This window comes from Neovison vison, chromosome 2 (assembly GCF_020171115.1).
Source record: "Neovison vison isolate M4711 chromosome 2, ASM_NN_V1, whole genome shotgun sequence".
Taxonomy (NCBI): Eukaryota; Metazoa; Chordata; class Mammalia; order Carnivora; family Mustelidae; genus Neogale; species Neogale vison.
Window position 1 is genome coordinate 23,036,305 of NC_058092.1, and position 69,968 is coordinate 23,106,272.

Below are 69,968 nucleotides of genomic sequence, written 5' to 3' on the forward strand. Positions count from 1 at the left end.
CCTGTGGCTGAGGGGGTACCCGGGCCCAAACCCCGACACAGATGGTGTTTCCATCCCGAGCCCCGATGACACCCTACCCTGCACCTGCTGTCTCATTCCAGCCTGCACACCCCAGGTGGGACTTGTTATCTCCATGTCCTCAGTGTGCAAACTGTGACCAGAGGGGCAGTCACGGGCCCCAAGTAACACAGCACATCGGGAACAGCCCGGGTCTCCCCCCCAGCTCTTTGGACTGTAGGCGACTTGCTCTGTCCAGGGTCCCTGAGGAGCCTTTTGGGGGCCCCTCCATCATGTCTATTTCAGGGTGTCTAATGGACCCCTCCCCCTACTCTGGCTTAAAGACTTTTCTATCCCAAAGAAGGGACAAAAGACTTTTTTCCATTGTCTATAGGAGCAAGAGAGGGGAGGGGAGCAGGAAGATGCCCCTTGGGGTGCTCCTACCTAGCCTCCCACCCGGTCCCCAACCTCCAGGTCTGGGCTGCCACCACCAGCCCAGCAGAGCCTGGGCCAGGCCCTGCGAGACCAGAGCTGAACCTAGCCCAGGCCCCACACGGGGCATGTCAGGGTGAGGGTTAGGAAGAGCACAGCCAGCCAGAGCTGGGAGAAAACAACCATCTTGGGGGAGACCCCCGCCCACGCTCTGCCCCTGGAGACAGGTTGCTCCCTTGGGGGTCTTTGTGTGTGGGAGGGAGGGGACAGCTTGAAAGGATTAGATCGCAGGCTACTGAATGCCACAGGTGACAGGCGCTAGCCTAGCTGGCAGGGGCTGGTGAGGAACCCCATCCCCCAGCCTGGCTGCCATCTCATTCCTGGGCCGATGCCGCCATCCAGTGGCCAGATTCAACCCTAGCAGCCTCAGGCCACTGTATGATCTCTTAACTCCAAGATCCAAGGTGGTCCTTGAGATCATCCTACCCAGGGTCAGGAGTCCATTTCACAGATGGGGAAACTGGGTCACCCAGGTAGCAGCAAAGGGTGAGTGAAAATAGTAGGAAATCTGGAGTTCAACAGCCCTGGGCACCAGCCAAACCATATAGGTCCTAGGGTGTCCAACTAAGTCTGAATTTTATCTTGGAGACAATAGGGAGCCAGAGAAGGATCTTGAGCGAGGGTGAGACCTGATCAGATGTGCACTGTAGGACCATCACTCTGATATCAGTATACAGAATGGACTAAAGAACAAGGAGGGAAGGCCAGTTAACCTGCCATGGTCCCAACCTGGAGAGAAAGGACTAGAACCCACCTTCATCGTAGTGAGTCCGAACCGCAGAGAGGCAATGTTCTGGAAAGAGTTCTGGCTTTGGAGCCAAAGACTCCAGGGTTCAAACCCCAGCTCTGCCACTTACTGTCTGTGTGGTACTTTACATCTGGCAGCCTTGCTTTCTCCGTTTGCAAAACAAATTTATTCACAACATCACTGGGAAGTTTGAATTCAAAATTATGTGTGTTCCCAAAAAAGGGTAACTCAGTGGGGGCGCTAAATATGATTCTGACCCCAGGAGCAGAGATGGCCCCTCCCAAGCCAACCAAGGCTTGTGTGCATGAAGCTCCTGGGCTCCCGTGACGGTGACAGAGCTGCCCATCCGCACAGCGGCTCCAGAGGAGGCTGGCCCATACCCAGGCAGCAGGAAGCCTCCAAGAAGCTACTGTCTCCTCTCATATTAATTGCATTTGCATCTGGAACATATGGGGTGTTGGGACTACACCCCCCCACCACCACCACCACCATTTTTCACAGAGCATTGATCCAGGAGAAAATCATGTAATTAAAAGAGGAGAAATGCAAAACAATCCCCTTAGCGGACTGTGCTGTCTTCCCTCCCTTGTAAATCCATTAATGAACTGTAATTGCAAAGACAAACCCCTTATTGAAACCTGGTAACCAATTCACTGTGGGGCCAGGGGACTCCCATTATAATCCAAGACCTGGGGAAAGACAGGGGGAAAAAAATCCTAATTAGTTTAGTCCTGTTTATCTATACACAAATCAAAACAACAAAAATATCGGTTACAGAGTAACTTGCCATCTGCCAATAGACTGTGGGCCCCCTGGGGAGATGTTGGTTTTCCTTCTTTGTGGGACTTGTTTATAACCTTCTGTTAATCAAATGCCGAGCAGGGGAAGATGCGGAATTTACATGGAGAGGGTGCTGCAACTGACGTGGGGAGAATCAGATGAGTTGGGCAGGAGTTGAGGTTTGGAAGACCCCAAGATGCCTGCCTTCGCCGTCCTCAGAGCCCAGCAACATGGTTCTGTATGCGTCAGCTCCCCCGTCCCCATGCAGGGAAGAATACAGGATCTATTCCAGCCAGGAGCTAAATAAAACCCCAGCTCGGACCCTACCTGTTGGGGATATCGCCCTGCACCCAGACCCTGGATCCGATTACACGCCCCTCCTTCTCCTAGAGGAACCACTCAGTCTTCTTGGTCCTGGGACGACCAGTGCGGCTGGTCCAGCCATCATCCAGGGACAGGCAGAGCCCTGGCCTGGCCAGTCGGAGCCTTGCATCACCCTGGCCACAAGTGATTGATTGTACAAGGGTGGGCACTGGACCCAACCTGAGCCAAGGAGGCTGAAGGCTGCGAACTCAGAGCTGGGGGGCTTGGAGCCACCTTGAGACGAGGCCTGGCTGGACATGAGGCCTCCAGGGCGGAGACCAGAGTCAAGAGTGGCAAGAACCCTTGGCGCCTGGGTGGTTCAGTTGGCTGGGTGTCTGCTTTCAGCTCAGGCCATGATCCTAGGGTCCTGGGATTGAGTCACGTCAGGCTCCCTGACCAGCAGGGAGTCTGCTTCTCCTTCTCCCCCTGCTCATGCTCTCTCTCTCTCCCTCTCAAAAATAAATAAACAAATAAATTTTTTTTAAAAAAATTTTTAAAGAGGGGGCTGGGGGGCATTGGGGAGGGAGAGGTTGATTGGGTTATGGACATTGGGGAGGGTATGTGCCATGGTGAGTGCTGTGAAGTGTGTAAATCTGGAGATTCACAGACCTGTACCCCTGGGGCTAATAATACATTAGATATTAATTTAAAAAAAAAAAAAAGAGGGGAGAGAGCTGGAGGCCAAAGACGTCCCGGAGTCCAGCTCCTCCCCGGCACCTTCCATCATGAGGTCCCATCAACTCTCTTCTTGTGCTGAAGCCGGTTGGTGTGACATTTCTGTCCCTTGCAGCCCAGAGCCCTAACTCGGGCCATTCTGAGCCAACGGTGCCCGCCATCCAGTCTCCAGGTGGTCGACCTGCCCTGCTTCTCCTGCAGCCACCCCAGGACTCCCCCTCCTGCCACAGGATGATTTGGGCGGCGCTGTTGGAAACAGGAAGCAACCTTCTCCTACTCAAAAATGGGTGAGTTCTGGGCACATACCCCCTTCCATTTGTTCCTTTATGAGAAATCCTGAGCCTCAGCCCCAGAGGCACCAAATCCCCAACCCACCCCAGTTCAGCCTGCACCGGGGCCTGAACCAGGCCAACTGCAGCCACAGGAGCATCCAAGCTCCTGGGTGCTGATCTCCCCATCCAGCACCTTCTCCAACCCGCAGGCTGCTTGACAAGGTGCTCGCTCCCTGCCTGGCTCCCACCAGCCCCTCTGTGGGGGTCCAACCCTGCTCCCTCTGCTCGGGGATCCTGGGTCCAGCTCCAGGCTCCTCTAGGACCAGGTCCACCCTCTGCCAAACTGTGAGCCTGCCGACCCTCTGGGAGGAGGACAGGGGAAGAGACTGGCCGCCGGCATCTGCTGAGGGCCTACTGTGCGCCCAGGGCTTGACATTCGTTGTCACAGGCAGCAAAGCTAAGTTGGTGCTGCTCTTAAGAAAGATCTGAGCTTTCGGTCAACCTAGGAAGTGGTGCCGGTGCTGACTCAGACAACCCATCACCTGTAAAACGGGTCACACTAACTGTCACACAGGGTCACCGGAAGGATTTCCCTGGGCCCTCAGTGCCACCGTCCGAGCAGTTTCTCTGTTCTCCCTGCAAGTAAGGATGTCGCTGCCTCACGGCGACAGGGAGGTCAGCCGCCCTGCACGGGACCCAGCAGGGCCAGCCTCCAGGTCACCACCCCACCCTGGGCAAGTGAGAGGGACGCTCGGTCCCCACCCATCCCAGCTTAGATCTCTTCACAGCCCATCTTGCACCCCCTCGAGGGTTTTTGAGGAAAAACATGAGTCCCATTTCTAATCAGAGTCCGTTCTACTTTCTGATCACAACACCTTGTTTCCTAAAACCCTTGCATGGCTTCACACCACCCTGCAGCGGAAGTCCCGCCTCCTCTGGTCCTGGGCCTGTGCCTTGGTCCCTGCGACAGGCAGCTGCATCCGGGATCTGCGGGGGCTGCACACCTTCCTCCTCAGGGCCCTTGCACACGTCACTTGCTCTATTTGACACACTCATTCCCAGCCTCCCTCTACCTTCCTAACTCCCAAAGTGCCTTCAGATTCAGGCTTAGGTCGACCGCCTCCAGGAAGCCTCCTCCACCTTCCCACAGCAGGGGAAGATCTCCTGTGGCACACCCCGAGTCGTCCCCCGCTACCCCAGCCAGACTCCCCGTGAGGCTTTCTGTCCAATGTCTGTCTGCCCCTCTAGGCTGGGAGCACCACAAGGCCAGAAACCACTGGGCGTTTTTCTATTTTATCCCGAATGCCTTGTGCATGATTTGGCCTCTGGTGGTGCTCAGTGAATGGGGAAGGAAGGAGGGAAGGAAGGAAAGAATGGGGGGAGAGGGTGGGGCTAAGACCCGACTGGCAGTCCCCGGCCCCTCCCTCTCAGGCATGTGCCCTTTCACAGCCCCTCCTCCCCCCACACACTGCTCACCTTCCAGACTTGCCCTGCAGGGGCAGCCCTCAGTCCCCCTGCTAAGCCACCTCTGCAGTCTCCTCCAGGGAGCCCTACAGGGCTGGCCATGCCAAGCCCTCTGTCTGGGTGCCGTCCGCATGAACGCTAGTGAGGAGGGTGCTGTTGCCCCGTTTACTGTCAAGGAAGCTGAGGTCAGAGCGCAAAGGAGTCTGTCCAAGGCAAGGGGGCTGGCGGGGGGGGCGGGTCTCACACCAGGACTGTCGACCCCGAACTGCTAACCTGTCCACTGTCACTTCTCCATGGGATAGTTCCTGGGAGCTTGGAGTCTGACGCTTGGTCTCTGCCAGGCCAGACACCCCCGGGCACACCTTTCTCTCGTCCGACTTCAAGGAAGTAGTGACAGCTCTCAGCTCATGCGTCCCCTGGGAGATCCTCGATGACTGCTTATTTCTGGATCATCTCTCCATTTAGCAGATGAGGAACTAAGGCCCACAGGGAGAAGGGATGGTTTGTCCAAGCTCACGCCGCCCTCCGAGCCTCGTCTCCCTGAGCTGTGACCCCCTCCCCCCACATACTGGCACTGCTCCAGGCAGAGAAAAGGCTGTCCCTGACTTTGTCTCCTGGTGGAGCTGGGGGATCAGTACCCATGACCGTGACGCAGGTGGGCCAGAGCCATGGTGCACACTCTGGTCTCCAGCAGATAACAGGTGCCCCAGGTGGCACAGCCCCCAGAAACCAGGTGACTGCAGGGTCTCAAGTGACACTGGCCCCAGATGGGAACGAGGGAGGTTCTCGGGTGCTGACATGTTTAAATGCGTCCCTGAGGCTGGGAAACCACTCAGCAGATGGCAACAATGATGCCAACTCCACTCTGGGTGCAAAATGTGGGCGGGCCCTGAGCTGGGTACCCCCCACCCACCTCACTGACACCCCATAAGATCTTCAAGGTGGTGCCAGTATCCTTTGCCTTGGATGTAGGTGGGGAAATCAGAGGGGGGGAGGGTTCCTGCCAAGTTACCAGGCAGCTAAGGCACAGTGCTGGAACCCAGGATGGTCCCACTTTGATGCAAGGGTTTCCTGGGTGTCCCGAATGGCCAAGGCAGGGAGTGTAGCCAGAGAGGGATGCCAGAGAACAACCCGCTGCAACAGATTAAAAGTGGCTGCAAATTCTTTATTGCTTTCGCTCCATGAAGTGGAGTGTACCTCCCCACCCCTTGTGTTCAGCCTGGCCTAAAACTGCTTTGATCAAGAAATCAGCAAAAGGATCAAAAAATGCAGCACAAGTCATGCAGTGCCAACATGGGGCTCCAGACCTAAAAAGCTTTCCACAGCCCTGGGCTGCCAGAGAAGAAGTTGCGTTCCCCCATCGGAGAGCCCCCAGGGACATACATGGAGAGAGAAGTGGAGAGAAACCCAGCCTTGCACCCCCGACTCCCCAGGTAGCAGTCATGCCAGTGGGCCCTGGCACAAGGGAGTGGGCCATGCTGGAGGCTCTGGCCGGGTCGAGACCACCACGAGCGTCGACTCCTCATGGAGCAGAAGAACCGCCTGCGGAGCCCAGCCAACTTGCAGAATCATGCCGGGCACAGGTGTTTTTCGGGGGGGGGGCGTTTTGAGCTACTAAGTTTTAGCAGGTGCAGGGATATAATTCTGTCTGCTGGAACTGTCTCTAAGGAAGACCTCTCAGGATGGTCTGAGTCTCTCATAAAAGCCTTTTAGAGGCTCCCAAGTGTGAATCTAGTAGTAACCCTAAAAATGCCCCATGACACAGGAATGGGTTCAGCAAATCACCCCAGCTCCCACTGTGGGACACCAGGGACTGAGACTGTGGGGAGCACTGCTCCAGAGGGGCCTGGGTGAGGCCGGCAGACCTCAGGTAGGGCTGGGAGAGACATGGGGTTCGGGAAACTTTCTCATGTGCCATCCCTGAGGCAGAGGGGTGCCGCCATTGGTGCCGGGGATGGAGGCAAAGCTACTAACACCCAAGGAGGGAACAGAGAGGACACCAACACGGGCATGGGGCATGGGGCTGGTGGGGGCGCCCGGGACCAGCCCCGGTGCAGCTGGGACCCTCCCAGCATCTCTAACTCACGCACACACACTCAGCCCACCAGCTCCTGCTACAACCTAAACACTCTCTCTTTTTCCCCAGCTGGGGTGAGGGTGACGGGCGCTCAACTGGACTGTAAGTCCCTTAAGGGCAGGGACTGCATCTGTCTCGAAGGCCACCATCTCCCCTCTGCCTGCCATGGGCCCGTATTCTGTGTTTGTCTTCTGCATGCACACGTGAATGAATGAATGAAGCAGGAATGAATGAATGTATGAATGAATGCATGAATCGGCCTGTTTGGTGTCCTGGCTCTTCTTCTTCTTTGATGTCTTGCAGCCCTAGATTCAAGTCCTTGCTCTCCAACTGATGCTCCACTGAGCAAGTCATCTGAACACCCAGACACAGCTTCCCCATGCGTATAATGAGGGCGACTCAAGTCCGCTGCAGGCAGGGCCGCAGGAGAAAGAAGCGAGAGCCTGTAAGGGCAGGGCAACCCCACGCCGGCTCTGGGGTGGCGGCCTTCACCCCTGTTCCCACCACAGTTGCCAGCCTGCAGGGTCCCCCTGCACCCGCCCCCCCACCCAGTCCTTCATCCCACTCCCCAAATGACCACGCTACTTCCGGCCCCATTCAGGGCTTAAGTTAAATCATATTTCATTGTTTTTCAGAAGGCAATAGAAAAAAACAGGAAAGAGATTCACAGCACTCGCAGTCAAGAAAAGGTTAACTAAAAAAAATAGGAATATATTATGTTTCGATTGAAGAAATGCAAACGCAGTCCCTTTCACACTCACCTTTATGTTCTCACTCACATACACACATCGCTGCTCCAAATACACGCCCATCCTCAGGCACGCAGGCACACACAAGCACACTCCCCAACACGGCCATGCTCCTAACACACGTACACATGCCCATGCACTCACACACACGCGTGTACTCCCAGACACGGCCACACACCTGGCACACTCACACAAGCCCAGCAGGGCTGGCAGGACGGTGGGGGAGGCCTGGTGCCCTCAGGGCCTGCCCCTCCAAACCCCCCTCTCTGGAATGGCAAAGCTAGACTACACTTGGGGCTCTAAGGGACACACGCAGGACTCAGGGGGCTACGTGGGCAGTGAGGAGACCGAGAGGCTGCGGCGGGGATGGGCAGCCTCACACAACTCTGTTCTCCAGAACAGCCAGCCGCTGGCTCACAGCTTCCAGTGGACTCGGGGTTAAGGACAGGCCCAGGCTGACCAAAGCAAGGCAGTGATGGCTGTGGCACCTGCCCTCAGGACCCCACCTCCTGTGTCCCCCACCTCTCGAGAGCCCCTCTTCCAGGGAGTTCTCCCACCCCATCTACAACATGTCACTGCCCTCAGAACAGTGCCTTCCCCAAAACCCAGTAATTACTGTACGCCCTGAAGGCCCAGCCCTGCTGGGGGCAGCTTCAGGCCTGCTGGGTCCCCCACCTGGATTCCTACCTTATCCTGACAGAGCCAGGGGACCTGTTCCAGGCCCAGCCTCGTCTGAGTGGAGACTGGGATCTGTCATGTCACTGAAAGCCTGAGAAATGGGGAGGCCACACACTCCATGTTTTCCTGAGCACAGCTAGGACTCTGGATGGGTGTCCAAGTCTCTAGGTCTTGGTTTCTGCCTCAGTTTCTCTGTTTACCCTCTAGGAGCCTCTGCTTTTGACAGGATCAGTACCAAAGGCCATGCCAGCCCATCTGTCCAGAGTCCAGCCTGTCTCCAGCAGGAGGCAGAGTCCCCACCTGTGACCCCACATACAAGGGGGTGCCTCCCTCTCCCTGCCCCTCACCCTGCCACTGCCCCCATCCCCCCCATCCCTCAGTGGCCTCTGAGAAAGGATATGCTTCCTGGTCAGGGCTTGCAGCAGCCCCTCCACTTTGGTCTGGAATTTCACAATGGACTCACAGGCACAAGGGTCTTCCTCTGGAGTGGACAGGAAGTAGGGAAAGAGAAAGGGGAAAGTGAGCGGTGGCATGGCAGGGGGACAAGGAGAGCTCACAGCCCAGGACCAGGACTGGGGAATCTTGGGGAAGTGTGGGGGGCCTGTGAGAACTGAGAAGACAGAGACACATGTAGGGTTCTGAAGCAGAATTCCCAGAAGCGACAGAGGGGGAGACCCCGAATGTCTTCCCAACCCCACAGAGCCCCGATAAAACTTCCAATACCAGCATCTCCATGCTGGTCACCTACTACATGCAGGACACGGTTGCTAGGGACCTCGAGGTCATCTTGCCAGCTTCACCCAACACTTTGGGTTGGAAGTCATTAATCAACCCATTTTACAAATAAAGGACCCGAGAAGTGAAACCACTGGATCATGGCCCACAGGCAGTGTCACAGCAAACACACAAACCCAGGCACCTCTGGCTCTGTAATCCTTACTCCCTAGCCCCGGGAGGGTGGGGGAGGTAGCAGGGTTCAAATCCTGGCACTTCTGGTTATTAATGATCGCTCCACCCCTCTGGGCTTGGTTTTCCTGTCTATAAAATGGGAATAATATTTCTACTAATTAGGATTGAATGATTTAGTATTTGGAGAGTACTAACAACAGTGCCATTCATGCAAGAAGCATATGTTTGCTAGTTGCAAAAGTGAGAACGGTCAGCCCTCCTCCTGCTTCTGCCAACTCTTGCTGCCCCACAGCTCCTGCTTCTTCCCACCCCCATCCAGCTCCAGGATGGTTCCACAGTCTCCCCCCAGAGCCCCCCTGCCCCTCCCATCAGTGCCCTCTCTGGCCTCACTAACCCACGCAGATCTTCTTCTGCAACCTCTTGCCAATCTGGTTGATGGTCTTGAAGTCAGCCGTGTAGAAATAGTGTTCTGCCACGGGCTCTGAGGCGATTTCCCTGAGCTCGTCCTCCACAGCATTGCCCACACCCACAGCAAACATCTTAAAGCCTGCCAAGAGGAACAAGATGAGTGACAGTGGCCATGGGGACAGGCAGCAGCATCTCAGCCTCTTGAGAAATGCCCAGCTGATCAACACCAGATACCTCCTAGTGGCAGCTTCTGGAATTACAAGCACAGTGCCTAAGAGACTTCCAGCGTTCCCTGAGGTTCTCCCATATGTCAGACCTGCACTGATTCCTTGGACGGGGAACTCTGTAATCTCAGATACCCCCCAGAACCATCTGTCTGGTGGCTATTATTATCCTCCTTAAGTAGGTGATAAAACAGAGACTCCGGCTTGTCCCAAAGTGGGGCTGCCTTTCAACAGTTGGTGTGCTCTGGAGAACATTCAACTGACAAATTTCCAAGCCCCACCTACAAAAGGACCCTTGAAACAAACTTCTTACTTTTCTGGGGACTCTGTTGTCTCATCACAGATAAGAAAGAGTTGAACAGACCCAGCACTCCTCATTTATCTTGCACCTGGGGTTAGGGTTTAGACTCAAGACAGACAACTTCCAGTCGAGCTATTCCCTAGGTACCCCTGACCATCAGTGGTGTTCAGGGTCCAGGCACCACCTACCAAGGTCCTTGGCCTTCTTGGCAGCATCGTTAATGTAGTCTTGGCTCCGGCCATCGGTGAAGACAATGCCCACCTTCTGGGCCCCAGGCCTAGCCCCGCTGGACACAGTGAAGGAATTGTCGATGAGATACTTGAGGGCAGCCCCAGTCATGGTGCCCTTCTCCATGTAAGACATGTTCCGCACCGCCGCCTTAATGTCCTTCTTCGTGTGGAAGCGGCCCAGCGGGAACTCCTGCCGCACAGAGCTCGAATATTGCACGAGCCCCACTTGGGCCAGTTTGTCTGATACATCCAGTGTGTCCACGATCTGATTGATGAACTTCTTCACTAGTTCAAAGTTCTCCGGACGCACACTTTTGGATCCATCGATGAGGAAGACCAAGTCAGTTGCCGAACTGCCACCACGGCCATTGCAGACTGGGAAGGGTAGGAAGGCGAGGAGATGAAGCTTAGGAGCCCGTCGTTCATCCTGACCACAAGTCAGGAACCCATCACACACCTAGCTCTATATTGAGGTTTATCCCAGCCCCTTTTGTCCTCAAAACTCCCTCTCGAAAGCCAAGGTTCCTGGCCTCGTTTTATAGCGTTGGAAACTAAAACTCCAAAAGCCTTTAAATCATACAGCTCAGAAGGAGTGGCACTAAGATTTGAACTCAAGACTATGTAACTAGTTCCACCATACTAAACCTACCACCCACTGTGACAAAGAGGGACAAAAGTAGAAGATAACTTTCTGCAGACACCAAGTTCTAGGAGACATCTACCACTGTTGCAGACTGGCCCAGAAACAAAGTGCAGAGAGGCTCAGATGGGCTTCCTAGAGAGTTGCCAAGCCCCATCCACTCCCCTCCCCACCCTCCCCAGGGCTTGCCTGTGTCCAGCCCACTGACCATTGCAGGTCTTGCCGTCACTGTTCAGGGTGAAGCCCTCCCGACAAGCGCAGGTGTAGGAGCCTGGGGAGCTGAGGCACACCTGCTCACAGTCGTGGTCTCCTGTGGCACACAGGTCTGACACCACTGTGGGGACAAGAGGAGACTCAGAATCTAACGGTCTCAGGGCCTTGGACATCTCAGCCAGGGTAGCCCTTCACACACATTCAGGGAAACAGACCATCCCCTAGCTGAGGTCTGAGCCCCACACTCTCAGCCCCGGGCCAAAATCACAGGTCCGCCCCCTGCTGACTCTCTCAGCCCCGCCTCCCGCCCTATTCAGCTCCGCCTCGTCAGCCCCTGCCCTGTCCATCTCCGTCCGGCCCCGCCCCGGCCTGTCCCCGATGCCGACTCAGTCCCGCCCTGTCCAGCTCCTGCCCGGATCGACTCTCTAGTCACTCCCCCATCCCTCCCTGCTCCCTGACCCCAGCCCGACGCTCAGTCCCAGCCCTGTTCATCCCCATCCATCACCCCTATCCCTCCATGCTCCCCGCCCTAGTCCTCCCCCGACGCGGACTCAGCCCCGCCCTACCCAGCCCCACCCTGTCTAGCCACGCCCCGATCGACTCTAGCCACGCCCCCACCCTGCCCCTTCCCTAGCCCCGCCCCGGAGATCAGTCGCGGCCCTATCCATTCCCGTCCGCCCCGCCCCGGTCCCACCCCCGAAGCGCACTCAGTCCGGCCCCGATGCTCTCAGCCACGCCCCCGCCCCCTGCGGTCCGGCCCCCACTCCAGCTCCCCAGAGCGCTCCCCGAGACCCCCCAGCCTCGTCCATCGCCGCCTCTCCCGGCGCACCGCAGAAGGCCTCCTGGAACTTCTTGGACAGCTTCTCGATGACGCTGTAGCTCTCCACGTAGTCGACGTGCTCTTCCTGCGGCTCGCTGGCGATCTGCTGCAGCGTGGCCTTGTCCACGCGGCCCACGCCGATGGCGAACAGCTCGACGCCGCTGGCCCGGGCCCGTGCAGACACGTCCCGCACGCTGTCCTGGGGCCTCCCGTCCGTCACCACGATGGCCACCTAAGACACGCGGGGCGCGTGTGAGGACCAGGCCTTCCTCCCGCGCTGCGCAGGGCCGCTCAGCTCTCCACTAAGCCCGCGGGGCCACTGGCAGAAGAGGACCCTGAGGCCCGACGGGCAGAGCGGCTTGCCCAGGTCACACAGCTAATCCACACCAGATGGATCTGATTCCCCGCCAGGGTTTCTCCCCAGGGAGGGGAACCTGACTAGCAAAAGAGGAGACAGGTTTCCTCTCACCGAAAGACATGGCTGAGAAGTTCTCCCATCTGACTAGGGCCTGTGGGTGTCTCCCCGCTCGGGCAGGCCGCAGTTCTGTGATGATCTGAGGACAGGACCATGTCTCCCCCCTCAGACTGGGGCCTCTGAGGACAGGGGCCCGGCAAGCGGGCCCGACACCATGCAGTTCTGCCGTTTGGCCAGCAGAGAGCAGGCGAGGCTAATAAACGGCAGCTCTGCTGCCAGCCTGGCCATCCTTTCCCTCCGTGGCCGTGGGAGGAGGGGTTGTTCCCACATAGATGATGGCTCCCTCTTCTTCCTCCGTTCCCCAGGATGCTACATTTCCTTTCCGAAGGAGATGACACTGTCTGCTGCTCTCCCACAAGGTTCCCCTGTTTGTGCCCTGGGAAGGGGCACAGAGGGGACCCTGGTGCTTGGCCTAACCTCACCACGCCCACCTGAGCCTGCCCGGAAGCCAGAGTCCTCACAGCGCTTCTCTGCTTCTGACCTGGGCCCCCACCCTCAGCCCGGGGCCCCAAACCCCTGTCTTAGTGACCTGTAGTATGGTGATTGGAAATGATGCTCACCCTCCTGTGTCATCTAGGAAGGGGGTGGATTGTTTCTTTATCACTGTGGGGACCCCTGGGGAGTGATCTTGCACCCCCTCCTTCCCCACCAGAGGCCGAGCTCACCTGGCTGTGACTGTCCACTGCCACAGGCTGCCCCACTCCCCAAGACCCACTGTCTCCCGGAGCCCCGACTATCCCCCTTCAATCCAGCCTTGTGACCTTGAACCCACCTTGTAGGGGCCTCCCACAGGTGGATTCCAGACTGGACTGCACAGGTCTGGGGGCTCTGTGTGTCTTCATGTGCCTACCCCAGGCCCCTAACTGGAGGTGTGACACCTGTAGACACTGCCACCATCCCCTTCACCACCTCTCTCCATTAGGATCACCCCAGGTCACCACAGCCTGTAACAACCATGACCATCAACCTCACAGCAGCGCTTGTAAAGAGCCCCCACAGAGGACGACCAACAAGCTTAGCTTCACAGGCCATTTCTTTGAGGGCTGTAATGGCCGGGATTATGGCCCATCTTCTGTAGATGTTCCTACTGCTTATTAGCTGGGCAAGACACTTGGGCCTCTGTGCCTCAGTTTCCTCATCTGTAAAATGAGGTCACCACCTTCAAGCAGGATTGCATTCCTTCATCACTCAGATGTCAGGCATGGCCTGCGTGGGGGTCAGAAAGTATGTCACCGGGGCTGAGGGCCTGGGCAGGTAAAGGCTGACTCCTTGGGGCTGTTGAGGGCTAGGAAGGAGAGTTGTGGGCATCGGTGGGCAGACCACCATGGGATGCAACCTCTGACTGGTCTCACAGGTCCTGGGCTGTGCTGGGAAATCCTGCTGTGGGGACCAGGCTGTGAACTCCTCGGCACCTGGCCTGGAGCCCGTACCAACGTCGGCTTGGGGCACATCACCTCATTTTTCCAAACCCCTGCCCTCGGAGGCTTATTAAATCAAACTGAGCTAGCCCTTCCATGGGGCTTGGTGGGTCCGTGCCCTGTTCCAAGAGCAATGGACTTCACAGAGACCTGCTGACAGTCCCTCAAAAACGAGTTGCATCATTGTGGTTTAGACGTGAAGGGACTGACACGTGCTGCTCAGGGTGACAGCTAGTCCAGGGAGCAGGGTGGAGGGCAGGCATCTGGACTGCCTCAGTCGGCCCCAGGGAGCCAAGGTCCACCAATCTAAAAAAAATCAAGCACGCTCCAGATTGAGGTCCTGCGGTCAGAGGGTGGATAAAGATGGCTTCAAGGCCCAGCTCTGCCCCTTGGCTTCTCTGGGCCTAAGACACAACCTGAAGCATGTTTGGGGAATCCGGGAGGGCGGGAGGGGTGGGTCGCGTACCTTGCTTATGTCAGGGGACCTGGCCCGACCCCCCTCAGCGTCGCTGAAGGCTTTGTTGATGGCGAACTGGATGGCCAGGCCCGTCATGGTCCCCGTGGACAGCGGCTGGATGCGGCGAACGGCCCGGAGCAGCGCGGCCTTGGAGCCGTGGGCCCGCAGCGGGAATTCCTGCTTCACAGCGCTCGCATAGTTGACCACGCCCACCTGGGTGGCATTGGGCCCCACATCCAGAGACTCGATGACCTGGGACAGGAACACCTTCACCTTCTCGAACTCCACGGGCCGCACACTGCGTGAGCTGTCCACCACAAACACCAGGTCCGTGGGCCGGGTCCGGCAGAGATGCCCTGCAAGGGGGGATGGGAGGGAGAGGGCCAAGAGCAGGGGGCGAAGGTCAGGGGCTGCTTAGACCGAGACTGGAGGTCCCAGACAGTGTAACCTGAAGCTGGGCCAGGCCAGCTCGGACCTTCTGTCAGCATGTGGACACCCGTGGCTGGCCCAGCTTCTCAGCCCCTTGGGGAAGACAGAGGCTCAAATCTCAGCCCCAGGGAACTCACGGTACCTCCCTGAGCTTAGTTTCCTCATCTCTACAATGAGCTGACAGTCCCCTCTTTACAGAATCCTCAGGGCTGAGCAGGAGTGCATGCAAGGTGCCAGGACAGGGCTAGGCATGCAGCTGGTATCCAGGGGGCGGCAAAGGAGATGACAGACTTTAAGACACACTTCTCAGGCTGTGGCCCAGAGTGGCTGCCACGGCCACGGCAGAATTTCTCCTGTGGGGGCGGTGGGGGGGAGGGCGCAGAGGACAGAGCCACAGGGGCCAGCGCAGGGCCCATCGGCTTGGTCTCTTTCATCTCAGCATCAAAGCCAGTCACCCAAGGGGACCCAGCTTCCCTCAGCCCCAAGGAGTCTTCTGGCTGGTGTCCGTGGGCAGGGAAAAGGGCAGGGATTCCTCGTGGCCACCGTGGCAGCCTGACCCGGTGGGTTCCTAAGACACATCCCCATGGAGGCATGTCTTTCCAGACACCCCAGCAAGCAGTCCCATGGGCTGGGACGTGCATGAAGCTGGAATGAAGCAGAATGAGGTTCGAATCCCGGTTCAGCCCCCTTGTGGCCCCGGGTAGCTCACTGCACCTTTAGTAGCCTCAGTTTCTCATCTGTCCAGTGGGGAGAATAAGGCTCACTGCTTGTTACTCTCACTGACCTGACCCTGCAGCCAGGAGAGGCTCAGTACAAAGGCCCTCCTCTCTGTGCCCCAGAACTGAGCAGAGCCACTCCCAAGAGAAGATTCAGGAAGGCTCAGAAAAGGAAAGGGGTCCTGGGCTGTCCCAGCCCCCCAGCCACAGCACCCTAGGTATCAGAGCTCCTCAAGGGACCTTAGTAATGACCTTGCAGCCGCACCCTGGTCCCTACTAGTTAAGGTTACATACGGGTAAACTGAGGCCAAGAGAGGCTGAGGGAATTAGCCACACCATGGAGCAGTGCATCAGGAACCAGGAAAACGCCCTTCTCCAGCCTCAGTTTCCCCATCTGTACAGGAGGAGCTGGGCATTCTAGGACTTGGTGCCCAAGGCAGAAGCTCTGGGAGTGGTACAGCAGGCAGGAGCCCACACCCAGAGAGGCTAGAGGGGCTGAGGAAAGGGGTTTGAGTCCTGGTGACCCCAGACAGAGTGTGCATGCAGCCCTGGGCTTGGTGCAGCTCCAGCTTCTGTCCTCCGGGACCCACAAGACTGGCCCTGGCAGCATGCATGGTCCCCGAGGGGGGCCTGGGAGCTAAGGAGCCCCAGGGAAGCCTGTGAGGCTGCAGAGAAAGACCCACTCCTGTCCCTCAATAGCTCAGACCGAGGATCATCCCTGCTCTGGCCCTTATGAATGTCACCATTGCTGTCGGCTCCCGGGCCAGCCTACTGTCCTCCTACTCCCTTGCCCCCCGACCCCTCAGCACCCCGGCCCATCCCGTACCCCATTTAACCTCTGCTCCTCTTGGCCAGGCTGCTGGTCAGAGGCCGCTCACCCTATGTCCCCCACCTCACATGGACCCCCTCACCTCTGGCCTGGGGGGCAAGGCCCAGTGTGCACAGGGCCTGGAACAGCAGCAGCAGCAGGCCACACTGCACGAGGTCAGTGCCAGAGAGGAGCCTCATGGTTCTGGCAGGGCAGGCAGCAGCAGCCAGCACAGTGCTGGGGGCCAGTGGGGTCCCGGTCTTATCAACCCCGTGGCCAGGCGGCCCCCACTGACATGGGGGCGGCTGCCCGAGGCCCCTAGCCCCCTTGGGGGGCGTGGCCCAGGCTGAATGGAAGTGTGTGTGCCCAGAGAGGGAGGGAGCCGCCTGGCCTGGGCTCAAGAGGCCCCTCCGACCACAAGGGCTCCTTTGCCTGCAGAAGCGGACCTGCCGCTGGAACTCAGGAAATCTCAGGTGGGTGGAGGGCAGCTCTGCCAGGAGTTGGAGCCTGCCCTGACCCAGAGCTGCTGCTCCAAGCCCAGGGAAAGCCAGCCCAATGTCCTGGAGCCCTGCACCCTCGCCCCACACCCCACCCCAACCCCCACTCTCACCTCCATCAGTTTCCTTATCTGGCACTCGCCCAGCTCACCTGGCCTGTCCCCTACCTCCCCGCCTTCTCCCCGCCTGGCAGCCACACCTGGGGTCCCCGAGAGGCCCTCCAGGGCTTTGTACCAGCAGGGTCACCTACCCCGAACGCCCCTCCCTCCCTTTCACACCCTTACATGTGTGCCCAGGGCAATAGAGGCAATGGGTAGGAGCACAGACCTGAAGCCAATTACCCAGGTTTGCTGCTCGCTGCCTGTGTGACCATGGGCCAGTTGCTTCACCTCTCTGATCCCACCTCCTAGGATGGGTGAGAGGAGCAGAGTTATAGGAACAGTCTCATTTAATTCCCTTGACAACAGCTACTATTACTACCCCCATCTTCCAGAAGAAGAACTGACAAACAGGGAGATGAAGTAACTTGTCTGAAGTCACGCTGCCAAGAAGTCATTGCCAGGGGCGCCTGGGCGGCTCAGTCCGTTAAGTGTCCGACTCTTGGTTTCGGCTCAGGTCATGATCTCAGGGACGTGGGATGGAGCCCAGAGACAGGCTCTGTACTCAGTGGGGAGTCGGTTTGGATTTCTCTCTGTCCCTCTCCCCCGCATGCCCTGCACATATGTGCATGATCTCTCTCTCTCTAAAATAAGTGAATAAATCTTTTTTCTTTTTAAAGTATCATTGACAGAACAGGGCCCCAGGCCAGTGCTCTCAGCCACCCTGCTTGCTTGGGTGTAGCTTGGTGGAGGTGCCTTCTCCCGGCCCACCTCTCCCTCACTCCCCCAGGATTAGGACCCCCTTCCCGTGCTTCTGTCATTGTGTGTCTCACCTCTGAGCTGTTAAGAGTCTGACTGATTCATCCCTGTGTCTGGGCCCAGTCCAGGCTCTGCACTGGAAGGCAAAAATAAAGGCTTATAAATAAAGAAACGTCACCAGAAATGGACCTGCTACTGCATGGAGGTTCAGTAACTGATGAGATCACATGAAAAGAGCTTGGGCTTGGCCAACTGCGAGGCCCAGGCTCAGATCTCTGTCTGTGACTGAACAGCGGTGTGACCGGGAACAGCCATCTTAACCTCTCTGAGCCTCAGCTTGTTACCATGCGGTGGGAATGGTAGTTCTTGGCATCCCTGCCTCACTGGGACCAGGGGAAGAGGCAATGAGAAGACAGGGCAGATGGGGGTCAAAGGATTGTCATCTTTCTGGGGGACAGGACCGTTAACATTTAAGACTGTGTGAGTTAAGCCTCAAAATGAAATGTACAGACTTTTACTTAAAGATGTTTATTCATTTATTTGTCAGAGAGAGAGAGAGCACAAGCAGGGGGAGAAGCAGGCTCCCCACCAAGCAAGGAGCCCGATGTGAGATTTGATCCCAGGACCCTGAGGCTTTAACCCACTGAGCCACCCAGGCGCCCCTGTTCCCTTTTTTTCCCTTTTTTTTCTCCCCTTTTTTTTTAAAGTGACCCAACCAATAGTCTCACAGTCTTGAGCGATAATGGTAGCCACACTCTATTACTGTGTCTTCCTGTCTCCAAGGGCATCATCCCATTTGTCAGATGAGACAACTGAGGTCCAGAGAAATCCATGACTTGCCTGAAGCCACCAGCCAGTTAGCCCCGCCAGGAACTCGGGCCTCATCCCTCTTTGCCCCGGGTTTAGAGAAGGAGGAAGCAAAGAGTATTTCCCTCTGATGTTTCCCATTTAGATTTTATTTTCTTGTATCCTTCATAGCCGTCCCCAGCTTCAAATGTTAGTCGAAGCTGCCGGTCCCTTTCCCTCTACAATTTTTAAGTAATTCTTTTCTCCAAAAACACTATAGGGCACAATGACTGCAGTGTCTCTCACTTCCCCACAACGGATCATAAATGTGTTAACTGCCCTCCTTCTGGCCATCAGCTCCCTCCGAGGGGGGACATCTGGCCCCACCCAGCCTCCAATGACCTTCAGGACCCAGCGCGAGTCTGGAACAGGGTATCTGGTCATCAAGCGAAACAGTGCATTAAAAGAAGCAACAGGTGACAAGTGGGTTCCATTCCCTTGGGAACCGAACAGGGTCAGGCAGGGGTCTGCAGCGGTGGCCACGGCCCAGCGGAGCTGCTCGGGCAGAACGTGATCTGCAGCCTCCCAGCCCCGCATCCCCTCCCAGATGCACCGGGCTGCGGCCGGAGCCCGGAGTACACGGCTCTCTTGGCCGAGCCAGCAGCTGGGCCCATGAAATGGCTCTTTGAGCTCCGCATCTGAATGGCCGTTGTATGGGCTCCTCAGAGGAACACAGGCGCCTTTTCTGTGTCACCCGTCCGCTCATTAGCAGGGCCACAGAAATGGGCCACAGGTACGTTTTCAGGAGCAGAGATAGGTTTCTTCCCAAAAGGGGGGCAGCTTTCACATTCCACAGCAGGATCAAGGGCTTAGAGGGAGGAAGCTCAGCGTATACATTGAGGAAAGAAAATAAATATTTGTGTTTTCAAAATGTGAAGCAATTTTCTTCCCCCCAGGAATGAAAATCAGGAACAGTGTGTCCGGTATGAACCAGAGGGAAAAAAAATGCTCGCAAGTCAGACGGGCAGCTGTGAAGGGCTCCCGCTGTTCCCTCTCCTTGTTTTCACACACCTCGGGTTTCCAGAAACTTAAAGCCTTTAGTGTTTCGTCCGAGAGAGCCTTGGTGCTAAAGCGAGGGGCCCCGGGCAGGCGTGGTTCCATGGCAGGGGCGCAGGACCCCCCTCCCGCGCCCCATGACTCCATTCTTTTCCTGAAGAGCAAACCTGGTTATCGCGCGCGCCTCCTCCCTCCTTCACCACTAGCCTCGCAGTTTGGCGGGATCCACACATACTTTTACTCTTATTTATTTACTCTCTTTAATTAACTCTAAACCAACCAACACACTTGGTAAAAAAAAAAAAAAAAAAGTTCCCCTCCTCCTCCTGAGAAATGACAGCCGTGAAATCTCTGGGTTGCTGTGCAATTTATAAAGGTATTCCAAGAGGCCTTCCGATAAATTCGAAACTAATTAAATTTAACTTCTGCATCCGCACATCACCGCAAATTACCTCGCGTCCTGCCACTGGCCGGCATGCCAGACTTTGAGGAATCCTGTGAAGTGCAAAGCTCCAGAATCAGACACAGCCCCAGGGCGGGAGTCCCTGTGGCTTCACCCGCCCGCTGCACTTGACTTCATGGTTCTGTTCCTCCGCTTCACGTCTGCCAAGTTGGGACCTCGGCACCCAGGTCACGGGAGGGTCGAGAATGACACGGATGAATGCTCCATCCACGTTTCTTGTTTCCACCTTACTTTCTTGTATCAGTTAGAGAACAGGCTAAGCCGCAGTGACAAATAAGCCCTCTGATGGCTTATTATCACAAAGACGTGTTTCTCTCTCAGGATATGGCCCAGGGCTAGACACACGCCCCCGCTGCACAGCCCCTTCCCAAAGTCTCCTCCATCGGACTATCTCACCATTTCCAAGTCCTCTGTCTCCGGCCACGAGAACAAGACAATGACAGCAAGAATCTCTCTGCACACCCTCTGATAAGGAGTAGCCACTGCCTGGCTCTGCCTAGAATCCCGGGGACAGGACGTGGGCATTCAATGTCACCTTCCCAAGGGAAAAGAAAAGCTTCTGTTGACCCTATATCCCTTCTAGGTGAAAATTCAGATGCAACCGTGCATTCGAGCCTTCTCACAATCTTTTTCTTGCCACCTTTTCCAGGCCATTCCAGTCTCGCTCCCGTCCCCTCTCTCCCTCCCCGGCTCTGTCCCCTCTCTTTTCTGGCACTGAGCAAAGTGTTCCCTTTCCTTCACTGCAGCGGATTCCACTTCAAGTTTTACTGACCAGTGGTGGGGGCTCTCGTCCCATGAGCCCATGGGGTCCTCCCAGGAGGAGCCTCTGCCTTTTGCACTAGCATGTTGTCCCAGTCTATGCTCAAAAAATGGTGACTCATTTCGCTGTGGGGGAACCTAAAACCTTGAGGCTCGGGCTCTGAAGGAAACCCAGAGTAGATCCAGCCTGGCTGCCATCACACTCACCTGGGGATGGCTGTCAAAAAGAGTCCCTCCCATGTCGGGTGCCTTCTTGGGGCCAGAGGGCCCACCCCCCCACCCCAGGGGCATCTATGGGGCCATCCATGGGCTTGGCTCCCACTATCAAGCACACCAGCAGAAGGAAGGAGAGTTTGGAGGGGAGGTTTAGGTACCTGTCCCACAGCCCTTCAGCCCACCTGTGTTACACCCCCGGCTGCTGCAGACAGTTCCCACGCACACCGACAGCAAGCGGGCAGCCTGGGAAGTGCACGTCCCCAGGGGACCCTCCACCAGTGAGGGAAAGGAACCAGGGACATATAGCTTCCCCGTTTCCCACTGGACAATTCTGGAAGGGGTTCCCCATGGTTCCTCAGAGGGTCCCCAGCAGGAGGGATCCCCAGCTGCCCACAGAAGGCACCCACTTATCAATGCACTTCTTACTGGCTTGTAGTGTTTCCTTGCCTCGCTTCCCCTCTCACTGTATTTCCTGGGGCCACCACCCACATACACTACCTGCACCCAAGTCCTTGTCTCAGGAGCTGCTTTGGGGAGAAGTGGAAACGAAACAAAGGCAATTTTCCCAGGTGTGGGAGACCAAGATGAGGATGTGTTTAGGGACCTTCTGGGGATGGGGGAGAACAGGCCTCTGACAGGTAGGAGAGGGGAGGGGAGGGGAGGGAAGAGCGATGCCTATTCCAGACCCTGAGACCAGCCGGGATCTGCAAGCTCTGAGCAGAACCCTCACCTACCTATATTTATGGGGTTTTCTCTGTTTTCTACTTCCTTTAGTTACCCACAAACTATTGGTAGAGATTGGTTAAGATGTTTCAAAGGAAAAATAGATTCCCGGGTTCCATCCCAGACCTAGTGAACCTGCATTGCTGAGCTCTTCACGTAGTCCTGATGTAACCAAACCACAGTCTCATAACAGACATAAATTCTGTCTCAGAAAGCTCTTGTCCAGCCTAGGGAAGGACACCTGTTGGACAGGAGCTTGCTATCCCCCAGCGCGTTCCATCCAGCCTAGAGAGCAAGCAGGTCTCCTGTGTACTGAGTTCAGTGACCTGAAGGATCATGGTCGGGACCCCACTGAGTTGATTTTTTCCCCAACGAAAATATTCTCCTTTCCTACCACCATCTTCCACAGCACATGGATTTTTGTTCCTCCCCACCTGGTGTCAGCTCCCGGGTTGTTTTGATTTGTCTCCTCCCTCCTAAAGATTTGAGCTCTGAATTTAATATAATCACCCAGTGGTTGGCAATAGTCAGACTGGATCCCCTCCTCTGCCCCATCCTCTGCTGGCTGCTAACCAGGGGCTGCTCTCCACAACCTGTCCTGTGGTCTCCTCCCAGGCCCACTCAGGCTTCAGATCTCCCCCATGCCAGGTCCCCATCTTCAGGAGGAGTCCAGTCCCCTTCAGGGATCACCTGATTAGGTCAGGCTCACCCAAAGTCATCTCTCTTTCTTAAAGTCTACTTTGCCATGAAACATAACCTAATCACAGGAGTGAATATCCCATTGATTCCACAGGCTCTACCCACACTCAAGGAGAGAGAGGGATACAAGGTCATTGGAGGCTATCCTAGAATTCTGCCTAGCTCGGGTGGTATAGACAGGTATAGAATGAGGGAGGGCAGGAAGAGGGGCAGAGGGCAAGAGATTGATAATTATAACATTCTTCAGTTTGGGGAAAGTTGCTTCGGGGTCAGTATGGGAAGGACTAGGTGCTAACTGACATACCAAAAGGATAGCCCAGTGGTTATTCATTACTCGGTCTCCAGGCCCTTGCCTCTGTGGTGCCTTCAGCAATGAAGGAGGGTGGGAAAAGTGACCCATGGAGTCTGATGAGCCGGGAACAAGGTTTGGCACTGTCCTTACTCACAAAATGACTACAGGCACACAAGGGCATTCCTAAGGATGTCCAATGCCAGACACGTTTAAACTTTTCCTCCCCACCCCCGACCCTCCCCTGAGATACCCGACATCACCTCCCCAGGAAGAGGGGCCAGAGACGTGTGCAATAAGATTCCTGGCATGTCCTTCCTTTCTTCCAAAGTCCTACGCAAAGTGCTCGAGAATACCTTGGCTCTTCCCAAAACCCTCTATTAGGAATTCAGCTCCAGTGACTATAAAACTTCAGCAACTGGGTCAAGGTCAAGGACGACCATATTTGTGGGATTATAAGCTCAGAATGGTCATCACAGGTGAGAGTCCCAGGCTGGAGTCACTCCCTGACAGGCAGTCCCATCTCCAGGTCTTTACCCAGGCTCCCTCTCTGCCTGGGTTGTCCCTCCAGCACATGGAACAGAGGAAACTGCATGGCCAACATCCTGCCTGACCAGCTGGGCCACTGAGGTTGACCAGATGGACTCTGTTTATTTAGGGCCATAGCTCACTTGCGTTGGTTGCTCTCTGCCAAGCCTACTGCCTATCAGAGTGCTCCTGGTGACTAATTAGGCAGGCTTCCTGCTGGAGTGCCAGGAAACTGGAATGTGAGTGTGGGCTCCCAGAGAGCCCATCCAGGAAGACAGTGGACCGAGACCCACAGCAGCTGCTGCTTATATCCACAGCAGAGTTTCCAGCACCTCCCAGAAAAATCCAATTTTTCTTGGATTTTTCCAAGGTGGTCCCAAGGGAGGGTCATCCCCTTCCTTTAATCGGGGAACTGTTTTTCTTGACACTTTTCATTGCAGACTGGGGACATTCCTCAGGGAAGCAGAGGGCAAGGGTTCTTCACCTGCAAAGTGGGCATACTCATCCCCACGCCCCTGGCTGCTGAGATGTAGCTAGGTGCCCATCCTGTCCATGGCCCCTTGGGACACACCAGTGCCTCTGAGGCCCTTCAGGTGTCCATCAGGCCTAAGCAGTTGGATCAGGTGGGAAGCCAGAGGCTAGACAGGGCAAGGAGGCAGCGGCTTCCATCCAAGGCTGCATCTAGTGTGGCCGCAGGTCAGATTAGGTCCCACGATGGGTTAACACCTCTATGAAACTTGGTGACACGCCACCACATGTCACCCCCCCCACATGTCCACAGATGACACTCACATCCCAACCTCCCTCCTTCCTCTACCTCCTGACCTCCAGACCTGTAGTCATAGCTGCATCTTGAGCTCCTGCCTCGCGTGTCCCCCTAGGTAGCACAAATGCAAACAAAACCCAGCACATCCTCTTTTGTTCCCTGCTCTGTGTCCTCAACTCAAAGCTGGGCACCACCTTCTCACATGCTCTCCAAATGTGGGCACCATCCTTGACTCTCCCTCTTCCTCACTTGTCTGGGCCCTTTGGGTCCTGCTTCCCAAATGCCTCTTGAGTCTACCCAGGCCCATGGCTGCTGCCTGAGTTCACACCCCCACCATCTCTCCCCTGGACCACGCCCCCCACCCACCTTCCGCTGGGCCCTCCACCTTCTACAGACCCCTGTCCACTACAAGCTCTCGAGCCAGGCCTGTCCTCAGCGTCAAGTGTGCAACGATGGGTTTACATCAGTCCCTATCTGCCAGGTGCTTTCCAAGCTTCTAAAATCATGCCCTTGTCAGGTGGATGGAGTAGGCTGGAGAGGACCAGGGGGACAAGCTCAGACTCCGGTCAGGCCTATTGCAGAAGTCAAACTCAGCATTGTTCTCCAACAGATCGTGACTCTGGGCAAGTGATTTGTCAGTCTGAACCTCAGAACTGATCATCACGCAGCACTTGCCACATGGGGTCTGGGGGGAGAGGCAGAGATGACCCTGAAGTCTGGGAGGGTCACAGAGGTTCACATTCCAGCTACCCTCAGAGTCCTGAGAAACCAGGGCTCCTGCTCAGGGACCCGGATTGGATTTTGCTGATTCTCTTGCCCTTCAAGAGACATCCGTGCACAGCCAGCCCTCACCTTCCTAGCCTGCGCGCAGCCCGAGCCTTCCCAGGGCTGGCTCCTTTCCGGACCTCCAGCTCAAACAGGCCTTCTCAGTGGGTCCCAGCCCAGCCCTGTCAAAGGACCCCTGTGTAAGCCTCAAACGGGGCATTGATAGGGACGTAGTGAGGGCCGCCCAGCCGATGGCAGGTTGGCTTGGTTTGGCCAGGCCACGCAACTTCCCCAAACCCAGCTATTTCCTGTATCTCGGGCCCCTGGCCGCCTGGCCACGGGGCACAATCCCGCTACACATCTCTGCCTGTGCCTTAGCTTCCGGCTACGGGGGAGGGGGGAGGGGCAGGGTGTCCTTCAGCTGGTCCTCAGGACACACAGCCAATGCCCCCTGGCGTCCTCTTGATGAGGATGGAAGGTTGGAGACGAGATCAGTCCTCCCCTCCCCTCCTCTCTGTGCCCATTTGTTGGGGGCTTCTGGGGAGCTTCCTTGCGTGGCTCACCCCAAGATGCAGGGGCTCACACAGGCTAGAGCCTCAGACCTTAACAGACACCGTTGGAATAGAAAAAAAGGCAGTTAGTCTAATTTTTGAATGCTGTGTGGCTTTGGGAAAGTCACTTGACATCTCTGGCCTCAGTGCCCTCATGTTTGAATGGGAGTTTGCTGTCCATCTCTATTAAAACCTCACTCTATCAGTTCACTGGGGATCTGACAAAGAGTGACAAAAGCCATAAAGAAATCTGGTCTCCCAAGAAAAGCCGACAACCTCGAAGGTGGGTAACTCCTTCCTCAGTCCTCTGTGGCTCCCTGCATCTGCTCTCATCCTCTCTAGGTCCTGATCCTGTACTCCCCTGCCCAAACCCTGCAGGCTTCCCCAGTCCAGAATAAGTCCCTGCTCCTGGGTGCAACATTCAAGACTCTGTTAGTACCGGGGACCAAGCCCAACTCACGCTGCCCCGGGCTTTCTTCTGACTTCACTCAAGCAAGCCCTCAGCAGCTCAGCCTCAGAGGAAGGCCAGAGGCAAAGACAGAGAGAGATTTATTGCAGAATTTGATTCCTGAGTCCAAGCATGCCCAAAGCCAGAAATCTCTGAATTTTTCATTTATGTGAGCCAAGCTATACCACAGCCACCTTTTTTTTTTTTTTTTTTAATTAAGTTGGCTCCCACAAGTTTCTGTTACTTGCAACCATCTCCTATCCTGCAAATGCCCTTCTTGGCTGAAGCAAGCCCAGGTGGGCTTACGGCCAAAGGACCTTAATGAATGCAAAGGCTCCACGATCCAGGCCCCATACTTCGCTAGGCTGCCATCCCCACACGCAGCCACACTGACCCACCTCCCCCGACTCCTCTCCCTGCCTCCACAGGGGCCCTCTGCGTCCTTTCCCCCTTTGCTTACCACTGTCCCCTCATCCTTCCAGCTCAGCTTGGTGAAAGGTTCCCCAGGAAGCCTTTGCTGACTATAGGGATCTCTGGGACTTTCCTTATCGTGGTGCTGGCCATGGGCTACGATAATCACTTGTAGATCTGTCTTCTCCCACCCCAGACTGTGGGTGACTGGAGGCACATCTGACCCATTATGGTCACCCCTGGTACCCAGCTCAGGACCTGGTTCTGGGCAAGCACTCTCCAAGGGATTGGACTTCACACCTGCTCTGGGGAGACATCAGGGCACTTATGTGTCTGTGACTTGTGATCAGAAACAGGACTGGGTCAAGACACTGCAGCTGGACATGGCCCCTGTGAGTCTCTGGACTGAATGAATCCATGCATGTGTGTGTGCGTGTGTGTGTGCACGTGAACGTTTTGTGGGAAACGTGGGCAGCACTCCCAGCCCTGCCTATGCCACATTTTAAGAACCACATCAGCCAAAGTGAAGCGTGGTGCTGCTTTATTCAAACTTCTTCCCCGTCCCATACAAAGCAATTAAATGAGGAGGTGCTGGCGGGGAGCCCCCCCCCACAGACCCCAGAGAGCCTAACTCCATAGCCCTGTTATCTCCACCTCGGGATCAGGCCCCTGGAGAACCCCAGCCTGCAGGGAAACAGACGAAAGAGGGCGTGTGGGAACCCAACCTTCCCATCTACCACCACCGCCACGAGAGCCCGTGGCAGGGTCTGAGCCCACAAAGAGTTCCCCTGCTTTGACCGAACCAACACGTGGATTTAGTCTAGCCCCCAGATCTGCCTGATGTCAGGGCTAACTTGCTGTGTAAGCACAAGCATTGGGCAGGACAAAAGGGCCTCGGCCCAGACTGGTGACAGAGGGGCCACCACTGGGGGCTGGTGGCAGCTCACTGCCGGGGACAACTGTGCCTGAGGCCGCCCTTGTCACAGGCCCCATTGCCGCGGGAGGATGCCGGCCACCTGTGGCCGACTGTTACTGATGACTGTCTTCAGCAAAATGACTGTGTGTTTGTTTGTCGGGGGACAGTTCGGTGGTGGGAACAACTGTTATCTCCTGGACGTAGCTGTCGGATGACGTTGGGCAAGTGCGAGGATTTTCATTTGAACTAACAATTACGCAGCCCCTCGGAAGTACTGGATGGATCCAAGTGGGCAGCCGGTTACTGGACTCAATGGAAGAGAATGATTTGGGGCTCATTTGATTTTTATTGTTATTATTGAATTTCATCCGTGCTTTGAATCGACTGGTGGTTGGCTGTCTGTAATTGTTGAAACCAGAAATTGGACGTAGGTGTTTGGTGGGGAGGACCCGGGGACGATGACTTGGCCGCATGGCCGTGTGAAGGGACAACTGTCTAAAACCAATGCAATGGATGGCAACTTTCCCCCACAACTGGTTCCCTGCACTGAGAAGCGTGCTTTTCATTTGTCAGCCACGTGGTTCCACAGGTCAAGTTCCACGTCCTTTAACCAAACCCACTGGGCTAAGAATGACAAATGGTTTAAACAGACGCTGGGGCCGATCACAATAAGCCAAGGACTATTGGACCGAATTTCCAAGAGACTCAAGGAGTCCTTCAGTCTGAAGTTGACCCAGTTGTGAGCCTCTCCCAGGCCCCACGGGAAAAGCAGACCAGCGAGGGGGACACAAGCAGGTTGTCCCGAAGTCAGCCGGGTGATTCAACCCGGGACCACAGGGGCCACCAAAGCAGAGAAGCAGATTACGAGACAGCTCCACTCCTCCCAGCACAGAGGCTGGGGCCTGGCGGGTGTCACACTTCCGAGTAGGGAGGCGGTGCTGGGCTCCCATCCGGACTCTTGTATGGTAGAGACACCGCTTCCTCGTAGGATGGCAGGACCACCTGTGAGCAAGAGAGATGGGAGCTGAGGACTGGCCAGAAGGAACCAGGATCCCAACCTGGAGTCAAGAGGCTCCAGCCCCAACCTCTGACAAAATGGATGATGGTGATACCAGCACGCCTTGGGGACTTCCTACGCTAGACACGGCATGCCCGAGACAGGTGCACTGTCTATTCCTACAGGGGACAGACTTCTCTCTGCCTGCCCAGCTTCAAGTCCCCGTGTGGTGTTAACGAAGCACCATTTTCTCCAGGAGAACCTTTTCCATCCACATGCTTTCAGAAGACTTGGTCCCACTCCTCAGATCCAGAGTGGGACATGTGACCTCAGTGTGGTCACTCAGAGAAGAATTTCGTCCTCCCTGGCTAACATCATTGATTTGGGGATAGCTTGTGAGCCAAGCTGGTCCCTCAGGCATGCTCCTGGGCCTTTCTGTGGGGGTTGCTAAGAGGGTGGGGGATGTCGGCCTAGGGGTTTTGGCAGTCACTTTGCCACCATGAGGAAAGCAGAGTCAAGAGATGGAGAGGATGAGGTCACACCCAGGTGACCAGCCTCATAGCCAGCCTCTGTGAGTCAGACCTACATTGGACCTTCAAGTTCTGGGAACTAATAAATTCCTTTTTTTCACATAAGTCAGATTGAGTTGGGTTTCTGCCACTTGCAACCAAAAGGGTCTTGACTAATACAATCCCCATTTTATAGATGAGGAAAGTGACACCAAAAATTTAAACCAGCTGCCCTTTTCCCATGATGTATTCAATGAGCTACTTCTAAGTGTACCTCATCCCTCCACCTAGAAGGTCCCTTCCCTTTCCCAGCTAACTTGTATCAACTGAGAGTCTAAGACTTGGACAAGAATCACCCATTCCAGGAAGCCTTCCCTGATACCCCAGATGAAGCCAGGTACCTCCTCAATGTTCCCCTTTCCCCCATACTTCACACTGCGTTGCTATCAGAGCTCTGTGTCTGGATTTCTTGTGGGTTCTACAGTCCCCTAGGATGGGGTGGCATCTGTTTTCTTTGTACCCTCACGGTTGGATGCAAAGCAAACAATGAGGCAGAAAATGGTGAATGCATGAATGAAGGAATAAATCCTAGACTATCAGAGCCAGAAGAGATCTCCACATTTCTTCTGGTCCAATCATCTCACAAGGGGAGAAACCGCAACCCAGGAAGGGAGAGAGACCTGCCCTTGGGGACACAGGGAGTGGCAAGGCTGAGACTTGATCCCCCACCGGGCTGACCTTCTGTAGCATCTTGGAGCCGTTCCTCTCCTCGGCCAAGTTCACGTACTTCATGAATTTGTAGCATCTCCACACACACTTGAACATGTAGACCTGGAGAAAGAGCCAGATCGGACGATGCTTTGCTGACCGTCCTCGCTGCCCCGGCAGGCCTGGGACAGATGCGGGCACTTCCTGGGCAGCCCCAGCTCAACCCAGAAGGTGACATCTGGCTACTGCACTCAGCTCCCTGTCCCGGAGCAGGGTTACCTCACCTGCTGGTCCCGGGTGTTCTGAGTATAGTGCTTTCAACCCCCCCAACGACCTCGTGCAGAAGGGGGCTTTGGGGGACTTCTGGGCCCCCCTCCAGCCTCCCTGGCAATGGTCCTGCAAATTGTTCTTCTCTACCCCATTGGGGCTAGAAGCTCACCACCTCCTGAGATGGTCGGTGATGTAAGCAACTGCTTTCTCTTAGCAGTGGTTGTAAGTAAGGGGGGGATTTTCAGGGTGGGGAGGGAGGCCCCCAGGGGCCTGTCAAAGGAACAATAACCTATATAGGTCTCTGCCCCCAGTGCCTCCTAAGAAATAAGGGTAGGCCCTGTCTTCTGAGATTTCTCTTATCTTATGGAACCCCATGATGGAAACTTAAGAGGCAGGAATAAATAAAATGAATTATAATGAATTATAAAAGATGGAAGTAGGAGGCAGGTGAGGGAGGGTGACCAGTGAGACAGAGTGAGGAAGAGAGAAAACTTCCCCCAAAGGCGGAGAAAGAACTGGAGGGGCGAAGGAGACAGAGCTGTGTGCTGGGCCCTGGGGACTATACAGGATGTCAAACCACCACCCCCCCACCCCACCCCACACTGGCTCCTTGAATCCTTCAGGAAAGTTCTCACTGAACTTCACTGAAGCCCTTGGGCTAGGCCCATCCTTTGAGGATGGCTCAGAGGAGGGAATTTCCTCCTCTGATTGGGAGGAAATGCACCCCAGTATCAGGGGTGCTTGTCTCTGAGTGGTGGTGGGTCATGAGCTGATTCCCTTCTTCCTGCTCATCTGTAGTTTCCAAATTTCTACAGTGATCCTACTTTACTTTCACAATCAGAAAAGAACACTCTTGAAAGCCTTTCCTTCTGCTGAATTGACATCAGCCTCCCCGGAGCTTTGGGACACAGCCTCCAGGCCTGGCCTCTAGAATCCCCATGAGGGTCCTTTTGGTATTTGAAAACCCCTTGAGTCATCTCTTTCCAAGCTGAATTGCCCTGGTTTCCTTGACTCCCTCAGATGGAAGAGTGTTCTTACCTCTCCTCCCTCCTGGTTGTGTGGCTATTAACACTCTACAGTTTGTCATCTCTCTCTAAGAATGGGGGACCTGACATGGGACTCTATCTTCTGGGCTTGACCACCTCAGAGAGGAATTAAACTATTCCCCTCCCTCCTTCATACGACCAAACCTCTAGTAATGTGACCTCAGGACCCATCTTTACTTTGGTGCCTGAATCTTATAAATCTGTGACAGGGGCAAAGCAATATTAATTCTGTCCCTTTCACAGATGAGACCCAAAGCCCAGAGAGAAGTGACTCAGAAGGCAACAAAACAGCTAGCAAGGGGAGAGCTGGGACTCACATTCAAGATTTTCTGAATCTGATTTCAGACAGAACAGCTCCTCCTTCCCTGGATCAGGGCCTGTCTGGGTTACACAGTAAGTCCCTGACACTCGAACGCAGTGGTCTTCCCTGTGGCCCCTTCCCCCTCAATGCAGTGTCCCCAAGGATCCCAAGTGAGGTCCAAGGAGCTGGTGGGGGAAGGTTGGAGGAAGGAGCCAAGAGCAAGGAGGGCAGCAGCAGGAGACAGTGGAAGACTTCCCTGCCTCCTAACAGTCTGGCATGGGAGGGCCTGGGCAATGCGGGCTCCCCACCCTCCCCAGGGCCGTGTCGGGGGGCCTCTCACCTTCAGGATGAGGACGATGATGAAGGTGATGGAGAAAATGATCATCATCTTGATAAACTGGCTGTAAGCCACACCCTCCTGGCTCGGGAGGTAATTCTGCAACAGATTTGGGAGCCGCATTAGTGCTTCTGCCCACAAGGAACCCTTCCAGGGTCCACTCATGGAAGAATGAGATCATGTGGTACAACCACTGTCCCGGCTGACCCCTACCAGGGCCCTAAGAGACAGGCACTCCCTACCATCAGTCCCCCGAGGCAGGCGAGTAAACCAAGGGAAGCAGGTGCAGTGGCTACCCGCCCAGTTGGCTCTTCCCTGGCTGGAACCCCCCGGCCCCCAGCAGCCACAGGCCCGTCTCTAGAGGCTAGGCTCACTGACAGAACCACCCTGTCCCCACACATGTGTGGGGCACGCCACAGCCACGCCAGCCAGCCATCTTGGGAATGGCCCTTCCAGAGCTAGTCAAGCCCTTGGCGTCCACAGCCCCATCCCCATCTCAGGGGCGGGAGGGACCTCATGAGAGATGCTGAGTGCAAACGACCCAGATGAGCCACTCCCAGATTCCTGGCTCTCAGCAGCTGTGAGATGGCAGTTGTGCATGGTTTCAAGTCACTAGGTTTGGGGACAATATGTTAGACCACTATAAAAAATGAATATTATTTTTTTCCCTTAGAGAGAGTCTTTATTATGTTTATCTGAGTGTGTGTGTGTGTGTGTGTGTGTGTGTGTGTGTGTATTATCACGGACATCCTTAATTTCTTCAACTCAGATATCTCATTGATTCAAGAATCTCATCATGCCTGAAGAGTATATGTAGAATTAAAGCCTGAACTTCACAGAATCATTTACTCTATTGCCACAATGATTTCTAAGGTCGAGAATGAGATTGAGGATTGTGTTCTGTTTCTGTTACGCTTATCCACACTTTGGAGTGAAATACTAAATCCAACATTAAACCAAAACATGGGATTATACAAAAGATGATGCGAAAATGCAAATTCTCAAAATTCGAAATTTCGGAATTCGGAATTTCGAAAATGCAAAAGGTCCCTACCTGAACAGTGACATTCTTTTGCAAGGCTGACGTGTGGGAACAAGTTATCCAGGTAACACGTGAGACTGGAAATCACCCATCCTGTCATATCAGAATACTTTTGTAGTTTTTCATGTATTGTATGTGCGGTTACACTGATAATCACACCAGGGATAATTATATCCTTTAGTGGTGTTAATTTGGGGGATTTGCAAAACTCTGAGGACGCATCTTTATAAAAGCCAGGCTACTTTATCATTGATCAAGGGTTGTAGAGAAAGGACCTGGGGCAGTCATCTGGTCCTCTTTAGTTATACGGGGTAGTGTCCTAAAATCACGCAGAGAAGTCTCAAGGGCCATCTTGAGATGTGTTGAGTGTCCCCTTTCTCCATGAATTTTTTAAAAAAATGAATATTATTTCTGCGATGCAATTCACACCACAAGGTTCCCTCTGGGATCAGGCAAGGCCGTCCCTGAAGTCACAGGTCGGCCTGCTTCTTCCCTTAGTCTCAGGCGCTCCTCCCTCTCCTTTTCGAGGGTCTTCCTGAGAGCTCTCCCTCAGTCAGGTGCTCACACAAGAACCCTCTCCCCGGGCTCCACCTCTAAGGAACCCAGCCTAAGCACCAAGGCACAGAGAGGAAGCAGCTCGCTCAAGGGTACAGAGCCAGTGATGGGGGCGGGCCCCCAGCCCACACTCACCATGTGGTTCATGGCCTTGAAGTTGAGATAGGTGGGTACTTCCATGTAGGAACTGCAGAGGGTCAGGATGCTCAGGCAAAAGTCGAGCAGCTGCAGGGTCATCAGTGGGACCTTGGAGGGGCCCTTGAGGGCAAAGGCAGGAAGGAGACAAACCAGCAATGAAGCCCTAAGCCAGAGGTCCCTGTGCTGTTTGACACAGTCAGCCAGAGACATCGGGGAATTTCTAACCCACAGGACCCAGAAAGAAACGGATGCCCATTGTTGAGACATCCCGCCGAGGGCTGGCAGCGGGACCTGGGCTCCAACCAGGGTCTCTTGATGCCCAGACCAGAACCAGCAATTCAATCTCTTCCAGGACAACAGTTAGAGAAATTCTGAAAAGTAACTTTCAGGGAGCTGAGGCAGGGATCAACACCTCCATCGTGGACATCTCCCCTATGGATGTTCATCGTTGGCTTTAATAAACTTTATCTTCCTTCTCTCCACTTGGTTACAGAGGAGGGACAAAGCGGGGTCTGGGCACGGAAGTGGGCATGTGCCCTTTCCTGCTGTGTAAACTCAGACGGCTGGTATTGGCCAAGTCCCCACAACGTGCTGCCTGCCCTGTATACACTGTCCTCTCTTAATGCCCCCAACACATGGGGATGGGGAACCCTCACAGGCGCATTTTACAGAGAAAGAAAGCTGACCTGATTTGATGGGGTTTGGGCTCATCAACAAGGGAGGGCCCAGGGGACAGAGCCCCTGCCACCTCCCCAGGCTGGCCGGCTGTGGGATGTGGAGCAGGGCTGGGTACTCACCACCCAGCTGCTCCTGGAGGTGAAGTTGAGGAAGGCGGGCAGCTCAATGTAGGAGCCCAGCAGGGTGAGCAGACACAACAGGTAGTCCATGATTTGCAGGGACAGGAAGGGCAGCAGGTACTTCTCCCGGTTCTAGAAGATAGGCTCAGCACGATCAGGGAGTCCCCCACAGCCTGATGTCCCCATGTGCCTCCCCCCAACCTCATCGGAAGCTCCCTTCCGTCCCTGGGTAATATGGCCCTCTCCCAAATCCTCCCCTCCTGACTGGGCCGAGGTCATTCCCAGTGGACCCACATCCCTTCCCCTGAAGGAGGTTCTGGGATGCGGAGAATGTAAGACCCAGACCCTGAATGCCAGGCTTCTTGGTGTCCCCGGAGACACAGAGATAAGTGCCCCTGGGCCTCCAGAAGCAGCCAGGACAGCCTTCAAGAACCCAGCCAGGAAGGACTTTGTGTCCATTTTACAGATGGGAACATGTCAGAGAGGACTTCCTGGAGGTGGGGACGCTGAGGCTTGATCTGGAAAGAACCACGAAGGAAACGGGGAGGGTATTGGAGACAGAAGGGCCAACATATGCAAAGGTCCAGTGAGGGGGAGGGAAGGCCCACACGGCTTTGGTGGTGGGACCCTCCTCTGTGTGGACCGCTCTTGGGGTGTTTGGTCACGGTCAGAGGCCCTTGGTGGCTGACACTGAAGGTCCTCTCCTTCAACTTCAAGCAAGGGACGACTGTGACCAGTGTGAGTGCTCATGAACCCACCCTTGGGGACAAAATCACAGAAGGGTGGTTTTGTGGTTTCTCAGGTGGCTGTCTAAAATCACTCAGGAGGCAGCCGAAAGAGCCAAGACTCAGTCTCAGGGCCTTCTAGAATCCTGGTCCACTTTCCTAGCTGGATCACACCCGGCTCTGCACAAGGTACAATCGCTCCCTGGGGCACAGAAGGATGCCGTTGGCTCAGGGAGCGATGGGGGCAGTGCGGGCAAGGGGCATATATTCCAAACAGCTCCCCCTCCTTCCTTGCCCCACGCTGCTGGCTTGTGAGTGCCGGGCCACCAGCTCCTCAGAGAGGACACTCTTGCTGGATCCTGCTTCGGTGGCTGTGTGGTGAGGCCCTGGCTTCCTGCCCCCTGGGGGCCAAGGGACAGCCCGGTTCCTCTTCACAAAAGCCTGAGCCACAGCCTCTCTCTCTCTCTCTCACAGGCTAGCTGGGTGGAACTGAGCTGACACATCTACCTCCCCTAGTCTGGTTCCTCTCCCTGATTACGAAACCCACTGCTCTCTCCCCTCCCCACGCCTTGAAATGACCCTTCCTCTTCTCACTCATGTGTGTCACCAGCTGGTATGACCGAAGTGTCCATGTACCTGACCCTACACCTGGGGGGTCTGCGTCGAAGTCTGGTATGGAAACGAGGCTTTCCAAACTGCAAGCGAGCGTAAAAATCTCTAGGGTGCAGGGCGAAGGGTGGGGGGGTCTCCCAAAACACCCGCCTCCCACCCTCTTGGTGGCCATTGCTGCCCACCCAGCAAGTGTGGATGGGGGTGGGCAGGAGGGTAGCTGGAGCTCCTGGCCAGCCCCCAGGCCCTGATTCTCATTCCCCTCCCCTACAAACCCTCACCTTGACCACTCCGATCAGCAGGCTCAAGCTGATGGCAAAGAGCATGGTGATGAGCAGGAAGCTGGAGACCAGGTTAGCTGGAAGGCAAGGAGGGCAGTGAAGAGTTCCGAGGTGACCCCAGGAACCCCAGGCGGGTTCCAAGGACCACATTTTGGGAACCAGGTGTGGCGGCTGTGCCAGTGAGGAGCGAGCTCAGCCCCTGCCCTCCTGCTGCTCTCAGTCTTGGGGGACTATGGAGACAGCAAAAGAGCATTTGGGGTAATATGGGACGCAGGGTGGGAGAGTGGCCCGGGGCCTGCGTTAGCCAGGGAGAGGCCGGGGAAGGCTTCTCAGGAGGTAGCCCGTGAGCTGAGTGACCGGGAGTCCAAGCAACTGAGATGGGGCTGAGCTCGGTGTGGTCTGCACAGTAGAAGCAGGGAGCAAGGGGGTGCTGCAACCCAGAGCCAGAGAGGCCAGTGGGGGCGGGATCCCACCGTGGGGAGTTTCTGTCTCATTCCAGGGTGGTGGGCAGCCACTGACAGATGTCATCAGGGCAGTCCTGCTGTCACCTTCCTAAGGCAGTTGGGTTTGCAAAGCACTTTCCTCTCTGTTCTCACACCTAGAGACTTGGGTGGAGACAGGTCTCTGCTTGCAGAGGAAAGACCTGTGGCTCAGAAGGAAAGAGGCAGGGCAACTAACCCCAGCCCGTCTGCCCAGAGCCAGGGCCCCTCTCTGCACCTGCTCTCCCCACACCTGCCCCTCCCACTCCAGAGTCCCAAGGACCTACCGAGCCGGAGGTAGCCCTTCTGCCACACCTTGCAGGTCGCCTTGCCATGGACCACCTCCACTGAGTGCTCGATGAACAGCAATACACTCATGATCTGGGGGCAGACAGAACGTCCATCAGTGGGGCCTGCACAGATCCACCCTGCTCCCTCCCCCCAGAAGGCTGGGTCTATGGAGCATCCTGAATCAAGTGTGGCCTGTACACATAGACGGCTCAAGCTTTCTTCCTTTTCCCAGCTATGTGAGCTTGGCCAAGCTGCTCAGCCTCTCTGCGCCTCAGTTTTCCCATCTGTAAAATGAGGCTAGTGCCTATAGCTACCTAAGAAGAGTGAGTGAGGACATCCCAGGACAACACTTAGAACCACACCTGGTTCTCAATGAAACAATAACTGTGACTACTGAAGGTCAAGTTTGGAGGGGGAGCGTCTGAGGGCTCCTACCAGTAACTGGGTCCCTCTTCTGCACCCCTTTTACCACAACGGGCTTTGGGCATTTCAGGATCTTGGTCAGAGTTTCTGGGCAGCATAGAGCTCTAGATCCTTGGAATTAACCACAGAGGCATGGCAGCACCGGACCCGTGACTCCCCAGGGAGCCCTGCCAATTCCATCCCCCATGGCCCCTCAATGTCTCCATCTGCAAAATGCAGGTACTATAATACCTGCTTCGTAGGGTCATAGTGGGGCAGGGTGGAATCATTCACTTAAAGTAGCTCTGCTCACTATAATGATTGCTGTTATCCTCCCTGGAAGGTAGGTTCCAGGCAGGGAAGGCTTATGTCTCTCTTGTTCACTGGTCTAGCTATTATGTTGGATGGATGGATGAATGGATGGATGGATGGACGGACGATGAATATACCCTATCCAAATCTGACAGACCTTAGTGTTGTGGCCCTGGTGACAACAGGAGTCTAGCCACATATTTGAAAAGACCTCGGAAGTCACCTTGCCTGTGCCCTCTGCCATCAGACACAGGACTCCTTTAAGTACATCCAGCCAGGGGAACTCCCAGTCTTCTGTGTGTCCACCTCCTTGCAGCAAGCCTTCTGCCCTTCCCCCACCACTGCACTCCCACAATTCTCCAGGCACCGTCTGACTGCGCTGAGAATCACAAGACTATCTCCTTCCTTGCAGTGGATGCCCTACCTCTTTTAATACAGCCGAAGTTTACATTGGCTTTCTGGGTGGCCCTGCACTAGTAACTCGTGCTTAGCTGACAGGCAACAAAATACCCACCATCTGTTTTCCCCTTGCTCACTGTGTGAGGGTTTTTTAGCTCAGACACGGGTCTCAATTTGTCTTCCTGCCATGTTACATTCTGCTCAGGGGGCACAAAGGGACGGCACGGAAGAGTGATGAAGAGCTGAGCTCCGGAGCAGAGAGAGATGGAGCTGAATCTGGGTCCATATGTGACCTTGGGCAAGTCATTTCACGTCTCTGAGTTTTCTCATCTGGAAACTGGCAATCACTGGATTTAGTAAGGAATAAATTGTATTGTGTTTATAAAGCACTGAGCCCGGGGCCTGCAGTGAGCGTTCAGCAAACACAATCTGCTTTTGGCTCCTGTGAGCTTATAGGGGGTCGTGGAACGGACCAAGAGCAGGGTGCCGGGGGGTGGACAGCGAGCTCGATCTAGCTGCCCCATCTACCTGGTGCAGGGTAAACCAAAAATGCTCTGTTTCACCAAAAAGTTTGAGATCAGCCCCAAGGGGAAGGCAGATGCTGTGGGGGCTGTGGCTGGCACCCACAGGAAATAGCCGCAAAAGAGAAAAACCACTTCCTTAGCCCCTGAAGCCTGAGGCTCCAGCCCCTCTCTTCCCCAATTTCACCTTTAATGAGGGAAGGAGGGAGGGAGGCAGATGACAGGTCCATCCAGGACAGAACAGGACACCCTGTGAGGAATTGAGCTCCCCATCCCTGGGGGTGTGTGAGCAGAGCACCAATAAGATGCAGCTGCGCTTAGAAGGGCACATGAGTATCTACCAGGTGTGGCAAGAGAAGATTCTGGAAGTCCCATGAATCCAGAATTGTTGGAGATCTGGAACGAAGCTCAGAATCAGACAATCCCAAGCTCCCAGCTGCTTGGAAGGGTCTCTGCCCACTTATCTTCTAAGCACCCTCTGTTTGTTTGATAAGCTCGGCTTGCCCAAGGACATATGGCAAGTTGCGGACACCGTGGAGACTGGAGTCCAAGTCCCCCAGGGGTGTCCTGGTGTCTTTGCACACACCCCACTCCCTGAAACACCTCAGAGCCCCCGCTAACCGGTACCCCAGAGTGTGCGGGTATTTTGATCATGCACCTATTATCAGTAAAACCTTTTGAACTCACTCCTCTATATTTCTTTCTTTCAAAATTATATGCGTGTGCTACTGTTCTGTTATTACCAACATCATCACACACACACACACACCCAGAAGTTACTAAAGAACGTAGTTGAAAAATGGGTCCTCCTGGGGTCCCCCGCCATCATCTCAGGCATCACCCCCCTTTGGAGACCATTGCTAACCCACAGCTGTCCGCAACCCCTAAATTCGGGCCCTAAACGTCTCTCACAGCCCTGCCACAGCACCTGTGATCCTGCCATTAGCATCCCAGCTACCCCCACCCACCCACCCCACCGTATCCCATGACCCTGAGCAAGGGAGGGAAGGGGAGGGACCCCGGTACACCCTGACTAAGGTGCGCTGCCCTCACGTCCCAGTGATCCTCCCACAACAAGCCAAGGGACTATTGTGAATACTCCCACCCCCATTTCACAGACCAGGGAAGCAAGGCTCAGAGAGGTCCAGTGACTTGTCTGTGGCCTCCAGCTGGTAATGGGTAGAGCCAGGATTCAAGCCCAGGCCAACAAGTCCTAGATTTGACACCTTCCGCTATCCTTCCAGCGCCTCCCAGCCTCTGGCCTCTGCCCGATGCCTGCCCCCCTTCCCTGCTCCCATGCCACTGCCCTGGCTGAGTGAGACGAGCACCACGCCCTCCTCCCCCCACAGCTTGTTCCCAGGGCAGCAGGGACAAGAAATCATCCTCCTTTTGTACAAACCACTTGCGTTTAAAACCAAGCTCAGCCTTTCCTCCATTTCTACCCTCCCGACAGTCCTGGAAGGGGAGAGAGAGATTTCTGTTCCCATTGGCCAGATGAGAACCCTGAGGCCCGTAGAAGGCAGCCACCAGCCCCAAGTCTCAGAGCCAGGCAACCTCAGCATCAGCTTCAGACCCTCTGCTGGCCCCCTAACCTTTGGCAGAAGACACCAGCCTCAATCCAGGAGAAAGATAGGAGTCTCGCCTCCCTAGGAGATGGGATGGAAAGTTGCTGACGTTTTTTGAGTACCTATTGTGTGCTCAGACCTGCACACACAGGCTTACATCACAGTCTCCCAAAACCTTGCAAGAAAAGCACTATTTCCCCCATTTTACAGATGAGAAAACAGAGGCTCAGAGAGGAGAAGTCACATGGCCCAGCAGGCATCCGAACCCTGGAGCTCCACCCAGGGCTGAGTGGTCTTGCCAACCAACTTCCCACCCTCCCCAGGCAGCTCTGGACACCACTACCACCACCCCTGCTCAGGACCCGGCAGCTGGGACACGAGATCACCCTCTGCCTCCCAGCTGTGTAACCTTGGCCAGTTCCCAGTTTGGCCCCATCTTCAGTTTACCTGCTCTGGTCAATGAGGACAAACACTCCTGTTTGCACCCAGGGCCGCTGGGATGATTGAACTCCTGCAAACCATGCCCTCTCACCTCTAGGGCCCCCAGGGTGGCCCGCCCGGAGACGCACCTTGCACATCAGAAGGCCCTCACCGCTCCACCCATGTCCCTGACCAAGAGCCTTTGTAGTTCTGGGAAACTAACTGGCTCACCTACAGTGCATGCTGGGAGAGGCCCGGAGCCCACCAGCATCTGGATGTCCCAGGGCCCAGGCCCTCACCTACCTCTCGCCCCACACCCCACCCCTTTCAGGACCCACCAGGACAAAGAGCTGCCTTCTCCTGTGATCCACGACCTCTGGGGACAGGACAGGGCTCTTTTCCTCCCACAAGCCGGGGAGACAGCAGCCACTCACCCCCCTCTCCTCCAGCACAGCATCTCTCTCTGCCTTCCCTCTGCAGCATCGAGGTCATGCAGAGTAGAGCTAGGGTATATGGGTCAGGTGGTCCCGGGCCCGACCCAAGCTCTGTGCCCCTGAGCAAGCCACTAACCTCTCGGAGCCTGTCTCCTTGTCTGGGGAATGGGGACAATAACCAGACCTGCCTCGTAGGGCTGCTGTCAGGTCAAAGGACAAGCTAGCATGGAGCCAGGCATACAGCTTGTGCTCCATAAACGAACACGTTGGTCAGGATTCATTAATCTGCATAGATATTCGTTCACTCCTTCTGTTTGTTCATCTGGTAAATACTCTTGGAGCACATACTGGCTCCAGGCTCTGTCCAGAGAAGCCACTGACCCTGGCCTGGCCTGCAGGTGTCGTGGACCCTGGGGAAACCACAGGCCACCAGTGTGTTCAGTGCCACAACAAAGGACACGAGGAGGATCATGGGTCCCTGATGAAGGAGTGATCACCACCATCTGGAAGACTCAGGGAGGGTTTCACAAATAGGAAAAGTCCGAGCAGGGTTTTGAGGGATAAGTAGGAGTTTCTCAACAGAGAAGAGAAAAAAAGCATTCCAGGAAGAAAGAACACCATATGCAAAGGCCCAGAGGCTGGGAGGGCAGCTCCAGGAAAACCCACAGGCAGGAATGCCTCTCCCTGAGGGAGGGAATGTTCCCAGTGTGCCACTGAGCCCCAGGACAGCGCAGTGACCAGCCCAGGTTCACGTGGGAAGTCTACTGCAGAACCAGAATCAGCCTCAGTCCTGACACGGAGTCAGGGCTCAGGCAACAAGACCACATCCGTGGTGGCCAGGCTCAGCCCAGCCCGCCATCACCGCTGCTCTCCATTCCTCTTTTGTACCTCTTCCCTCTGCTTCTTCCCGGTTTCGGTTCCCATTCCCATCCCCAACCCGTCCCTTCTCTCTCAATAACACGCACAACTTCCCAGAGCTCGGCAATGGGGCAAGTGGCCAGGAAGTCAGGACAATGCCTGTGGGTTTGCCTGGTGGTTCTGAGGAGAAGCCAACAGCTTGAATGAACTAGAGGCGGCAAAATCATGGTAGGTGGGAGACACGGGGGCACCCGTGAATATGGCCAGGGCCACAACAGCGGCGATGCCCCAGCTGAGTGTGATGGACAAAATGTTGGCCCGGCGGGGCTGATGGGGGCGACCGTGCTGGGAGGTGGGGGCCCATCATGTGGCTGGGTTGGGACATCATGTGGCAGTGAACATTTTGATGACAGGGGCAGCAATAATAGAGGTGACCATGGCTGTGACTGGGTAACAGACAAAAGGTGATAGACAGAACCCCAGTGGGCATGCTGGGAAGCCATGATGGACTGCCTTGATAATCTGGCCATGACATTGCTGGTGATGTTGGCAGTAACATCTTGATATGACAACCACGACGACAATCATGGCGGTGGTGACACGAAATCCCCAATTCTAGGGCTCAAACACCACTCTCCAGTCCAAGGAGGTGGGCTCACCCTCTCTGACCTCTGGGGGCTCAGGACCCACCATCTCAGAAGAAGGTGGGCAGAGCCCCACCCTCTGAGATGCCAGGGGGTCCCCTTTACAGAGACCCGCTCCTCGGTGAGCACCTACCAGGTGCCAGCCAATGCAGGACCCTTTCTGAGCCTTCCACTTTATTTGCTCCTGGCAAATCTACCAGGCCAGATGGTCCCTCCACTTACACGGGAGGAGAGCGGTGGGCGGGGGTGGGGGGGGTTGGTTGCTGAATGTGACTTGGCAGAGGTTGCACAAGGAGCCAGGCCTGGGCATGTCCTCAACCCTTCCCCAACAGATAATGCAGTTTGCAAAATGGGAAGTGGGTCCCCAATGCACACACCCCTTCCTGCCCCTCTCCCTTTTCAGGGCCACCCCACCCTGACCCTGTGTCCTCTGGCTCTGGTGACCTAGCGACCCAAGGGTGGCAGCACATTTAAACCATTATCATCACCCTCGTCATCATCACACCCTCGCTGAAAATCATCACACCCTGTTTTCCCTGGGGACCCTGGGCTTGGGGGGTGGGGGGACAGGATAAGAGAAGAGAACCAGACACACGAGCGTCAAGAGGAAACTCTCCTCCCCCAGCCCCTTCTCACCAGCCCATACTTCCTGCAGACACTTATGAAGGCCGGGGCGGGGCGGGGTGGGGGGGCGGCATTCCCTCACAGCATTATCTCCCCAGCCAACCCTAGGTACCATCTGCCCGGCCCTCTTGGAGGAGTCCGGGCTCTGCTGCCGCCCGGGGCCAGGCTGCCCTGCCCTGCCCCAGAGCCGGCTCTCCTCCCCAACCCCCCACCAAGGCTGTTGCTCTGCTCTCCCCCCGCCCACCCCTGCCCCCTCCACTCTTCACTGACCCCTCCACCCGGCCAGGTTGCCTCTCTGGGCCTCAGTTCCCTCATCTGTGGAACAGAGGGAAGGATCCCCTGCCTCATGAGGCGGTCACAAGGAGCAGATGAGGTGACATGTATCTGCTACCAAAGACGGATCCACTCAGAAAGACAAACTGACCTACAGAAGTGCTTGTGTGTGGTCGGCGAACCACAAGACCCCCATGGCCACTCTAACTATAACCTCCCCAGACTAGAAGCAAGCCTCCGCAGAAGGACAGGCAAATACATGGTGATATATTCAAACAGTGAAGTACTGTGGTGGGCCTTTGGAGGGGCTCAGGGTCATTCTCCAGGTTTGGCCAAAGCCCCCATCATCCTCTACTTCCTGAGTATCTGGGGACACACCCTGCCTCCAAACTATTCTCATAAGCCATCAAACCCCTCTTTACCTTCTGAGCGAGGCCCCCCCCCCTCCCTTGAGGGCTACCGCTATCACGGGACGGGGCAGAGGCCAAGACCTCCTGGGGACAAAAAAAAAAAAGTCCTTCTCTCCCCATTGCTCCCCACTTTGCAGGTGAAACTGAGACACGTGGGCTCCACGTTTGGACGAGCCAGGACCCCTGGCTCTTAGAGGCAACGCTTACCCAGTCACCGCCAAGAGGCGCACCCTCCCCACGAGGTCCGGACCATGAGCCTGAGGCGGGGGCGGGGGGGCAGGGGGGGCTCTTCTTCTTCCTCCACCACAGGCTGCCAAGTTGACTGGCCCCTCCAAGCTTCTGTCCTCTCCTGCCGAATGGAGGCTCCCAGGTTTGCTGCCATTTGTGGGGGTGTTCGTGAGGTGCTGGGTGTGTCTCCACCTGGTTTCCTGCGAGTCTCAGAATGACCCTGCACGCTAGCGTCACTGACCCCCATTTGCCAGGGGAGGAAATTGAGGCTGGGGATGGGGGAGGGAGGCCCTGGGCTCACAGCAGGGCTGCGGGCTGGAAGGGCAGAGAACCAGCACCCACCCCTGCACAGCTTCATGCTCAGCTTCCTGCCTCATTAGGGCTTCAGGCCTCTGTGTCGCCTCCCCCCTCCCACCCCCCTCCCCAAAGAGACCAGCGCAGGCCTCGCAGCAAGCACAGAGTGAAGTCTGGGTTCCGGGTCTGCTGCCTTGGGCTCAAACTAAAAGCTTCATTTCCTGGGGGAGCTCAGTGTCAGGGTGGTGACTGAGAAGCATCAGACCCCCCCCCAGACTCTGCCCTCCAGTCATGGGGCCCAGTCTGAACAGGAGGACACCCTCCTCTCAGCTGGTGTCTCCCCGGCCTGGGGTCTGGCCTACCCTCTCCCACCTCACAGGGTGGAGACCTCCACCACTCAGCCCCCCCAGGCCTGGTGGCACAGGAAATGTTTCACTTTGCACCCAGGGGATCTAGCGCCCAGGCCGCAGTGGGTCCAGTGGGTCCAGCAGCCTCCACAAGTAGCTGTGTGGGCCTCCAACATTTTACAAGTTAGAAGGCAGGCTACATGTCCCAGAGTTGAGGAGCGTAACTCAGGCCCAACTGGGCCCCCTGGGCCGTGGCACTGGGGAGGAACCACAACTCCCCCACTACCCCTAGCGGCCTCTTCACACCTTCAGGAGGAGCACAGACCAAGGTCTTTCTGCCCCACATGGGGCATCAGGTGTGAAGGCAGAGGCCCTAACAGACTCTCATCTGGGACTTTCCCCACCTGGCAACTGGAGCCTATTTTTAGGCCCTAAACAGATGAGCTTTCAAAGGTGTGTCTGCTCCCCCATCCCGCTCTGGACCCCGGCTGGCAGCCCCTCACTCCAGCAGGGCCACAACAGCTCAATTCCTCAAAGCAGTCACCCTTGAGGCAGAGACTCCTAGCCCTGGGTAGCAGATGAGGAAACTGAGGCCCCGACGGCAAAAGGTGTCTGCTTACTCCGGGTCACATCACATGTTAGTGATGGAGACGGTGCTATGATTTTCAATCTCAAAATGGAACAGAAAGAAGAACCCCTGGGAGTCTGAGAAGGACAAATCAGGAGGGCTTCCTGGAAGAGGATGCTTCCTATGAGCTAGACCATAAAGCAGAAATGAAGACTGGGGGAGGGAAGGATCTCCCAGACAGGCAGGCCACCCCCAGTCCACGGGCCAGGTAAGGAATTCATTTGTTCACCCACTGGTTCATTCCCCACACCTGTGTAATGGAAAGGGTGCCCCCAGAAAAAAGCCGCTGTCTACCCTCTGGAGCCAGCCAGGAACCTTCCTGGCCCACTGCTTTCTCATCTCTAAAAGGAGAGGATTGGACCAAGCAGAGATCCATCCTCTGGGCTATGAAGCCTGAAAGAAATAAGGAACTCGGGACGCCTGGGTGGCTCAGTTGGTTAAGCAGCTGCCTTCAGCTCAGGTCATGATCCCAGGGTCCTGGGATCGAGTCCCACATCGGGCTCCTTGCTCGGCAGGGAGCCTGCTTCTCCCTCTGCCTCTGCCTGCCTCTTTGTCTGCCTGTGCTCGCTCGCTTTCTCTCCCTCTGTCTCTGACAAATAAATAAATAAAATCTTTTAAAAAAAAAAAGAAAGAAGGAACTCCATCCAGCCTCCCCCACTATACCTCACAGCCATCCCTCCCTAACCCCCAGCTCTAGGAACATCTCAGTCTTCCAAACATCACAGAGCCTCTTCCTCCCCTGAGGCTTTGCTCAGGTTGCTCCCTCCCCAGCAGCCCCAAGCACTGCTCATCCTTAGCACACCTCTGGCCTCCTCCAAGAAGCCGTTCCGGAATCCCCAGCCTCCACTCCAGGACTGGGCTCAGGCCCCCTCATCAGTGCGCCCGTGTCATCCACCATCACGCTTCTCCTTGAGCCCGGAGCCCCTGGAGGCACAGGCCACGGACGTGTCATGCCCAGACCCCAGCCCCGGGGCTCAGCACGGAAAAACGAAGTCATGTTGGAGAATTTATCTGCATTAAGAACAGGCTCTTTTACACAAGAGAGGTTCGCTTGACTTTCTTTGTTTTGCAATTTAAAAAGTAGCATGCTAGAGCAACCAGAAAAATAAAGCAGCCCTGGGTTATAACCCAAGGCATAAAATAAATAACCACGAGTTTCTACGGACGTAAATAAATACATCGTTTAGTTATAGAACAGATAAGGAGAACAAACCGATCTCCCATGAGAAATTCCACATTTCTCTAATATTAGGTAGCTCGTCTGCCCTCCAGAAGTAAGTCTCCACTCCTTCAGTGACGTTCTTCCAGAAAGGACAGTATGGGGTGGGGGACAGCGGGGAGAAACCCGACAAACACGACCTTGGCCGGGCGGTCAAGGTCACCATCAACGGTGATGAGACATGTCGGGAGTCCACACCTTTGATAGGATATGCTGAGAATGGCCCTTCACCTCTGCCGTCTCCCTCCCAAGAACACTTCTCCCGAGCCCAACCAAGAGAAAACTAAAAGTCCCTTTTGATGAGTATTTGACTAAATGTATGAGCAGTACTCCTCAAGACTGTCAAGGTCACCCAGAACGGGGAAAATCTGAGAAACTGTCCCAGCCAAGGGGAACCTGAGGAAGCATGAGGATTAAATGTAACATGGTACCCAGGATGGGATCCTGAGAGAGAAAAGAGATCCGAGGGAAAAGCTGAGAAAATCTGAATAAAGCCTGGGTTTGAGTCAGGGTCCTGATGGGTACTCCATGGTGACAAACATGCCATTCTAATGTAAGATGCTAGCCCCGGGGCGGGGGGAAACCAGGTGAGGAGCGAACAGAAACTCTACTGTGTTCACAAGAGTTCTGTGAATCCAAAACCATTCTAAAATTAAATTTCCTTTAAAAAGCAGTACACGCACTGAGCGCCTGGGTGGCTTGGTCCATTGAGTGACCGACTCTTGATTTCCGCTCCGGTCACGATCTCAGGGTCATGGGACCAAACCCCAAGTTGGGCTCCCTGCTCCTTGAAAAGCCAGTTTTGAGATTCTCTCTTCCTCTCCTTCTGTCCCTCCCCCTGCTCATACTATAAATAAATAAATAACATAAGCTTAAAAAAAAAAAAGTAGTTTATGCTCATTGTACCAAGTAGAGAGAATACAGGCATGTAGGAAAAATTAGAGTTTTCACAACCCTATTACCCAGAGATAGCCAGAGTTAGCCTCCTTCTCTCCTTGGCCTAAAGCAGGTGCAAGCTTTTCATCTGGGCAAGGCATTTTAATGCAATTCTAGGCAGCTTGGAGGGGAAAAGTCAGGGAAGGAGCTATTTCTGGGCAAAGGGGTCTTCTGGGGACTCACCCACTCCTGTCATTGGCTTAGGACGTACTTTGGGTTGCCAGACAAGCCAGGGCCAAAGAGGCCAATTTAAGAAAGGTCTCTGGGGGTCCTGGGTGACTCAGTAGGTTAAGCATCTGCCTTCGGCTCAGGTTATGATCTCAGAGACCTGGGATAGAGCCCCTCATCGGACTCCTTGCTCAGGGGGAATTCTGCTTTTCCCTCCTCTGCCTCTTCCTGCCTTATGCTCTCTCTCTCTCTCTCTTTCTCTCTCTCTCTCTCTCTCACTCTCTCTCTCAAATAAAATCTGTAAGAAAGAAAGAAAGAGAGAGAGAGAGAGAGAGAGAAAGGGGAAGGAAGGAAGAAAGGAAAGAAAGACAAGAAAGACGGAAGAAAAGAAAAGAAGTTCTCTGACTCCTTTACACATGCAAGTTTGAGTCAGAAATCACACGTGACCAAGGAAACCCTCTACACAAACCCAGCGGGACCTTGAGGGAGACCCTCCAGACCTTGGACACAAGAGGGTCCTCCCATAAGGAGGTCCCCCATGACCGATAAAGTGTAGCGCTGTCTGAGGATACCAAAGACCTAATTTAACCCTCCCCAGAGAGGCCAAGTCCAGGAATAGCTCTCAGTGTGCCGTTGTCATCCGTGACCGGCCCCAGATGATGACTGTCTGGGCCATCGACACATCTGGACAGCAGCTTCTCTTTTTCCATCCAGATGTTAGAGACCCTGCCAGCACACCTGCCACCCAGCCCCTCCCTGTCCTTTCTGGGAAGGAGCAGAGGCTTCTCCAGACCGTGATTCTCCATCATAACCAACCAAGGAGCCCAGAGAGGACTGCCCAGGCCGGGAGTCCAGCGTCCAGGCTTCCCCTCTGCTCTCACGCCTTCCGCTCTAGAACATCTCATGGTTCCCATGGTTCATGTTACAGACAGTGATCCTCAACTGGGAGTGATTTTGTCCCCAGTGGACATTCGACAATATCTGCAGATATTTTGGTGATCACAGCCCAGGGGTGCTGTCGGCGTCTTGTGGGTAGAGACCAACCATGATGGTAAACATTCTACAATGTGCAGCTCAGTCCCCACAACAGAGAATTCTCCAGGCCCAGATATCAGTAGTGTACTACCGTGAAGGCCTCAGCTTGCTCTCAGCCCGTACCACCTCCCTCGCCCCAAGCCGAAGCCTCTAAGTCGATCTGGGTAGTGTCCCTACACAAGCTGCCACCCATCGGTCTCTATACTTTGCACACCTGTTCCGCCCTGTCTGTACTCCCCACGAGAAAACTCTATGCCTCCACCAGCGTCACCACCTCCAAGAAGGCGTCCCTGATCACTTGCCCACACTTTCTCCAGCTCTTTGAGCGGGCACCAATGTCACTTCCCCACATAGAGGTGAGGACCTCAGACAGTGGGATCAAGAAGAAATCCCAACGAGGCACCTGGGGGACTCAGTTGTTGGGCATCTGCCTTTGACTCAGGTCATGATCCTAGGGTCCTGGGACCAAACCCCGCTTTGGGCTTCCTGCTTGTGGGAAGCCTGCTTCTCCCCCTCTCACTCCTCCTGCTTGTGTTCCCTCTCTCACTGTCTTGCTGTCTCTCTGCCAAATAAATAAATAAATAACATCTTTAAAAAAAAAAAGAAAGAAAGAAAAGAAACCTCAAGGGTGTCCAAGTCTGCACCGTGCGGGACAACGGCTAGCCCACATGGCTTGCGTATGGACTCGGTCTGGCCAGCGCGGGAATTTCTTTCCATCTTGAATCAGTCACCGATGCAGAAATACATCAGAAAATGCAGCATAAAAGCCTGTGTTTCCTGCTTCCCTAGGTGTCAGAAGAGCAGCTCCCGGGCCCACTACTCCTTGGTGGCAACAATCAGCAGAAGCCAGAGCCAACCCAGGATGGGACCCGCAGTTCAGCGCCGACCGTCTGTGCCACCGCCCTCCTTTCCGTGACCTGTCCAGCCCGCAAACAGGATGGAGTTAGAACCCCCAGGGCCAGTCCCCCGACGCCCTCCATCATTCTTCTAAAGGGAAAACTGAGACCCAAGAGAAAAAGTCATCCCAGATCATACAGCCAGTTAGTGGCAGAGCTGGGGTCAGGGCCCAGGGGCCCACTTTCCACAGGGACCCTCTGTGTCCATCTGTCCTTCAGAGAACATTCTGTTATCTCAGAGCTTAAAGAGCCCTAAGGATTGGGGGTGGGGACATCCAAGGTGCCCTTGCCATTTCTCAGGGTCACCCCTCTGGCAGGAGCCAGGCAAGATGGCCTCTGAGCAACTCCCCAAACCAACATTCCGGGGTCTGACAGCTCAACTCCGGCCCATGGCCGCGTACTGACGCACACTGAGAACAAACGCTTCCTCTGCGTCAGGCACTGCTCTGCACCTTGTAGATAAGAACTCCCTTGATGCTCTCAGCAGCCCTATCAGAGACATAGTACTATTTTCAGTGAGGAAACTGGGGTTCAGAGAGGTTAGGTAAGCGGCCCGAGGCCGCACAGCTAGGAAGCAGCGAGGCCAGGACTTGCACCCATGCGTGCACCAAGAGGCTGTGAGCTGACACCCCTCGGGAGGCTGTGCTCTGGCCACAGCCCTGCCTGACCTTCCCCGAAGCAGAAGGCAGGTGCAGCCAGGCTGAAGCAGGTCACAGACACCCACCACAGAATGCCAGATTTAGGCTAATTTTGAGGAAGCCCTTCTAGGCTCATGAGAAAACGGTTACCCACAGGCCCTGGGGGAGCTGGGTGTGGCTCAGAGGGGTACAGTGGGTGGGGGTGCAGGGAGATGGGTCTGGACAGAGACCCCAACCTTCACCCACCGACACAGAGCGGAGAGCCTCTGGCCCCAGGGGACTGGGGCTCACCCAGCATCTCCCTACATTCAGAGAAGATAGAGGCTCCATGCTGGGGCTGTACACACCAGCTTCCCAAGGGAAACCGCCAGGCCGCTTCTCCAGAGCGTGGGCCAGGCAAGCCGTCCTACCCTTCAGCACAAGATCGCAAATTTCCTTTGGTGGAGAGAAGGCCGTGGGGTGCCAGGCTACCAACCAGAGACTCCAGCCCCCTCACTCCCTGCTAGGGAGTCCCGCCTTCCTCCCCACCCAAAACGCCCAGGACCCCCACCGGGGAAGAAGCGGATCCAACTCCAGAAGCGGTCTGGTTCCTCAGACCTGCCTGCCTTCCACAGCCCCTTCCCAGCTGCTGTTGCATTGGAACCTTGTGGATGCTAAGTCATCCCATTTTATAGCAGCAGAAACTGAGCCTTGGGGGAAAACAGTGAGTTCCATTCACTTAGAAGGAGGCCCCTTCTCCCACCCCTGCTCCACCCCGGCTGTGGCTGCAGGGCCTCCTCCCCTGTTAGGCAGAGGGGGAGACTGAGGCCCAGAGCAAGGATGGGATTTGTTGGGGTCCCACTGAGAGGTGGTGGGTGGTGGTCCTCCCATGGTGTGGAGTTCTGTAGATGGGAGCCCTCTCATTTACACCCGTGCGTGCACACGTACACACACACACATACACGCATACACAGCCTCCCCATGCCTGCCTGCACACTCACCATGTGGTAGATGGCCAGCGCAGTGGTAGCAATGCGGACGTTAAAGCAGCAGCAGGTCTGGTGGACGGCAGGCGCACGGGGAGCCATGGTGCCGCAGTCCCCTGCTCCTAGGCACTGACAGGGAGAGCCCAGCGCCTGGAGCAGGGCAGAAAAGGGGAAGCTGCAAACTGCCCTCCTCACTTCCTTCCTGCCCCTCAGACAGGCAGGGGCCCCCACTCGTCACCATGGGGGCGGGGCAGCAGGGAAGGGCCACAGCCTGCCTCCAGAGCCCTGCAGCTGACCCACTGCCCACCCCCGGGGAGGAGGGCCTCCCTGGAGAAGGCAGGTTCTTGCCCCACAGAACCCCGCCATTCGGTACCAAGCAGACACATGCCCTGCTCACGGGATGCTCCCATCACTTCTGGAAGCAGCCTTTACCAAACCCACTTCCAGACAGAGAAACGGAGGTCTGGAGAGGTCAAGACCATCACCCCAAGTCACATCGCAGTTAGTGCCGGTGGCAGGATTCAAACCCAGATCCGCCTGGAGGCCCACATAGCTCCCGTGTCGTGTTCCGCACACGTCCTAAGCATTATCCTGGGTGGATTGTTGTAACCCTCCCCTCAGTCCCTTGAGGGAGGTATTATGACTAACCCTGTTTTCCAGATGAAGAGACCAGGGCCCAGAGAGGGGAATTGATTTGTCCAAAGTCACACAGCTAGCGCGTGGAGGAACTGGGATTTGAAGAGGGGCTGACTGGCTCGAGAGGCGGCCCCTTGGAGCGGCTGTTCTCTTCACTCCATCCCCAGCCTCTCTTTGGGGGCCTCCAGACCCCCTGAGTCTCCCATGCAATCAGGGATCTACCCCCCCACACCCCTACTCTTGGGAAAAGGTGGAATTAATAAAGCATGACTATTATCAGGCTACACTGGGACCTCTACTCCCTTCTCGGGTGATGAATTATCCGTACTGCAGGAAAGGAAAGGAATATGAGGCACTTGGGAAATCCCTACAAGTCCACTCTGTCCAGACACAGAGCTCTCTTGCAACATACAGCTTCTGCAAGAGAACATGGGGGACCTGAAGTCCCACCCCCGCACGAGGTCAGGGACTTAGGATTGGCCACTACGGCTTCTAGTCATCTCTGCCCTGGAGAGGTTATAGAAGGTCTCTAGGCTCCTCGCCCTGGGCAGGAATTGTGCTTTTGGACCTACATTACTGAGCGGGTAGGCTTGATCAAACCTTTCTCTGTTTGCCTATGAGACCAAGAGGGGCTCCGTAAGCCTGTGGCTCCTGGGTGACCCTGCCGATCCCTTCCCGACCTCGCTTTCAAGCTCTTTATTAGCATCACAGGACTTGCTGGGACCAGACATCCCAGAAAGGAGGTACAGCGTCCTGGTTCGGCGTGTGGGCTCAAGGCTCGCTGCCTGGGTTAAAATCCTGGCACCTGCTGGCTGGGGAGCCAACACAGCAAGGGAAGTCCGGCTTTGCCCAAGTGCAGCAGGACCTGAGTGTCAGGAAATGAGGAATGTGGGAGCCAGAAGGGCCCTGAGGCCATGCTGGGGAGTCCGGAGGTAATGGAGCTGGGAAACCACTTGAAAATTTAATACTGTAATAAACGAGAGCCATGAATAACATTATGATTTGGTGAAAACTGAAGCAGGTGTAGAGCCAGTTCCCAGAGAGAGTGCCAGAACCCACTGCTGGTATGTGAGGCCATTTTGTATGGTATATGGATGAACACTTTTCATTTTTATGGTAATAAATTCATTTTAATGTGCATTATAAAAATAGACATAACTAGCCCATGAATTTTGTGATTTTCCATTTATGAGTATAATATAAAGTCCCTTTTTAAAACAGATGCATTTAAATAAAAAAGCAAGTTGGTTTAAAGAAAAATACCAAGCCGGCTGCAGGCCAGGGGGCGAGCAGGTGGAGTAAACAGCCAGCGCCAACGTGGGCATCACTGGTTTGGAAATTCGGGTCCGTGGGAATGCTCACAGGAGCTGTGTGATCTCAGATAAAGCGCTTGAGCTCTCTGAGCTATTTTTCCCCATCTGCAAAACAGAGGCAGAGGGTCCTCCTCCTTGGTGAGGATGAAAGGAGGTTTGTTTATTTCCTCCCTTCTCTTCCCGAGGCCAGCCTGCTCCCCACCCCCCACTCCCTACCCTCAGGCCCTTGGGCAGAGGAACAGTCTGGACTTGAATCCTGATCCACCTGATCCTGGCTGGGTCCTGGCCACCCTCTCCCTCCCCGAAGCCCTGGAGTTCTGATCAATCCTTAGTTCCCGCAATGAGTAGCCTGCCTCCAGTACATGTGGGGCCCTGGGTGGGAAGGGGAGGCTCAGTCAGTCCCTATGGGATGGAAGCCCCTTCCTCCAACCCTCCTGAGGAAGGGATGCTTGTTATCCCAAATGTCAGACCCCTTGGCCAAGGCCACTGAGATCAGCAGAATAAAGAGACCCACATGCCCTCCCAGGAACTTGAGAATCTATGTGACCTGACATGGTAAAGGGACTTTGCAGGTGTGATTAAGAATCCAGACGGGAAGATGATCTTGGAATATCCAGGGCCCAATATAATCAACAGGAATCATCAAACTGTAATCATAATCATCATCAAGAAAGTAATCATAAGTGAAAGAGGGAGGCAGGAATACTGGAGGCAGACAGATCAGAAGATGCTAATTTGCTGTCTCTGAAGATGGAGAAAGGAGCAGAGTTTCCCTGTCTGAAACAGACGCACCCCGCCAACACCTGATGTCAGCCTGGTTTTAGCCCAGAGAGAGCCATTTTGGACCTCTGTCCTCCAGAGAAGTCACGTAATAAAGTTGTGTTGTTCAGCCCGCCGAGCTTATGGTCATTTGTGACAGCAGTGACAGGAAAGGCATCCTGGCCCTCCCTGGACCCTGGGTCTCCTGGACACACCACAGAAGCCATGGCTCCCATGTTGGGCATGTCACAGACTTCTCTGAGCCTCAGTTTCCCTCCTGCCACTTATCAGACCATGAGCACACCCATTTCATCGTCTGCGGGGATGAACTAAGGACATGTCTGTGGGGGTGGCAACCCTCCCACTCCCCTCACCCCTCTTCTGCCCTTTTCCATGACAAATGACACATTTTGGGCTTCTCCAGACTTCTTTCTAATTTCTTTGCCAGCTGGTGGAGAGCTTGCAAACTGGAGACCTTCAAAAGTCCAGATAAGGAGAAGGGCAGTGCTCCGTGTTCCTGCAGTGGCCAGCCAGCAGGGACACACCTGCCGGCAGAGTTGTCCTCCTGAGTGTCCCTTCTGACAAGGGCATCTGCCAGGATTCCCCCTTCCTCCAAGGTCACCTTTCATCCCCAAAACGTCTTGTCCTGCTTCCTAATTTGCTGCCATACTCTATTCTCATTTCCACGGATGCCTCACTTTCCTCAAAGGTAGTTACATGTGCGCTTTCTTTGTGAAGCCCAAAGAACATCTCTGGGACTTCTCTCTTCCCCCACGTGCCTGGAGGTAAAAATAAAACCCGCCAGGACTCTACCGGCTTTCATATTTAGACAGAGAGCTGGGGAGTCTCATCCTTTCAATTAACCTGAACTACTTAGGAGGGCCCGGCTCCCAGTAAGGACTCAACCGGGGTGGGGGGGGCGCTATGCTGATAGGATTGTTGCTCAGATCAGTCACTAAACCCTTTTCCCAACTTGTAACTCAATTGAGCCTCCCCCAGTCCCGGCCTGGAGAGGAAGGGGGTGAAGAGGTGTTTATCAGCCCCTTGGCAGGCCCAAGAGGTCGGGGGCCTGCCCAGGGACACACAGCAGGCCAGCAGCGGAACCCGCATGTGGGTCGTGCCTGTCTGGGGACGGCTATGGGGAGGCCCATGGGTGATGCAGCCACAAGGGGTCGCTCGGGGGCTCTCTTCCTGGGGGTGCTCCCAAGTGCCCTTTGCAGCTCACCCTGTACAAGGGTCAAGCTTCCTGCCCCACCACAGGCCTGTGATCAGCTCCTGGCTACCCTCACCACCTCCTCCCCACTTTTGAGTTTTGGAGCTGGGACCTGCAGGGCCAAGGTCAGTGGCATGGAAAACACAAGAAACCACCCAGACCTCTCTCCCCTGTCCATCCCTGCAACCCTACCTGGGGAACCTGTTCCCCAGGGGCCTGCCCACGCAGCCTTGAGGTAGCTCCCCTACACCCCTCTCCTGCGGAAGGAAGCCAGGCCTGGACCTCAGAGGGTCATCCTGGCAAGAACAGCCTGCAGGTCCCGGGCATAGGGAGAACAGGCTCTCCTATGACCTACCCGTCACAGGCTGCACTCAGGGGCCTAACCACACCCTATACTGCTCTGGGGAGCTGCCAGGGGCCATGCAGGCAGAAGGCCCCTGGGCAGGGGGCTCCGCGATGCGGCGCGTCGCCACGGTCAGAGACGGTGCCGGCCGCAAGCAGAACGAAGGGCCGTGCCAGCCAACGCCCCCCACCGAATCCCAGTGCCTCCCTCCTCCCAGCTGTTAACCATGCCCTTGGAAAGCACCTCAGAGATCCACGTCCCTGAACAGTTTGTGCTCAAGTCGCACACCTGCCATTCATACCACAGTAACAAATGAATTCACTGGGGCATTTCCCCCAGACAGGGGATTTTCACTTAATCAAATAAAAACAACAACAACCAAACAACAAAAATGACAGGTCCCGCTAAGGACCAAGGCCCTGGAAGAGGTTTAAAGAAAGAGAAAGGCAGAGAGAGAACTGCTATATATGGCTCTGGCCAATGAACTATGAAGAGCCTTCCTGGAAACCTATGGCTGTCCTGATGAAGAAGGGACAGATCCCACAAGTACCTGCCCTTCTACCCTCCTTCCTAATGCCTGGATTCCTGCCAGGGATGCGGGCACAATGCCTAGAGCGGCAGCAGCTATTCTGGAAGCATGAGAACAGAAGCCATACTTGAAGGGTACGGAGGGAGAGAGACAGAGCCCTGGGCCCTGAGAGTGTCACAAAGCCTCTGCACCAGCCCTAACCCGCTCCTTCTAGATGCTTTGTCATGTGAGAAAAGGAAACCCTGCCCAGGTTTTCTTCACTCAATATCCTTGAATATCCATTCCCTGAAAGACTTGTGGTCTTGTGGGACACAGCAACGGACAAGACAGACAGGGTCCCTGAAAACTCTGGTGAGGGGACAGTAACAAGGACCCACAGAAACGAGGCCACGTCTGTGAGGGATAACCTTCACTTCGCTCTGTGGCCTGAACTAGGCCGACTTCCGGTCTCACCAGAACAGACCTGGTGGGCCCTGGGACAGTCCCCTCTTATTAGAATCCCGTCTGCAACATGGAGGAAGGAGTCACAGCCATACTCTCAGAGGCCTGGCACCCATCGGTCAGGCCCCCGGGCCAGGCAGGTCAGCGCCTCTGAGCAGCTGTACCCCACGTCTGGAAACCCTCTGGCCTGACCAGGCTGTGACAGGCCTCAGATTCCTTGGTGCTGAGTAAAGGGCTCGGGGGTCCCCGGGGGGCTGGCCCAGGCCTCTTGACTGCCACCCTTTAAGGGCCACCAATAAATCTCCACCAACTGCTGAAAGCTCGATCCCCAGCCAGCTGCAGGCTGAAGAAGCCGATTGTGGCCGAGGCCTCCGGCTGCCGGCACCAGGCCCAGCCCTCGGCAGGTCGGGAAGCCAGGCCATGATGCGGCCACCACTGTATCATGATGCTGCCCCAGGGCCACCAAACCTGTTCTGGTGACCCCAGCCACGGTAGTCGCCGGCCCAGGTCAGCCGCTGACCCTCACCACCACTGCCCCCAACACAGCCCTACGTCCACCTCACACTCCATGTGCCTTGAATGCCCTGGAATGCCAAGCCCTCTGGGTGTGGCCCCCCTGCCCAGCATCCCTGTCTCCGCGCCCCTGCCTCCCCTTCCTGCCAGTCACCAAGCGCTGTGGATATGGGGTCCCTCCCACCTCCCAGAGCCTTCTGCCTTTCTCCGTGCCCATGGCCAGGGCCCAGCCACCACCTCCTCCCCAGGACTCAGCTGGGGAGAGAGGCCAGGGCCAGAGAAGCAGTCCCTGGGCTGGGCCGGCTCTGGGAGCCAGGAACGTGTTTGTTCGGCCCAGGGGCTTGAGGGGCTGGACCTGCTGTCAGACCTGGGCTTCGGGGCCCTCTGCCCACTTGTGACTGCCTGAGGAACAGGCGGACGATTCCGTGTATAGTCGTAGCCTCAGAAGCTGCCATCGGTACACACTTGTGCGGTCCGAGCAGCCCGGGCCGGGTGACAAGCCCAGCTCTCAGACACATACCTGCATGTCGTTCAACAGTGAAAGACGCTGGACAAACGAGACCACTTAGGACACGTGCTCGCCCCGAAGGCCGCACACCTCACCCTCCCCAGACTCTGCACGGTGCCCCATGTCCCCCCTGGCTCATGAGGCTGCCCTGATAAGACACCCCTGCTCAGACCCCGCCACAGCCGCGCAGGCCCGAAGGCCGGGTCTGCTCGGGTGCCCCATCCCGGGGACGATGCAAGTGCACGAACGTGACGCGTGACCGCACCGCTTGTTTGAACGAGCGGCACTGAGTCTCCACCACCTGCCGAGCCCCGAGCCAGGCCTGGGGGATGGAACCATGAACAAGACAAGCAGGCATTGAGGCGCTGTAGGCCAGCGGCCGCTACGTGCACAAGGTGACCGCTAGATCTCGGCCCCCCACTCGTAGAAGTCGGAGCAGGGGCCTCTTGCCTCTTTGGGGCCGCCTCAAGCCTGGGCCAGCCCGGGCCCCAGGTGGCAGCTCCCGTGACTCCGGCCAAAACCCAGCTGGGGGAGGCAAAGGCCAGGGATAGTCACATTAGTAAGAGCGGCACACGGACGGGTAACAATACCACTTCTTAGTAAAAGGCATCATCGAAATGGCACCTGTGGTCTTAAAATAGCTGTCCCCTCAGTTAGAGGGGTGTCAGGGGTGGGGGAAATCCACAGACCCTTGAAGGAGGCAAACCCGGTTCACTTCTCACCTTTGACCCCGCTAAGCTATGCAGCCTAGGGCCAGGCTCTCCACCTCTCTCGGTTTTCTCATGTGTAAAATGGGTAAGACAATAGGTTGGCCTTTCTTGCAAAATCACTATAAAGATTAAGATAATGGGGGCGCCTGGGTGGCTTGGTTGGACGAGTGTCCAGTTTTTGGTTTCAACTAGGGTCGTGGGATTAACCCTGCTTCGGGCGCCACACTCAGCACGTGTCTGCTTCTCCTTCTCCCTCCCTCTCTGCTCCTCCACCACCCCGGCCCCCCCATCGCCCCCTCTATGAGGCATCTATCCCTCCCCCAAACCGTCCCCTTTCCCCACTGCCAGACATACTTCCTCAAGGCTGATTGTGAACACGCCCTCTCTGGCTCAAGAACTTTCAGCGGCTCCCCATGGCCTATAGGACCCTTTCTCAGCAGCCACTAATCAGAGGCTGTCCCTCTGTGTGTGCCCGGGCAGGAAAGCCAGGACCTCCTCTGAGGTCTTCTGGATCCTACAGAGGGGCGCAGCTATGAGGCCCAAAGCCCCCACACATGCAGTCCCCCACCCCCCAAAGATACCTCGGCTCTGAGGGCCCAGGGATACAAGTCTGAAGATGTCACGGCTCCACCGACCTCGGCTCCACCCCATTCCCCTAAAACCCCACTACACTGGAGGGAAACGTGGGGGTGTTTGTGGTTGGACAAGTGTGCTATTTCCCATGGGGCTAATCTGATGTTGACATTTTCCACCCCACCCCTCAGCCGCTTTGCTGAGCAGCTCGGCTGTGTGCTCCTGCTGGGGAGGGCAGGAGTGGGGGATGGGGGGGTGCGGAGCTCTGCCCTGGAGGGGTTTTCCAGAGATGGCAGCGGGTACTGCTGAAGGGGCACCTTGGCAGAGCACTTCGAGAGGGTTGGCCTGCCACATGCCTCGTCCCATCTCACCCTGTGAACATGCTATTCTTGTCCCCATTTTACAGACTAAGAAACTGAGGATCCCAGTGGTGAACTGGTTCGCTGCGAGTACCTTCAGAATTGAGGTTTGGGCTTGAAGTGGTTTATACTTTCCTCCACACCATGAGGCTCCTAATGCTGCTCAGGACCCTGAGATCATGACCTGAGCTGAAGGCAGAGGCTTAACCCACTCAGCCACCCAGGGGCCCCGGCTGACATTGCTTTCTTAACCCTTCTCCATATGGGTAAAGGAATACCCTTGCCATTCACTTTTCTTTTTTTTCAAGATTTTATTTATTTATTTGACAGACAGAGATCACAAGTAGGCAGAAAGGCAGGCAGTGGGGTGGGGGAGAGCATTCACTTTTTTTAAAAGATTTTGTTTATTTATTTAAGAGAAAGAGAGAGAGCACGAGCAAGGGGAGGGGCAGAGGGACAGGGATGGGACAAGCAGACTCCTGGCTGAGCCCGGAGCCCAAAGCGGGCTTGATCCCAGGACCCTGAGATCATGACCTGAGCCAAAGGCAGACCCTTAACCAGCTGAGCCACCCAGGCCCCCCCACTTTTTTTTTAAAGATTTAATTTATTTTAGAGAGAGAGTGTGTGTATGTGCGAGCCTGGCACAGGGCTCCATGTCATGACCCTGAGATCATGACCTGAACTGAAATCGTGAGTTCGATGCCCAAACAGCTTGAGCCACCCAGGCGCCCTGCCATTCATTTTTTTAATTGATTTTGCATAGATAACAAAGGCACATGATATAAAATTTAAAGAACAGAAAAGAATATAAAATGAAAAATGAGCATTCATTCCCCCCCAATCCAATATCTACCCCATCACCCTCTTCTGGGGCAACACTATTACCTGGTTTCCGGTGTTTCCTTCCAGAGATTACTATGCGTATACAAACACAGCCATATACATACCATTACCAGAAATGTAGTAGCATATCTACTACGACAATAGATACCATCGTATATGCGTCAATTTTACACTGTTCAGGGACATGTGTGAGACAAACCCCTAAAAGCTGAATTACTCAGTTAAAGGATATGGACAGGCCCATTAGGATCATTATGGACAAATTGCTCTTCACAGAGGTTGAACTGACATATACTCCCACAAGCAATGTAAGAGTGCCCGTTTCCCACATCCTCACCAACACAGTGAGTTATCAAACTTTGAATCTTTACCAGTATGATAGATGAACAAATGGCATGCCTTGCAGTCAATTCATTTTATAAGTTAAGACTATCTTCATGTGTTTAGGAGCCATTTGTGTTTCTTTTTCTATAAACTGTCTGTATCCTTTGCCTGTTTTTTTCTGTTCATTGGTGATGTGTTTCCTGTTGATTTGAAGGTACTCTTTACATATTAAGGAAGTTAATATTTTGTCAGTAATGTAAGTTGCAAGTATGTTCACAGAGTTTATCTTTTGGCTTACCAATGAGTTTTTTTCACCATTTTTAAAGAATCCTTGAATGTATTGGTATTTTAGGTTATAGTATCTGTTAAAATGTCAGGTTATAAAACTATTCCTACCTGGCTTTTTTCTAGTACTTTTATGCCATTATTTCTGTGTCATTTCCTCTTCTCAATTACTTGTGTGCCCTGGTTTGTACCACTTTTCAGGCCCTGATTATATTGTCTCTTCTTTCTGTTTATGTGTTAGTCTGGAGTGGAGGCTGAGTTAGGCAAGGGAGAAGCTAGACACGGAGTTGGTATCCATTATGTGTGTCCACAGGCTGCCTGGGCTCCTGGAAGGGAAGGAGTACAGATACACAGGAGGCCACGTGCTGTGCGGGAAAGAGCATTGTACAAGAAGCCACTTCTGTTTTCCTCACCTTGTGTCCTGACTTACTTTTCTGTGCCTCAGTTTACACGTTGTATGAAATCAGACATCTCCCCTGCCATGGGTATTCAGTGGCTACTTGTGGAAGGATATTAAACAGAAAAAACAGAGAAATTGTACAAAGAGGAACAGTAGGGACCTCCAGAACCAGCTCGGCTCCTAGGCCACACTGCACCCTCCTCTTCTCTAAGAGTCAGATTGAGAAGCCTGTCCTAGATGCTCACCAAACTCCCTTCCTGCTCCTTATCTCTATCCCCTGCGAGCTCTTTATTCTTTGCGTCTGGTGGCTGGAGTTCAGCCTGAGTTGTGGCAATCAGGGAAGACCTCCAGGAGGAGGAAGACCTCCAGCCAGGCTCTGATGGACTGAGGCCTGAGTCTTGAATGCAGTCTGGGAGCCAAGCTTGAGAGGAGGGGCTTGTACTGAGCCCCTGCTTTGTAACACACAGACTTACCTTACTTGGCAATTGTTACTACCACCCAGCGAAACCAGCAGGACTGGATTCCCATTTTACAGATGAGAAAACTGAGGCTTTGAGAGGTGGAATAATTCACCCAGGATCCTACAGCCAGTACGTGAGAGAGCTGGGGCTCGAATGCAGCCTGAGGATGAGCAGAAGCTTGTTCCTGGCTTCTTCGAGGGCTTGGCGGGGGGATCAGGGAGCCTGGGCCAGGGTGAGGACAGTGGCTGGTGGCCCATGGCTCTCCTTCAGGGCAGGAGGGTGGGTGGGAGAAGCATCCAGAGCTGGGAGACAGGAGGCCAAGGGCCCACAGATGAGGCAGGAGGTGGGCGGGCCAGGTGCACAGCCCCACAGCTGGCCCCACACAAAGGCTGGAACAGGGACCACGTCATTCCCAGGCTGGCCCGGCCCACTCCCTGCTTCTCGGCCCACGCGTCAGCCGAGGCTTGGAGAGCTCATGGCAGGGTTTCCCTGGGCCTGAGTGCTGCAGCCCCGGCCAGCCCTCCATCTCCACTACAGTCCTGTGACGGGGACAGAAAGCAGGGGTCCGTCCTTCTGCCTTAAGCCAGCTACTCGAGAAAATAATCGGGGGATAGGCAAAGACCGGCAAAGCCCGCAATTCCTGTCCCCGCTGCACTGAGGGTGCTCTGGCATGGGACACACAACTTCCCATCCCATGGCCCTCGCCTCAGCCGGCGCCTCACAGCAGCTCACATCACACACCCATCTTCCGCGCCTGCCCCCCAACTCTTGAGTTCGAGAACCTGATGTACTGGGGTGGACGCCGTGAAGCTCAGAGCGGGCCGCGTCCTGGGAGAGGGGCCTGTGTGAGGGAACGAGGGGAGGAGTCCCGGAGCCCCTCAGTGGAACAGACTAGAACTCGGGATTCCTAACTCCCACTCCCGTGCTCGCTGACCTGCCTTTTGCCATCTCCCGGAAGCCCCAGGAGGAGAAGCAGAGACACCCCGCCCCCGCAAAAGGAAAAGCATGGAGACATGAATGTTCTTCTGACGGCTGGTCCTACAGCTCACACTGTGACCCAAGGCCGGTCCCGGCCACCTCCAGGCCCCAGCTCCCCCGGCCCCACAGGCGGAGCTGGGCCCAGTGACATCAAGGGCTCCTGTGAGCACCTGAGTCCACCTCTCCTTCTCCCTCCCAGAAACCACAGGGGACAAACGGCCTGGTCCCTGGACCTGTTCCGCACGAGCTCATATTGACGTAGGGCTGTTGCCTTTGGCCATGCGCGGGGGATGTGTTTGCTCTGGCAAGATCCCCGGCCTGGCTCACACTCCTCTGGGCTTCAGCTGAGCTGGCCAGGCCGGGAGGGGCCAGGTGGAGCCCGAGGGCCCCATGGGCTGGGAGGCCAAGTGGAGACCACGAGAGGCCCAGGGCACAGTCCCACGACTCCCACCCACCCAGGTTTGAAAGCTTCTAGTGTGTTTAAAAAAGAAAAAAATGAAGAACAGCCCAAACACAGTTATAAAACACCTGGGGTTTTTTAATGTTGTGTTTCATAAATAAACTCTCTCGGCGCCTACACACACTGTTCCCCCTCATGTGGGAAACACACCGCCAACTTAAACTCAAGACCCTTCCTTGAAGAAACGACTGATTCCAGGGTTGGGCCAGGGATGGAACGAGGTAACAGAACGTCTTTTGGTGCCAGGAAGTTAGGAAGTATTCGAGAATGACAGGGACACAGGAGACGGCCTCTGGAGAGAAAGGCCTCTCCAGCACCTTTGGAGCAGCAAAATAAAAAAACGTGAGTAACACGCTCTCATGCCCTGAACACAGTCCTCACTGTGGAAACCCTCAGTCCTCGCTGACGTGAATAAACAGACAAATGAATTAAAAGTTGGATGAGTAAGGGCCAATTTACATCGTCTCAAGGTCCCTCCCTGCGAAATGCGGGGGTCGGGGGGCGAGGTGCAGGGAGGCAGGCCGACCCCGGTCAGTGGATCTGGGAGACTTCATCAGCGTTATTTGTGGGGACAAGGTCCCTGCAAGCAGGAAAGAGACACTAACTATCAAAGGGCTGGGTCTGCATGCGGGAACAACTTAACCTCCCATGGTTAAGGGGCGTAGCTTTGGGTGCTGTACTTGCAAGTTTCCTATGTATGTTTGAGAGGGTTAGAAAAGAAGAGGGTGGTCTACGGCCATACCACCCTGAACGCGCCCGATCTCGTCTGATCTCGGAAGCTAAGCAGGGTCGGGCCTGGTTAGTACTTGGATGGGAGAAAAGAAGAGGGTGGAGCCAGGGTGGAGGGGGAGGGTCATGACTCTGTTTCCAGCCCAGACGCCCAGTAGAGGCCAGGAGGAGAAACAAGCTGCCTCGAGAAAAGCCGCCTCCCCTGCCCCCTTCATCTCCTTCTGTGTTCCAAGCACCTCCAGCAAATGTCCAGAGAGGGCCCAGCCCTGCCTGAGGCCACACAGCCAGGAGGCAGCCAGGCACCTGCAGCTGCCTTCATGGTGTGCTCCTCTCTCCCCACTCAAGACTTCGGAGGCCTCCCCGGGATGGTGGGCAACTGCTCATTCCGCGGGGCTGGCAGCAGACAGAGACGGAGCCCGCTCTTTGATCCCCCTTATCTGCACACCTGTTAGTTAAGTTCGTTCTCCTCTCTAGGCCTCCATCCCCCATCTGGACCAAGGTACAAGCTCAGTCTCTCTGATGCTCTTGCTAGTGGCTTTCTATGCAGCCGGGGCCAAGGACTTGGGTTTGATCGCTCCGCCTCTGACCCGACCTCAGTCGGGTCACTTAACCTCTCTGTGTTTACTTCCTTGTCAGCACATGGAAGGATAACATGTTCAAATACCTACCAGTGCTTCTCTCCCTGGAATTTCCTGGGTCCCCACCCTGCCTCCTGCCATGCCCTGCCTCCTCTCCAGTCCCCACGGGGCAGCTGGGCGTGCTGCTGACCTAGGGAATAACACAGAAGAATGCAGCAACACAGGAGTCCAATTCCTTGGATTCTGAGTACAGAAAATGGGGAAGCCCGTGAACTGAGCCAGAGAAATCCCCCAGCCTTAAGAGCAGGTGGACTTCTAAGCTACCGAGGAGGCAGGCCAGGAGCCGTGGTGGGAGCTGGGAGGCTGGGGGTCCCTGGGCCTGTACTGCAGTCAGAGTTCGCCACATGGCTCTGGAGACCTAAGACAGAGGGAGGGACCCAGGATCAGTCGAGAGCAGAGGTACTTACTGCCTGGCGCTGGAGCCAAGGACACGGCCCTCCGCCCCCTGGCAAGTGCCCCGAAAGCTCTCTCCCCAGAGGTGCAGGTGCAGGACCATGCCTCCCCTGTGCCCTTGGAGGCACAGGCAGAACAATGATCCAGGGACCCAGGGAGAGTCTCAACAGGACATTGTGATCAGGAACAAGGGAGGACCCAGCAGGACCCCGCAGGGAGTAGACAAGAACAGGGGCAACAGACACAGAGTGACAATGTCAGGGTCTCATGGGCCCAGTGTCCCAGGGCCACCTAAACCCCCAGACCTTAGGCAACTCAGAGGCTAGGGGACCAACAGTGACTACTAGGTGGTGATGTTCTCATGACTTCGGGGCCGAAGACACTAAACAGGAATTTGGGTCAGTCTGGAAAACAGAATGAACACTGCCTTCCTCACACATCTGTGTTTGCAAATCACGACTGCTCCCCAGCCCACGTTCTGGGAGGGAAGCGAACAGCCCAGCGGCGGGCTTGAAGCAGACCCCCACCAGCTGGGGAGGCCGGCCGGGCCCCCTCACCCCTCCCCGCGCTCAGCAACGGTCTAAGCAGGCTGCAGTGGAGGTGTTCACACCCCGGCCACTGGAGAGTCCCAGCAGCCAGGGGGAACTGCGGCAGTTGCCTCTGTTTTCAGAGCTTCTGTTTACCCGCAAATGCTTGGATAGAACCTGCCCCGCGGGGTGGTCAAGACATCAACAAAGATTCTACAGCGGGTTCAGGAAGCAGCGGCTGTTTTCCTAACAGAGAGACAAACGGGTCCGGCCCCACCTTTGAGCCCTGTCCCTTCCCTGTCCCACTGCTGGGGTCGGGTTTGAGGGGATCATCAAAGCTGTCCTCTGTGAGGGACCCCCTAAAACAGCCTTTTCTTGAGGATGCTACCCTGGAAGATTTGCAAGGCCCCGGAGGAGGCCAGCCAGACCTTTTCGGGCTCTCCCAGGTGAGCCGGGAACACATCGGTCTCCAGGCGGGACCCAGAGCTAGCAGTGGGGTAAGGAGTCCCCAAGTGGGGCAGCCAAGCCAAGAGGGAGAGGCACCCCTGGGCACCTGGACACTTATCTGGAGCCAACGTCGCAAGGCCTAAAGCCCTTCCAGAGGGAAAATTCCAGAGTTGTTTTGTCCCGTCCCATGGGCTGTGTCTGCATTTGTCATTGGCGGACAGGAAAATGGCTTTCTTCCTGGTCTCGAGCTACCTGGAATGGCCCATCACACACCGCCGAGGCCTCACAACCAAGTGACACTGGGATCCTTTGTGTTATTTTATTTTTGTTTTTAATTTACTTCGGTTCAGGATGCCCCTCCTTGGCCCAGAGGCCACACTGCCATCCATAGAGCAGGACACTTCAGGATCCTGAGCTCACGCCTCCAGCCCGGGCTTAGGGAATCCGAGGCCTCTGCCGGATTCCGGCCACTGACCGGCCACGGAGCCAAGCAGAGTGGTAAACGAGGGTGAGTGGGGGATTTCCAGGCCTCCCTGGTGGGGGGCAGTTTATTTGGATGAGGACAGAGAGCCCTGACCAGGTGTCCCAAAATAATTCACGTGGCCAGGGCTGGGAGCCAGCCCCTCCATGGAAAATTTAAATTAATTCTTCTTGGCTGCAGGTCCAGACCTCCTGAGGGGCCACCTGGAATCACCCGATTGCTGGGGTTCTACTGGTTCCAGAAGCCCAAGGAAGCCCATCCCTGGTCTCTGGGCTCCCTTGTGGAGCCAGAGGTCAGGAAATGTCCCCAGGAGGATGACCCAGCTGCCAGCTCCTCGGACTGCCCAGATGTCCCACCTCCAGCATCGCGCAGGAGGGGAAACTGAGTCCAGAAAAGGCAGACTAAAACCCTATGAGCAGAAGGGAGGTTTGCCTAGTACAGGTGTCGGGCACTTCCCTAAGGGCAAATCAGCTGGGTCAGGGATCAATCGGGGAGCAGAATGAGGGAGCTGCCAAAGTTCAAAGACAGGGAATCTCAGCTTGAGTCAGAGATGGGCCTTGCAGGGGCCCCACCAGTGCAGGTGCGTGCAGGAAAGACAAGAGGATGAGAAAGACCCGCCCAGAAGCAAGGCAGGCAAAGGCAGAGGTGGGGACACACGACCCCCGCCCCATGCCACTTGGCAGACCACAGAACCCTCAAAGCACAGATCTTGTTTCACAGCAAAAGGCCACCCCCGGGCCACACGGTGGGACAATGGCAGAGCTGGGCTTGAGCCCCATCCCTGATCCTGAACAGTGTGTCCTTTCCATGACCTGACGCTGACCACCCAGGGGCTGGAGGAGCCAAGAATGGGCCCCAGGGACCCCACCTCTGCCCTGCAGCACCCTGCACTTGGACCTCGGCTCGAAAGGGTCTGGCCTTGGAAATTTTCTTGTTCCCCAGAGTCCTCAGGGAAGAGAGAGCCTGGGGCCTCAGAGTCAGACGGATGGAGCTCCACTCAAGGTTTGCTGACAGCCACGGCCAACGTCGCTGAGTTCCCGCCAGCCGGGTGCAGCATCTCCATCCCCCAATACTCGGAAGGAAGTGCTGGTATCACCCCCACTTTACAGAGAGGGTTCCAGGGCACAGAAGATAAGCACCCTGCTCAAGGTCACCTAGTATTAAGGGACCAGTCCAGGAGGTCAGCGCCGGGTTCTCTGACCCCAAAGTGGTCACCAACTGCTTCTGTCCTCAGGTAAGACACCAACCCTCCGCCCAACCCCCAGCCTCCGACCCCCACAACTACAGTGACTCCTAAGGGGGGTGGTGGGTGTGATTATCTGCTTATCAGGGACTTTTCCTAGCCAGAGAGCCTGTGTGCCCCGAAGCCCCCATCCCCTTGACCTTCCCCAGCCTCTCCGGCACCAAAGACCTGGCCTAGCCCCTCTGGCCCAGCAGGGATTCAGGTGAACTGGGGCCGTTCCAGGAGCCCTGGCGAGGGCAGGGACTGGGCAGCCAGGGAAACACAGGTCCACTTCATCCTCTGCTCAGCCTGCTGGACCCTCCCTGCCCTTCCAGGACCCACTGGGGACTTGGGGTTTGCATACATCTGATTAGCATAAACTAGCAGCTACCAGCAGGAGGGAGGAATGCTGCATTCCAGGGGGACCCAGTCTTGTTTTTGGAAACCTTATGGAGTTCTGCTGAGGGCTCCCTTGTTCCGAGGCCACTGGATGGCAGACGGGTGTTTGTGTACCCGGCAGAGCCCCTCCCAGCCCCTGGTGAGCCCACGGCCCAGAGGCTCCAAGGATAACACAGAGGGAGAGAGCATGATGCTCGAGAGGGTGCCGGATGCCTCAAGGAACGTGGTGTCCTCAGACTCCAGACCCTCACCCAGGGCTCTCAACACACTGAGAGAGACCTCTGTCCCAGGTAGTGGGGTTTGCAGGGGGAGTGACCCAATGGCCTCTTCCAGTTTGCCCAGCCGGGGAGCAGGCAAGGGCTACCCCCACAGAGCCCTTTAAGCCGAGCACTCCAACCCGGTTCCTTGGTGATGAAGCAGGTCCGATCTTCCAAGAAAAAGTAGAGGGATCTTCCATCCCAAAAGGCCCACTGTGTGCCATGACCAGGGCTGGGTGCCTTCTGTGTCGTGAAAGGACCCACGGGTGACATAAGGGCACGGAGATAGCTTTTTTCTCCCAAACACCCCCTTCCCTCTGCCTCCGATAATTGGCAATCTTTAGAGTCGTTCTTTAGATGAACTAAGAGGGGGAGCCCTGGAACCAGACAAGGTTCAAATCCCCGCCGCACCGGCTCACCAGCTGCGTGCCTCTCTGCTTCAGTGCCTTTCCCTGTAAAATGGGGTCATTGTGGTGAGCAGTCAGTGAAGTCCAAGATCAAGGCCCCTGTGGGTTCAGTGTCTGGTGAGCACCTGCTTCCTGGTTCGTAGACAGCTGTCTTCTCGAAGGTCCTCACGCGGCAGAGGACAAGGGAGTTCTCACGGTCCCTTTTTAAGGGCACTAATCTCATTCCTGAGGGCTCAGCACTCTTGACCTAATCAGCTTCAGAAGGTGAAGCTCCTCACACCGTCACCTTGGGGGTTGGGTTCCAACATATAAATGGAGGGGGGGTCCGCAAGTATTTCACCTAGAATGCAGAGTGTCCTGGGGTTGTGGGGAGCTGCTTGGGGATGGAGCCCAAAGCCACAGACTAGTCCCAGGGTCCAAGGAGGAAGGGAGGGAAGGAGCTTTGCCTCCCCGTCTGTCCTCGTCCTGTCCCTCCTGGAACAACACGTTGTTGGATGGAACATCCCTCTGTTGGATGGCTATGGAAGAAGAGAGAGAGCCTGGGTCTGAGCTCCAGTGCCGCCATTTTCTGAACAGCCCACTTCTCTGAACTCAGTTTCCTCACACGTAAACCGGGGATAATAGTCCTTACCCGAGTACATTAGCACGAAATAGACTGTCCCAATGAGAGCCCTCAATGCCCATTTAGCAGCCTGCCAACGTCCACTTCTCCATCCCCCCCCCCCCCACCACACACACACAGAGCACTGATGGCCTCAACCCTCCAGGAAGCCAAAGTGCCTCAGACATGAAGGAACTTCCATGTTCTCGACGGATCCCTAGAGCAGGGATGGCAAACCCCATTTTAGAGAGGGGGAAACTCAGGGAAACTGAGGTTCAGAATGATTCAGTCTCAACTGTTCATAGGACACAGCTTGTTCCAAGGTCACACAGCTGGTTTATGGGACCTCTCAAACTTGGACGCAATTGCCCCACGTCCCCACATCAGGGCTGAGAGCCCACGTGGGAGAGATGAGGGTCAGGCAGGTGGTGTGGGTCTAATGGGAGGTGAACCCTGAGGGTTCTGCTCAGCTTCCAGAGGCTTCGGAGCTCTGCCCTCCCCACTCCCTCCAAGCCTAGACTCTGGGTCCTAGGTTGAGGGCTCCCCATGCTGGCCATGAAGGGAAAGTGTCCCCGGCTCCTGGAAAGCCCAGGGAAGGCAGCTGGTGGGCAGGCTAGGAGCCTGACTTCAGAGGCTGCATGACTTCTGTGAGGTTCTCCGCCTCTCCGAGCTCTGGTTCTTCCTCTGCCAAGTGGAGATAATAGCGGTATAATAAATGAAATAATTCTGCAAAGCGCCTGGGACCATGCCCATATCGGGAGTTCTCAAACCTGAGTGCCCCTCAGAATTACCCAGAATCTTGGTTAAAACCAGCTAGGTGGGAGCTTCCTGTTCCATCGATCCTTGGTGAGGACTAAGAATTGGCACTTCTCACAAGTTTTCAGATGATTCTCAAGCTGCTGGTCTGGAGGAAATAGTGCTCTTATAAAAATAGAAGACATGGTCAGTTAAGCTTGTGACTCTTGGTTTCGGTTCAGGTCCTGATCTCAGCGTCGTGAGATCGAGCCCTGTGTCAGGCTCCGTGCTCAGCAGGGAGTCTGCTTGAGCTTCTCCCTCTGCCCCTCCCCGCCGCTCATGTGCTCACTGGTCTCTCTCTCTCTCTCCCTTTCTCTGAAATAAATAAACATGTAAAAATAAATAAATAAAAAAAGACGGATAAGCACATAAAAAGTTGCTCAACAGCATTAATCGTTAGAGACCTGCAAATCAAAACTACAAAATACCACTTCATACCCAGGAGGACAGCTACTACAGAAAACAACACTGGAGATAACAGCCAATGGGAATGTAACCTAACCACAGAAAAGGGTTTGCAATTCCTAAAAAGAAGCCAAGCCTGGAATTACCATGTGATCTAGCAGTTTCACCTCGGGCCATCCTCCCGAAAGGACTAAGGGCAGGGTCTCAAACAGATACCTGCACACCCATGTTCACGGAGGCGCTGGAAAGGGAGAAGCTGCCCGAGGGTCCATCCAGGGATGAAGGGATAGACAACGTGTGGTTCACACGTACAACGGAATATCATTCAGCCTTAAACAGGAGGGGAATTCAGATACCTGCTACCGTGTGGATAAACCTTGGGGACATTATGCAAACTGAAATAAGCCAGGGACAAATGGACAAGTATGACAGCATTCTGCTTGATACAAGGCAGCGCGAGTAAGCCAAGTCATAGAGGCAGAAAGTAGAATGGGGGTGGCCGGGGGGCCCCAGGGGAGGGGGAAACGGGGAGCTAGTGTTTGATGGATATGGAGTTTGAGCTTGGGAAGACAGGAGAGTTCTGGAGACGGATGGTGGGGACGTGGCACAAGTGTGAGTGCTTAATGTCGCTGAACGGCACATTTA

At 55.4% G+C, this 69,968-nt stretch overlaps 2 protein-coding genes across 2 annotated transcripts; both read right to left on the reverse strand.

Moving 5' to 3' along the window:
- Nucleotides 1–7,523: 7,523 nt before the first annotated feature.
- On the reverse strand, nt 7,524–16,543 carry MATN1 (matrilin 1). The gene is made up of 8 exons (XM_044236348.1): nt 16,447–16,543; nt 14,400–14,746; nt 12,050–12,272; nt 11,216–11,341; nt 10,326–10,742; nt 9,599–9,751; nt 8,696–8,776; nt 7,524–8,043 (listed from the first exon to the last, which is right to left on the reverse strand). The coding sequence occupies exons 1-8, from the start codon at nt 16,541–16,543 to the stop codon at nt 7,994–7,996; spliced, it is 1,494 nt and encodes a 497-aa protein (XP_044092283.1). The 3' UTR covers nt 7,524–7,993.
- A 10,138-nt stretch (nt 16,544–26,681) lies between these two features.
- LAPTM5 (lysosomal protein transmembrane 5) lies at nt 26,682–50,561 on the reverse strand. Its single transcript, XM_044236349.1, has 8 exons — nt 50,390–50,561; nt 36,155–36,248; nt 35,389–35,465; nt 33,774–33,905; nt 32,974–33,096; nt 31,245–31,340; nt 29,318–29,410; nt 26,682–28,075 (listed from the first exon to the last, which is right to left on the reverse strand). The coding sequence occupies exons 1-8, from the start codon at nt 50,474–50,476 to the stop codon at nt 27,986–27,988; spliced, it is 792 nt and encodes a 263-aa protein (XP_044092284.1). The 5' UTR covers nt 50,477–50,561; the 3' UTR covers nt 26,682–27,985.
- Between the last annotated feature and the right edge of the window lie 19,407 nt (nt 50,562–69,968).

Coding starts and splice junctions, on each gene's coding strand:
- MATN1 (XM_044236348.1), bottom strand. CDS start 16,543: ATGAGGCTCCTCTCTGGCACTGACCTCGTGCAGTGTGGCCTGCTGCTG. Junction 12,273..14,399: donor GGTCCCCTGACATAAGCAAG/GTACGCGACCCA, acceptor CGCGTGTCTTAG/GTGGCCATCGTGGTGACGGA. Junction 8,777..9,598: donor GCAGAAGAAGATCTGCGTGG/GTTAGTGAGGCC, acceptor TGTCCACTCCAG/AGGAAGACCCTTGTGCCTGT.
- LAPTM5 (XM_044236349.1), bottom strand. CDS start 50,476: ATGGCTCCCCGTGCGCCTGCCGTCCACCAGACCTGCTGCTGCTTTAAC. Junction 33,906..35,388: donor TGCTGATCGGAGTGGTCAAG/GTGAGGGTTTGT, acceptor CCTATCTTCTAG/AACCGGGAGAAGTACCTGCT. Junction 31,341..32,973: donor TCAAGGCCATGAACCACATG/GTGAGTGTGGGC, acceptor AATCTGTTGCAG/AATTACCTCCCGAGCCAGGA.